Below are 72,089 nucleotides of genomic sequence, written 5' to 3'. Positions count from 1 at the left end.
CTTAAATATATACTAGTTTTGGAAAACAAAAGTTATCATATTTATTTGGTTTAGTACTAAAACATTTTCAGCTTAGAAAGAACTTTATTATAAAAAAGTTTTATAAGATATTTTGTTAATGAATTTTGAAGAACTTAATTAAAGCCTTTTATTGAAATTTTGCAAATATACTTCTTATTTCAAAAAGATAAAAGTTTACTAAATAATAATTTCGAAACGAAATTAAATTATATAATGAATTGTGAAATATAATTAGTTTTGAAAAACTATATATTGTTAAATAAATATTTCAAATATATATTTCGAAGTGAATATATATACATATTTTACAATGTAATAAATTTAATATTAATCATAAAACGTTTTGAGTTAAAAGGATACTATTATATATATATATATATATATATATATATATATATATATATATATATATATATATATATATATAACGAGACGATAATTTATAGAAGTAATTGACCAAAACATTCAAATGATTAATTTACACTTTGAGTGGGATAGTTTTCATTGATTTGAGTCTTGTTATATATAAAGGTACGTTACACAAAACATAAAGTACTAGCTTTCTAAGCGTACGAAATAGCGTTTGAGAAACCGGAACCGGGACATAAATCGAGTGACAACGTACAAGTCATCGGAACTAATTTTACAAGTTAACTATGCTCGAGAATTTAATATAATATTTATATAATTATAAAGATTTAATATATATATATATATATATATATATATATATATATAATTGATAATGCTAAAAACGAACATATATTTCATAGCATTATTCCTCAAAAAAGACAAGCTTTTAGTTGCAATTGTTCTATTTACAAGTGTTATTCGTTTAAATAATAAAAGGTGAAGACAAAAGACAGATTCGACGAATTGAAGACGCAAACGACCAAAAAGCTCAAAAGTACAAAAGACAATCAAAGAGGTTCCAATTATTGATAAGAAACGTCTCGAAATTACAAGAGTACAAGATTCAAAACGCAAAGTACAAGATATAAAATAGTACGCAAGGACGTTCGAAAATTTGAACCGGGACCAGAGTCAACTCTCAACGCTCGACGCAACGGACTAAAAATTACAAGTTAACTATGTATATAAATATAATATAATATATAATTAATTATATAAATTATATATATATTATATTATATAATAAACCGTCGGCAGACTAAGATCCAATTTGGAGTGAGCTGGAATTTCAAACTCCGCGAGTCGCGGAGTTTGAAGAGCAAAAATGCCGCGAGTCGTGGAGTTCACCTGGACTCAATTCCCTATAAAAGCAAACGCAGTTTGATCGCAAAAAACACATAATATAATCTATCTCTCTCTCAATATATACGTAAATATATATATATAATTTATATTTTAATTTTAATTTTAATTTTAAATCCTAATAATATGGGTATGTTAGCAAATGTTGTAAGGGTGTAAGTCGAAATTCTGTCCGTGTAACGCTACGCTATTTTTAATCATTGTAAGTTATGTTCAACCTTTTTAATTTAATGTCTCGTAGCTAAGTTATTATTATGCTTATTTATACCGAAGTAATCATGATGTTGGGCTAATTACTAAAATTGGGTAATTGGGCTTTGTACCATAATTGGGGTTTGGATAAAAGAACGACACTTGTGGAAATTAGACTATGGGCTATTAATGGGTTTTATATTAACTAAACAATACCTTGTTAATTTAATATACAAACTTATAATTCGACGTATTTATATATAACCACATACGCTTGACTGGGTACGGTGGGCGGGATATCTATAAATACCAATAATTATTCATTTTACCGGATACGGAACTGGATTAATAGTTAATAGACTTGTTGAAACAGGGGTGAATTACATTCAAGGGTAATTGATGTAATTGTTAACAAAGTAGTAAAACCTTGGTTTACACGCAGTCGATAACCTGGTGTATTCATTAAACAAAGTATTAAAACCTTGTTACAATTCGAATCCCCAATTAGTTGGAATATTTGACTTCGGGAATAAGAATAATTTGACGAAGGCTTTCGCTCTTTATATTTATGACTGATGGACTATTATGGACAAATCCGTATGGACATATTAAATAATCCAGGACAAAGGACAATTAACCCATGGGCATAAAACTAAAATCAACACGTCAAACATCATGATTACGGAAGTTTAAATAAGCATAATTCTTTTATTTCATATTTTATTTCCTTTATTTTATATTTAATTGCACTTCTAATTATAGCACTTTTATTTATTGTTATTATATTTAATTGCACTTTTAATTATCGTACTTTTTAATTATCGCAAGTTTATTTTATCGCACTTTTATTATTCGCAATTTCATTATCGTTATTTACTTTACGCTTTAAATTAAGTCTTGTATTTATTTATTATTTTACATTTGGTTTTAACTGCGACTAAAGTTTTAAAATCGACAAACCGGTCATTAAACGGTAAAAACCCTCCTTTATAATAATAATATTACTTATATATATATTTTTATTTTTATAAAAGTAAACTAATATAGCATTAAGCTTTGTTTAAAGATTTTCCCTGTGGAACGAACCGGACTTACTAAAAACTACACTACTGTACGATTAGGTACACTGCCTATAAGTGTTGTAGCAAGGTTTAAGTATATCCATTCTCTAAATAAATAAATATCTTGTGTAAAATTGTATCGTATTTAATAGTATTTCCTGCTGAAATATAAAGCTATTTTATATACACCTAAAAACACATCAAGTATTTTTGGCGCCGCTGCCGGGGAACAATCTAGCTTAAAAGCCGGAAGCGCAACGCTACATAAAAAAAAAGATTTTTATTTTTAGTTTACTTTTATTAAAATTCACTTTTGTAAAAATACGTTTTTAATTATTCGAAAATATAAAAAGAAAAACAAAAATTTATATATTTTTAAGATTTTATTAAATATTTAAGTTTTATAAAGTTTCTTTATTTTTATTTTAGTTTTTAAATATAAGTTTTTATTATATAAATATTTTAGATTTTAAAACATAAAACAGAAAAAAAATAAAAAAAATAAAAAACGCGTCGAATTTTAAACAACCTGTCATTTGAATTTTGGAACCCCGTGACTCGCGGAGTTTACAGCTTCTAATACCGCAACTCGCGGAGACAATCTGACACGCCACACAGGAACCCTAATCAGCATTAATTACGGAGTAATTATTAATTATTATTATTATTAACCTTAATTACTTATTATTATTATAATTAGTTTTATTTTAAGTTTCTTTTTATTTAATTTATATATTTAGTTAAATTAGTTTAATTAAAATATAAAATTAATAGTTTTATAAAATAAATAATATAAAATAATATTTTTATAAAAATTGTAATTTTTACAACTTTTTGTATATTTTTATATTTTGTCTTTTTTTAATTGTTTTAGCGTAATATTTGTATTTTTCGCTAGTTTTTAGTTTTAAACTCAGTTTTTGCCATAGTTATTTTTACTTCTAGATTTTTAGGCTTTGCCGTAGAATTCCTTAAGTGCTTTTTCTTTAGACTAAGATTTAGGTACTTTAGAATTTTGCGACGCCTTTTTAAGTTTTAGTTTCTTTTTAAGTTATTTCCATTTGGGATTTAGTTTTTCCTGTAAGCTTTAATATTTTTAGACGACTTTTACCTATGTATCAATTATCATTCCAATTAGTAATCTCAATTTGCGATTATAATTTTAAGTTAGTTGTAGTAATAAGGTTAGGTTAGTCAAGTGTTTTTAAGTTTTATAAGTTTCTTTTATTTTTCCGTCACCTTTTATTTTTCAACCATTTTTCTTTTTCGACCTTTTTCGACACGCTCTTTTTCTTTCTTATTTCTCGCTATTCTAGTTTTTAGGACATAGATTTTTATTCTACTTCTTATCAAAATTTCTTAAAATTACGAAAATTTATTTTAAGTGGTTAAATTGATAGACATCAAAATTTTCTGGTTCGTAGTAATAGTTGGATTTGTACGTGGACCGGGTTATTGGAGCCAAACAGTCCTCAATTATATTGAGACCAAACGAATCCTGCCCCTCTGCTGCATCTTTTGGCTATTCGAAACGTGGGCAAAATCAGAAAAGTCTATTGATTGGATAACTTATTATAATTTTTCTTTCCTTTTAAAAACTAATAGGATATTCAGTGAATGCACCGAGCAAGACGTTCACCACCTTTTGTACGTTCACCACCTGTAACTAGATCAAGACATTTAGCAAATATTACCGCCGTTGATTTTTCTTTAGAATCGTCATCCAGTCGACCAAGTACTCCAGTTCAAATTTTCGATAATCCATTTTTTGAACCCGACCTCACAATTGAGAATCCCGAGAATATTCAGGGACGATTCGTAGATCCTGAACCACTAAACTTTCCTCCGGAACCACCAATCATTCAAACAGAGATTGTTGAGGAACGAACTATTAAATCAGAATCCTCTAGTGATTCCGATTCAACAAATTCAATTATGGAAGTAACAGAACCTTTAAGTATGGAAGACCGAATGAGAGCTAAACGCACTGGCCAAGGTCACGCAATTACTCATCCAGACATTAATGCGCCAGATTATGAAATCAAAGGACAAATTCTACACATGGTGACTAATCAATGCCAATTTAGTGGTGCGCCGAAGGAAGATCCAAATGAACATCTACGTACCTTTAATAGGATCTGCACACTATTTAAAATCCGAGAAGTGGAGGATGAACAGATATATCTCATGTTATTTCCCTGGACTTTAAAAGGAGAAGCCAAAGATTGGTTGGAATCGTTACCTGAAGGAGCGATTGATACATGGGACGTTTTAGTTGAAAAATTTCTTAAACAATTCTTTCCTGCATCTAAAGCCGTAAGACTTCAAGGAGAAATTGTTACGTTTACACAGAAGCCGAATGAAACTCTATATGAGGCGTGGACTAGATTTGGAAAGTTATTAAGAGGATGTCCGCAACATGGTTTAGATACCTGTCAAATAGTACAAATATTCTACCAAGGATGCGACATCACTACAAGGAAAGACATAGATATAGCAGCTGGTGGTTCTATTATGAAGAAAACCGAAACTGATGCTTACAAAATTATTGATAACACTGCTTCCCACTCACATGAGTGGCACCAAGAAAAAGATATCGTTAGATCATCTAAAGCAGCTAGAGCCAATTCTAGCCATAACTTAGATTCCATTTCCGCAAAGATAGATGCTGTCGAGAGACAAATGGAAAAGATGACTAAGGATATTCACTCAATACGAATTAGTTGTGAGCAGTGTGGAGGACCACATTTGACAAAAGATTGTCTCAGTATTGAATTAACAATGGAACAAAGAGAGAATATTTCATACATAAACCAAAGGCCTGGAAATAATTATCAGAATAATTATCAACCGCCAAGACCGATTTACAATCAAAACCAGAACTAAAACCGAAATATTCCATACAACAACCAACAAGGTCCTAGCAATCAACAAGTATCCAATAATACTTACAACCAGCAAAGACCTAATTTTCAAAACAAACCACCACAACAAACCGATGATAAAAATCCAAATTTAGAAGATATGATGACGAAGCTAGTTGAAACTCAAACGCAGTTTTTCACATCTCAGAAACAAACTAATGAACAAAATGCTCAAGCATTTAGAAATCAACAAGCTTCTATTCAAAATCTGGAACAAGAAGTAAGTAACCTAGCAAGGTTAATAGGTGAAAGAAAACCGGGAAGTCTACCTAGTGATACAAATGCTAACCCCCGGAATGAAACAGCTAAAGCCATTACCACAAGAAGTGGTACAACACTTAAACCACCTGAAATACCTGTAACTTCTGATGAAGCTATTCCTACTCCACAAGAACCACAACCTGATCAAGATAAGGAAAAAGAACCGGTAGTTGAAAAGGTTAATGAAGATAACACAGTTAAGGCTAAACCTTATGTTAAACCATACCAACCACCACTTCCTTACCCGAGTAAAATGAAGAAAGAGAAACTTGAAGCCGAGCAATCCAAATTCTTGGATATGTTTAAACAGATAAATGTAAATCTTCCTTTCATTGATGTGATTTCAGGAATGCCTAGATATGCTAAATTCTTGAAAGATCTGATCATGAATAGAAAGAAAATGGAAGAACTCTCGGCTGTTACCATGAATGCTAATTGTTCAGCAGTGTTGTTGAATAAGATACCAGAAAAACTATCTGATCCAGGAAGTTTCACAATTCCATGTTTTCTGGGTAGTCTTAGTTCAATAGAAGCATTGGCAGACTTAGGTGCTAGTATAAATCTAATGCCGTATTCACTATACATTAAACTAGACCTTGGAGAATTGAAACCAACCAGAATAAGCATACAACTAGCCGATAGATCAATAAAATATCCTAGAGGGATAATGGAGAACATGCTAGTTAAAGTTGGTACTTTAGTATTTCCAGTAGATTTTGTTGTTCTGGACATGGAAGAAGATTCTCAAGTTCCTCTCATATTAGGAAGACCATTCTTAAACACGGCTAAAGCAATGATAGACGTGTTCGGTAAGAAATTGACCCTAAGTATAGAGGACGAGAGTGTTACCTTTTCAGTTGATAAAGCAATGCAACAACCGCAATCTGCAGATGATACATGTTATTATATTCAAACTATAGATGCACATGCAGAATTATTAGAAGAATTTCCATAATTACAAGGAACAGGAGAATGTTCTTTAGGAGAAGGTAATGAACCAATTGATGAAGCTGAAATGTTAGCTACACTTATAGCTAATGGATATGAACCAACAACAGAAGAAATTCAAATGCTAAAAGAAGAAGACAGATATCGATACAAATCATCGATAGAAGAACCTCCGAAATTAGAGTTAAAGCCACTTCCAAATCATTTGGAATACGCTTATTTACATGGTGAATCTGAATTACCTGTAATAATATCGTCTTCTCTTACTGAAAATGAGAAATCACAACTCATTTCTGTGTTGAAAGCTCATAAACCAGCCATTGCATGGAAGATTCATGATATTAAAGGAATAAGTCCTTCGTATTGCACACATAAAATCCTTATGGAAGAAGGTCATAAAACGTATGTGCAACGCCAACGAAGACTAAATCCTAATATGCAAGATGTAGTTAAAAAAGAGATTATTAAACTGCTAGATGCAGGTCTAATTTATCCAATCTCTGATAGTCCATGGGTAAGCCCAGTTCAATGCGTGCCTAAGAAGGGTGGCATGACTGTCATTACAAATGAAAAAAATGAGCTTATTCCTACTATGACTGTAACAGGATGGCGTGTGTGTATTGATTATAGAAAATTAAATGACGCCACCAGAAAAGATCACTTTCCCTTACCTTTCATAGATCAAATGTTGGAAAGATTAGCCGGAAATAGTTACTATTGTTTTCTAGATGGATTTTCCGGATATTTTCAAATTCCAATAGCACCCGAAGATCAAGAGAAAATCACATTCACGTGCCCTTATGGTACTTTTGCTTACAAACGCATGCCATTTGGACTTTGCAACGCCCCTGCAACCTTTCAAAGGTGTATGATGGCAATTTTTCACGACATGATAGAAGAATGCATGGAAGTTTTCATGGATGACTTTTCAGTCTTCGGTGATACATTTGAATCATGTCTAGCTAATCTGGAACGAATGCTTATTAGATGCGAACAATCAAATCTAGTACTTAATTGGGAGAAATGCCATTTCATGGTTAAAGAGGGCATCGTTCTTGGACATAAAATTTCAAAAGAAGGAATTGAAGTGGATAGAGCTAAAGTAGATGTAATTGCTAAACTTCCACATCCCACCAATGTTAGAGGAGTAAGGAGTTTTCTAGGGCATGCCGGTTTTTACCGACGTTTCATAAAAGATTTTTCTAAAATTGCCACTCCTATGAATAAACTCCTAGAAAAGGATGCTCCATTCATCTTTTCAGATGAGTGTATCAAATCTTTTAATATTCTTAAAGAGAAACTCACTAATGCGCCGATCATGATAACACCAAATTGGAATCTACCATTTGAACTAATGTGCGATGCAAGTGATTTTGCAATGGGAGCCGTTTTAGGACAAAGGATTGAAAAACGATTTCAACCTATATATTATGCTAGTAAGACGTTACAAGGAGCACAAACGAACTATACAACTACTGAAAAAGAACTCCTTGCTATTGTCTTTGCTTTTGACAAATTTCGATCATATCTCGTTTTAGCAAAAACGGTGGTTTATACCGACCACTCTGCTCTTAGATACCTATTTTCAAAACAAGATGCTAAACCAAGATTAATCCGTTGGATCTTACTCTTACAAGAGTTCGATATTGAAATCCGAGATAAAAGAGGAGCAGAAAATCTCGCCGCTGATCATCTTTCTCGTCTTGAAAATCCCGAATTAGAAGTTCTAAATGAATCGGCCATACAAGACAACTTTCCTGATGAATATCTATTGAAGATAGATTATAAAGAAATTCCATGGTTTGCAGACTATGCAAACTACTTAGTTTGTAGATTCCTTGAAAAAGGATTATCGTACCAAAAACGAAAAAAATTCTTCAGTGATATAAAACACTATTTCTGGGAAGATCCACATCTGTTTAAAAGTTGTCCCGATGGAATAATACGCCGATGTGTATTTGGAGATGAAGCTAGTAAAATTTTAAACCATTGTCACACAGGACCAACAGGAGGGCATTATGGGCCTCAACTAACAGCAAGAAAAGTTTATGATGCTGGATTCTATTGGCCTACAATTTACAAAGACGCACACCTTCTTTGCAAATCCTGTGATGCTTGTCAAAGGGCCGAAAAAATAAGTCAACGTGATGAAATGCCACAAAATGTCATCCAAGTATGTGAAGTATTTGACATTTGGGGTATTGACTTTATGGGTCCATTTCCAAAATCTCATAATAATCTATATATACTCGTAGTCATTGATTATGTATCTAAATGGGTGGAAGCACAAGCTCTCCCAACTAACGATGCACGAGTTGTAGTCAACTTTTTAAAACGTCTTTTTACAAGGTTTGGAACACCGAAAGCTTTAATAAGTGATCGGGGTACTCATTTCTGTAATAATCAACTTGAGAAAGTTCTTAAAAGATATGGAGTAACTCATAAAATCTCCACCGCATATCATCCACAAACAAGTGGACAAGTTGAAAATACCAACCGAGCTTTAAAACGTATTCTAGAGAAAACCGTAGGATCAAATCCGAAGGAATGGTCCATTAAATTGGAGGATGCACTCTGGGCTTTTAGAACAGCCTACAAAATTCCAATTGGAACCACACCTTTTAGACTTGTTTATGGAAAAGCATGTCATCTTCCAGTAGAAATTGAACACAAAGCATGTTGGGCTTTGAAGACATGTAATCTTGATTTACATGAAGCCGGACGTCTACGATTAAGTCAACTAAACGAATTAGAAGAATTAAGACATGAAGCATACGAAAATTCGTTAATCTATAAAGAAAGAACGAAGAAATGGCATGATAAAAGAATCAGAAGTTCAAAAGAATTTAAAGAAGGAGACAAAGTTCTTCTTTTCAATTCACGATTCAAGCTATTTCCTGGAAAATTGAAATCAAGATGGTCTGGACCATTCATAGTCAAAAGAGTTTTCCCATACGGAACGATAGAATTAATAAATTCAAATGGGATTGAATTTAAAGTTAATGGTCACAGAGTTAAACATTACATACATGGTCCGATGGAAGTTGACAATGAAGTTAATCATAATTTCACCACCCAAGAAAACCTTCAAAATGAAAACATAAATATGTTATCAACAACATATGAAAAATCAAAATTGGAATATAGGGAGGATTCAAATTTGAGTGATGAAGAAGAATTCCTATACAAACCTCCCATTCCAAGAAACGAAGAAAAATGTGAACAAGAAATTCAAATAGAAATGAAAGAACCAAGGAAAGAAAACCCGAAAAAAGTTTACAAACCAACTCGACTTACTAAAGCAGGAGACTCGGGTGAATTTATCATTTCTTGCTTACTTAATGATGGTGCTGTATATAATGGACTCGCAGATTTAGGAGCAAGTGCAAATATTATGCCCCTTTCCTTATACAAAAGATTAGGCATAGGTAAATTAAAACCAACCAAAATAGGTGTTCAATCATTTGACCAAACCATTAAACACCCGGTTGGAATAGCAAATAATTTACTTGTTAACGTGGGAAGTTTGACCTTTGTTGCAAACTTCATAGTGATTAATATGGAGGAAAACCTTGATATTCCTCTAATTCTAGGTCGCCCATTTTTAGCAACCACCGAGGCATTCATTGATGTAAGAGAAGGTAGAATGACACTTAGGGATGGTAATACATCGATCACCTTTGTGAACCGAAAGTTTAGATCTCCACAAACCAAAACTGTTAGACCAATAAAAACGCATAAGTGTGGGGAAGATGAAGAAACACTTAATGATGATCCAATCACAAAGAATGCCGTTGATGATACGAAATTAGATGAACCCATTTTTAACAGTTCAACGAAGAAACTTTATAAACGGATTCACGATGCTAAGATTAAAGGAAACTTTAAGTTATATAACCGATTAATATCCAATTTATCGTCAAAAGAAAAGGCAATGTTAGTTGAATTTGTGAAAGTTACGGAGGAAATCAACAAATGTATTAAAGTAAAAGTCAAAGATATACAAGTTGTTGAAGATTCAATTGAAAATAATGTTAATCACAATTTCAACTAAGTATAGGGGGTTTATGTATTTCTGTTAGAGTTAGATTGTCTGTTTTCGTGTAGTTCTCGAAAATGGAACCCGAATGGTCTTTCCCTAGCAGACCCAAAAGAACTAGTCTTCTCCCCCCATTCTGAATTTTTATTTTTTTAGGAAATGAAGACTGCCTGTGAACTAAACCATGGTCTAATGCTACACGCTTTGATCACTAAACGTAATAATGACACACTTCCTAGTGAAATAGTATCAGTAATCAGAGAAAGATTGGACGGAGTTAGAAAAGAATCCAGATGCGAAGATAATAAGTTACAATTTGGTAAAGGAAAATCAAAATCCGCAGCGAAAAGAAGAGCACGACACCTAGAAAGATGTCACAAATGCGGAAAATGGTCACATGGAGGTAAATGTTCAAATAATCAAACCTATTCAAACACCGAATTTGTTACTTTATACAGAGACGGGCCGTTCATATGTTTAGAAGAAAAAACACTGAATGCTCGAGGTTACGCCTATGTAGCTATGGAAAACCAATTAAACCGACTATCTTATGAATGGGATAGATCATATAACTAAGAAATCTATTTCACAGGTATGTTTGTACAGTTTTTATTTTTTTTTATTTTTAACCTTTTGATAATAAACGCTAATTTGTTCGCTATAAAGTATTAAATTGGTATTGAATAAAATTAGGTTTGGCGACCGAAATTATTGATATCATTCAAAAATTTATTACATCACTGCGAAATTTAACGTTTATTCTTAAGGTATAAATATCTTTAATCAATCAACCCAAAATATTTCAAAAATTCGTCATGAGTTAAATTAGGTCATGGAACCGAAATTACTTTACCGAAAAGAGGGGCGCATATTTTTGATAATATTTGATTGATTAAAGTGGGATAAAAAGCCAAAAAGATTTTTAATTTTATTTTTACCATATTTTTAAAATTAATATATGAATCTTAAATTAATATTGTAAACTTTGTAAAATCAATATATTTAAAATTGTAAATATTTGAAAAATTAATATAAGTTTGGTGTGAATTTATAATATGAATTTTTAATATAAGTTTGGTGTGAATTTATAATATGAATTTTTAATATAAGTTTGGTGTGAATTTATAATATGAATTTTTAAATTAAGTTTGGTGTGAATTTTTAATTTTTAAAATATGAATTTTTAATTTTATGCATTTCAAATTTTAAGTTTGGTGTGAATTTTTAATATTAATTTTGAATTTTATATTTAAGTTGTGTGAATTTAAAAACAGAAATTTACTTTATCTCATTAAGTTAAAAATATGATTTTTAAAATTCGTCGTAAGTTGAAGACTAGGTCTTTGAACCGAAATTGCTTTACCCAAGGGAGGGACGAGAACTTTTATTATCATTATTTTTAATCTTATTGAATTAAAGTATGCCAAAAACATTAAAAAAAAAAACTAAAAAAATCTAAGCTTTTAAAACAATCGCTTGAAAAAGACAAATTTTAAAATTTTATCGTAGGACGGACTAGGACATCGATCCGAAACGACATCGTCCTAAAACAAAGGAAAACAAAATTTTAAATTTATTTTATATTTGTTTTACAAGTTAAGGATTATATAAAAAAAAATATACAAACTCCGTGACTCGCGGAGTTTGAAAGGGAAAAACACCGCGACTCGCGGAGTTCAAAAACTACAGAAAAAAATAAAAGGGCCAAAACAGATCAGTCCACACTACCACCCACAAATTCTGCGAAAATAAACCCGAAAAAAATCTCACAAAACCACAATTTTTAACCGTTAATCATCAAATCTTTTACTAAAATCATGTTGAGAAGGATGCTATCAAGGAATTACTCAAGAAAAACGGTAAATTTCTACACCTAAACACCATTTAATCCAAAAATTAGTGTTCTTGAGCAATTTTTTCCCCAATTTGATTTTGATGCTTTTTAGTGTAATTATGCTTAAATTGCTTATGTATTATGCTTGTATAACCTAGATTGATGTTATTTAACATGATTAGAAGCCTTAAACTTCAAATTTTGAGTAATCTAGGGTTTGTGTTCTTGAGCAAATTTGGGGCTTTTTGATATAAACAGGTTATGGCCGATTTTTGTCATGAATTGTTGCTAAATTAAGTAGTGTAACATGTTTAGGTAGTTAAATGATCCAAACTTTGAGCCTAAACATGATTTTGAGAATTAAAGTGGACTTTTTCAAGCCTAAAATTCATGAACTTGATTTTTGAAAGATAATGCCATTTGAAACTTGTTTAATTGCTAGTAATGATTATTTTGACATGTTATTTGAGTTAAATGCTTATGAACTTGGCGAACATTTTCGTATATGCTTATTTGAAAAAGTGTAGATTTGATAAAAATATGAAAATGAGCTTAAGTTTGATATAAATTGATCATGTCATTGCAATTATTTTGATTGATGATTTTGCTGACACTAATGCATATTTGGATGCACAAAAATTGTGTTTGATGTGTTTTGCAGACTGAAAGGGGTGAATCTTCATCTCAAGCTCGCAATGCTCCTGCTGAGAATGCGGAACAACAGGAGGTGGATAACTACTACAAACAAGATATACCTCATCCAGTCATGACATTTTCTGATATGCACTTGGAAGATTTGCACCCGAACCTGAGATTTGACAGACTTTGGATAGATTATCCAAAATACCAAAGGGGTTTGCATACTCTTCATTCTAAAGTTGTTGAGGTACATAGGGTCATAGAATGGGGACCATTAGAAGCTGTAGAATTGGCCGGGCCAATTAGGGAATTACTTGCACAGAGGTATGGTAATTCTACTTTTAACGACTGAGTACGTTTATTCACCATGCGTAGACCTGTATATAAATTATGGTGTGAAGAATTGTTGTGTAGTATAGAATTAAATGATCGGGTAGCTAGTTTAACCGATCGATCTTTTATTAGATTTTTGTTAGGAGGTTCGATGTGCCACATGTCTTTACTAGACATGGCTCAGGCTTTACGTATATATACGCCTGAGGAGTTAGCATCTGCCGATTGTAGAGGGTTGATACTAAATGGTAGAAAGATAGATGAAAATTTTGATACACATGGTGTATGGAGTCAAATGACAAGCCATCACCGATTCAAAGGGGGAAATTACTCTTATTTGGATATAGATAGAGCTGAATTAAGAGTAATTCATAGGTTTTTAGCTAATTCGATTACACAAAGAGGTAAGAACAAGGAAAAGGTAAATGAACAGGATTTGTTTTACCATATGTGTATTCGAGACCCACAAAGCGCTGTAAGTATACCTTATTGTGTGGGTTATTATTTATCAGCTATGGTTAGGGGGATGAGACCGCATAGCATAATAGGAGGTGGTATATTTATTACTTTGATTGTTGAATATCTCGGTGTGGATATAAGTCGGGGGGGATTATTAGTCGAAGAACCAGAACCCCGCGATACAATAGGTTTAAATGTATACCATGGTGCGAAAGTTTTGAAGAGGCGAAATAACGCCGCAGTACAATACCATGATAGACATCCACAGGTTGAGAGAAACCAACAGCAAGGTAATGTAGGAGGGGGAAATGAAATGCAAGAAATGCAAAGGTTTATAGCTTCACAGGAGTACGAAAATGCTAGACAGAGAGCATTTGAAGATTGGCAAGTTCATCAAAACCAAATCATAGCTTATTGCCAACATATAGGTAGAAACTATATTCCTACTCCAAAGCCCATATTCCCTCCCTGGTCTATAGAGATTTAACCACCGTATCCTACGTATAACCCAGCCGAAGCATTTTATAGCACCTATGGTTATGCATGGAACCCCTATTGGTATCAGTATCATCCCTAGTCTACTTAGTTTTTTTTATTTTGTTATTTGTAATGTTGATACATTTAATACTTATGTTAATATTGTAATAGTTTTTATAATTTCTAACTTTTATTCTTAGATTTTAATAATTTTTGAATGTGGGGTAATATACCAAACTTCAAAAATATGTATATATGTTTGCAGTTTATCTTATGTACACAACAGGGTAAAACAACGCATTTTCAAAGACTGGCATTAAGTTCAGCAAAAGCAACTAATTTTGACGACAAGATGCAAAATATATGTGAAATAACAACAAGACGGAATGAACAAATGATATGCACCATTTATCATTCAGCAAGCAAACACAAATATGTTTGGAAACTTTGGTAAAATTTAATCATTTTCACACAAATCACCCTTAATAATTTAAATTGTTACTGATTTCTTGCAAATGAGGGCATTGCAAGATCTTAAGTGTGGGAAGGGGTTAAATTCTTTCGGATTTTAAAATTTTTACTTTAAACACTTGGTTACCATTAAAAATACTAGTAACGTAGTAGTTGTATTAGAATCTAGTGCTCTCTGATGATAAAGAACAGCCCTAGTCTTATATACTGACTACCCAATTCTAGTAAAATTTTTCAAAATTTTCAATTAAATGAACTCAAAATCATTTTTATACATATTTATGAACGATAAAACTAGGTGTTAACACCGAAATTATTGTTACCTCAGAAAGGACATAAATTGATAAACAAACCAAAATGTTAAAATTCAGTTAAAATGTAATAGAGGACAATAAAAAGGAAAATAAAAGCCAAGTGTGGGAAAATTCTCCAAGTTATTCAAAACATATGTCACATATTTTTGTACAAATAACTGAAAATACTTTTGCTTTGGACTAAACTAAACTGTTTTACCCGATGAAAGAAATGAAGAGATGGATCTACACGATAAATCAATTCCATCATTAAAAGGAAGTAAAGTCTTCCGAAAAAGAAACGCGCTTCTTGATTTAGGTCAGGAAGTTGTCGTCCAGACCAGCTGTAGGTTGACGAAAAACCTAGAAAAGTCATCACTAAAATCAGCAGTAAATCCACGGACCTCAGCATTAAACAGGGTCGCCAAGTGGTCAGATTTATCCTAACCATGAGAAGGATTTATCTCGTACAATGGGGGGGCACCATGCAAATTAGCTGGATAAGACTAATGAATCAGATCCCCAGAAAGGATAATCTCCTTAAAAGATCAAAAATCAGCTTTTAAGCCTGATATTACTCAATCCTTGAGATTGACCTTAAAGATTGAGAATTACAAACTCATGGAATTCAATGATATCTAAACTCGAGCCTGAACGAGAAAATATTTTGATCAAAATTACAAACCGATTTGTTTTCTAAAAACCCATTTTCAATGCGTTCATTACCATTGAACGTAAAATCCTAGGAATTCACCTGGAATTCATTAGGTCACCTGAACCAAATCGGGTGTCAACTGTAGTGACCCGAACTTTTCCATGTTTATATATATTAATTGAGATTGATATTTACATAATTAAATGTTTCCAACATGTTAAGCAATCAAACTTGTTAAGACTTGATTAATTGAAATATGTTTCATATAGACAATTGACCACCCAAGTTGATCGGTGATTCACGAACGTTAAAACTTGTAAAAACTATATGATGATATATATATGGATATATATATATATATAGTTAACATGATACTATGATAAGAAAACATATCATAAAGTATATTAACAATGAACTACATATGTAAAAACAAGACTACTAACTTAATGATTTTTAAACGAGACATATATGTAACGATTATCGTTGTAAAGACATTTAATGTATATATATCATATTAAGAGATATTCATACATGATAATATCATGATAATATAATAATTTAAAATCTCATTTGATATTATAAACATTGGGTTAACAACATTTAACAAGATCGTTAACCTAAAGGTTTCAAAACAACACTTACATGTAACGACTAACGATGACTTAACGACTCAGTTAAAATGTATATACATGTAGTGTTTTAATATGTATTTATGCACTTTTGAAAGACTTCAATACACTTATCAAAATACTTCTACTTAACAAAAATGCTTACAATTACATCCTCGTTCAGTTTCATCAACAATTCTACTCGTATGCACCCGTATTCGTACTCGTACAATACACAGCTTTTAGATGTATGTACTATTGGTATATACACTCCAATGATCAGCTCTTAGCAGCCCATGTGAGTCACCTAACACATGTGGGAACCATCATTTGGCAACTAGCATGAAATATCTCATAAAATTACAAAAATATGAGTAATCATTCATGACTTATTTACATGAAAACAAAATTACATATCCTTTATATCTAATCCATACACCAACGACCAAAAACACCTACAAACACTTTCATTCTTCAATTTTCTTCATCTAATTGATCTCTCTCAAGTTCTATCTTCAAGTTCTAAGTGTTCTTCATAAATTCCAAAAGTTCTAGTTTCATAAAATCAAGAATACTTTCAAGTTTGCTAGCTCACTTCCAATCTTGTAAGGTGATCATCCAACCTCAAGAAATCTTTGTTTCTTACAGTAGGTTATCATTATAATACAAGGTAATAATCATATTCAAACTTTGGTTCAATTTCTATAACTATAACAATCTTATTTCAAGTGATGATCTTACTTGAACTTGTTTTCGTGTCATGATTCTGCTTCAAGAACTTCGAGCCATCCAAGGATCCATTGAAGCTAGATCCATTTTTCTCTTTTCCAGTAGGTTTATCCAAGGAAATTAAGGTAGTAATGATGTTCATAACATCATTCGATTCATACATATAAAGCTATCTTATTCGAAGGTTTAAACTTGTAATCACTAGAACATAGTTTAGTTAATTCTAAACTTGTTCGCAAACAAAAGTTAATCCTTCTAACTTGACTTTTAAAATCAACTAAACACATGTTCTATATCTATATGATATGCTAACTTAATGACTTAAAACCTGGAAACACAAAAAACATCGTAAAACCGGATTTACGCCGTCGTAGTAACACCGCGGGCTGTTTTGGGTTAGTTAATTAAAAACTATGATAAACTTTGATTTAAAAGTTGTTATTCTGAGAAAATGATTTTTATTATGAACATGAAACTATATCCAAAAATTATGGTTAAACTCAAGGTGGAAGTATGTTTTCTAAAATGGTCATCTAGACGTCGTTCTTTCGACTGAAATGACTACCTTTACAAAAACGACTTGTAACTTATTTTTCCGACTATAAACCTATAATTTTTCTGTTTAGATTCATAAAATAGAGTTCAATATGAAACCATAGCAATTTGATTCACTCAAAACGGATTTAAAATGAAGAAGTTATGGGTAAAACAAGATTGGATAATTTTTCTCATTTTAGCTACGTGAAAATTGGTAACAAATCTATTCCAACCATAACTTAATCAACTTGTATTGTATATTATGTAATCTTGAGATACCATAGACACGTATACAATGTTTCGACCTATCATGTCGACACATCTATATATATTTCGGAACAACCATAGACACTCTATATGTGAATGTTGGAGTTAGCTATACAGGGTTGAGGTTGATTCCAAAATATATATAGTTTGAGTTGTGATCAATACTGAGATACGTATACACTGGGTCGTGGATTGATTCAAGATAATATTTATCGATTTATTTCTGTACATCTAACTGTGGACAACTAGTTATAGGTTACTAACGAGGACAGCTGACTTAATAAACTTAAAACATCAAAATATATTAAAAGTGTTGTAAATATATTTTGAACATACTTTAATATATATGTATATATTGTTATAGGTTCGTGAATCAACAGTGGCCAAGTCTTACTTCCCGACGAAGTAAAAATCTGTGAAAGTGAGTTATAGTCCCACTTTTAAAATCTAATACTTTTGGGATGAGAATACATGCAGGTTTTATAAATGATTTACAAAATAGACACAAGTACGTGAAACTACATTCTATGGTTGAATTATCGAAATCGAATATGCCCCTTTTTATTAAGTCTGGTAATCTAAGAATTAGGGAACAGACACCCTAATTGACGCGAATCCTAAAGATAGATCTATTGGGCCTAACAAACCCCATCCAAAGTACCGGATGCTTTAGTACTTCGAAATTTATATCATATCCGAAGGGTGTCCCGGAATGATGGGGATATTCTTATATATGCATCTTGTTATTGTCGGTTACCAGGTGTTCACCATATGAATGATTTTTATCTCTATGTATGGGATGTGTATTGAAATACGAAATCTTGTGGTCTATTGTTACGATTTGATATATATAGGTTAAACCTATAACTCACCAACATTTTTGTTGACGTTTAAAGCATGTTTATTCTCAGGTGAATATTAAGAGCTTCCGCTATTGCATACTAAAATAAGGACAAGATTTGGAGTCCATGTTTGTATGATATTGTGTAAAAACTGCATTCAAGAAACTGATTTCGATGTAACATATTTGTATTGTAAACCATTATGTAATGGTCGTGTGTAAACAGGATATTTTAGATTATCATTATTTGATAATCTACGTAAAACTTATTAAACCTTTATTTATGAAATAAAGGTTATGGTTTGTTTTAAAAATGAATGCAGTCTTTGAAAAACGTCTCATATAGAGGTCAAAACCTCGCAACGAAATCAATTAATATGGAACGTTTTTAATCAATAAGAACGGGACATTTCAGTTGGTATCCGAGCGTTGGTCTTAGAGAACCAGAAAATTTACATTAGTGTGTCTTATCGAGTTTGTTAGGATGCATTAGTGAGTCTGGACTTCGACCGTGTTTTCTTTAAAAATGATTGCTTAACATTTTTGTTGGAAACTATATATTTTTAACATATGAATATTATGTGATATATTAATCTCTTAACGTGTTTGATATTATGTGATAGATGTCTACCTCTAGAACAAGTCCCATTGACTCATCTAATAATAATGAAGAGTCAAATGTAAATTGGAATGATTTGTGGACTGATTCACAAGTTCCCGAAGAGGAACCGGAAGAAGAGTCGGAACCGGAAGAAGAATCGGAACCGGAAGAAGAATCGGAACCGGATGAAGAAATAGAACCGGTGGGGGAAATAATAAAACGGTTAAGTAAAAGAAAATCCTCAACCAACCGACCAAAGTTAATTATGGTCAATGGTGTTTCCGCCAAGGAAGCAAAATATTGGGAGGATTACCAATTCTCCGATGAATCGGATTCCGACGAGAATTCCGATGATGTTATAGAAATTACCCCAACTGAATTTAAAAAGGCAAAAGAAAATAATAAGGGAAAGGGCATAAAAATAGAGAAATTTAATTCCAACCCCGATGAACTTTATATGTATCGTCAACCCCCGAAGTCCTTAAATTGTAACAATGACCCGGGAACCTCTAAACCACCAGGTTTTTCTAAACCAATGTGGACAACGACGGCTCGTATTAGGGGAACATCATATATCCCTAGAAACTTGGCAAAACGAACCAAAACCGAAGAAGAAGAAACGAGCGAGTCGGAATAAGATAGTTGTATTCGTGTGGTGTAATATATGTAATATAGTGTTCTTATGCTTTATGATATATGTAAAAATTGCTTGTATTAATAAGTATTTTTTTTATGAATCTAACTCTTGTCTATTTTACAGTTTAAAAACACAAAATGGATAGACAACCCAATATTTTAAGAGACCTACCCGGAGACATGATTGATGAAATCTTGTCTAGAGTCGGCCAGAATTCTTCGACACAACTATTTAAGGCGAGATCAGTTTGTAAGACATTCGAAGAACGTTCCAAGAATGTCTTGGTTTATAAGAGACTTTCGTTTGAAAGATGGGGGATATCACATTGGGAAACCCATAAGTTACGATGTGTTTACTTTGACGCATATATTGCGGGGAACCCAAATGCTATTTTACGCAACGGGTTAAGAAATTATTTTGACTCAATATATCCGAATATTGGACTTCGTGATTTAGAAAAAGCGGCTAACATGCAACATAAAGAAGCATGTTATGCTTACGGATTAGTAATGTTCGCTTCTCACCAAAGTGAGAACAAGAACATCGGGCTACAACTATTAAACAAAACGTTTCCACAAGTGACGGAGTCGGTAATTGGGGTAAGAAATGAGGTTTTTAGATTATTACGGGACTGTTGGACATTACGTAACCCTAGTCCCTTTGATGACGTTACAACACGCTGTCTTATCAACGGCCATAACGGTTATGTTGCACAAGACCAAGGATGGGAAGTAGTCCTAGTAAAACCAGAATGCATGACTTGTTTCTGGACGTATGAATTACGTGTCTTTATTGCCTTTGCTGAACGACTTGTGTACTAGCTAGAATTGTCTTCACAACTATCTTGTATCAAAGTTATTGTGTGCTATATTTCATGCTTTATGTAAAATAAGCGGTATTGTAAGTTTGTAAAATATTGTATAAAAGTTTGAACGCGAAATATTATTATAATCAGTTTTTCATATAGAATTGTAGTAGTTGAATTGTATATTAGCTACTAAGTATGAACTTAACGGGTAGGTACTACCCGAATTTAAACTTATAAAACGCTAATATGAAGAAAAAGCTTTTATAAATGAGTTCATATTATGCTACGAAATACTATTAACTACTCTTAATATTCTGTATGATTAACTTGTTCCATTTAACTATTTTGAAGGAAATGGCACCGACTACTCGACACACCGTGAATATGAATGAAGAGGAATTCCGTACTTTTCTAGCTTCAAACATAGCCACAGTACAGGCTGCGCTACATACCAACAATAACCTTGGATCTAGCAGTACAGGAAATCGTGTAGGATGCACCTACAAAGAATTCACTGCCTGCAAACCTTTGGAATTTGATGGAACCGAAGGACCGATCGGATTGAAACGGTGGACCGAGAAGGTTGAATCGGTGTTTGCCATAAGTAAGTGTACTGAAGAGGACAAAGTGAAGTACGCTACGCATACCTTCACAGGTTCTGCGTTAACATGGTGGAATACCTATCTAGAGCAAGTGGGACAAGATGATGCGTACGCACTACCGTGGTCAGCATTCAAGCACTTGATGAATGAGAAGTACCGTCCCAGAACCGAGGTCAATAAGCTCAAGACAGAACTTAGAGGGTTACGAACCCAAGGATTTGATATTACCACGTACGAAAGACGATTTACAGAATTGTGCCTATTGTGTCCGGGAGCATTCGAAGATGAGGAAGAGAAGATCGATGCGTTTGTGAAAGGATTACCGGAAAGAATCCAAGAAGATATAAGTTCACACGAGCCCGCCTCCATACAACAGGCATGTAGAATGGCTCACAAACTAGTGAACCAGATTGAAGAAAGAATTAAAGAACAGACTGCTGAAGAGGCCAATGTGAAGCAAGTCAAAAGAAAGTGGGAGGAAAACGGTGATAAGAATCACCAATACAACAACAACAGCAATTACAACAATAATCGCAACAATTATCCCAACAATCGCAACATCAATCGCAACTACAACAAACGGCCCAACAACAACAACAACAACAACAACAACAACAACAGCAACTACAACAATCATCCCAACAACAATAATAACCGCAACAACAACAACAATCAGAAGCAACTATGCCAAAGGTGTGAAAAGAATCACTCGGGGTTCTGCACCAAATTTTGCAACAAGTGTAAAAGAAATGGTCATAGCGCGGCGAAGTGTGAGGTCTACGGACCAGGGGTTAATAGAACGAAAGGAACAAATGGTGTCGGAACGAGTAATGGCGGAGCAAGTAGTGTCGGAGCAAGTTATGCCAATGTAGTTTGTTATAAATGTGGAAAACCAGGCCACATTATTAGAAATTGCCCGAACCAGGAGAACACGAATGGACAAGGCCGTGGAAGAGTTTTCAATATTAATGCGGTAGAGGCACAGGAAGACCCGGAGCTTGTTACGGGTACGTTTCTTATTGACAATAAATCTGCTTACGTTTTATTTGATTCGGGTGCGGATAGAAGCTATATGAGTAGAGATTTTTGTGCTAAATTAAGTTGTCCATTGACGCCTTTGGATAGTAAATTTTTACTCGAATTAGCAAATGGTAAATTAATTTCAGCAGATAATATATGTCGGAATCGAGAAATTAAACTGGTTAGCGAAACATTTAAGATTGATTTGATACCAGTAGAGTTAGGGAGTTTTGATGTGATAATCGGTATGGACTGGTTGAAAGAAGTGAAAGCGGAGATCGTTTGTTACAAAAATGCAATTCGCATTATACGAGAAAAAGGAAAACCCTTAATGGTGTACGGAGAAAAGGGCAACACGAAGCTACATCTTATTAGTAATTTAAAGGCACAAAAACTAATAAGAAAAGGTTGCTATGCTGTTCTAGCACACGTCGAGAAAGTACAAACTGAAGAAAAGAGCATCAATGATGTTCCCATTGCAAAAGAATTTCCCGATGTATTTCCGAAAGAATTACCGGGATTACCCCCACATCGATCCGTTGAATTTCAAATAGATCTTGTACCAGGAGCTGCACCAATAGCTCGTGCTCCTTACAGACTCGCACCCAGCGAGATGAAAGAACTGCAAAGCCAATTACAAGAACTTTTAGAGCGTGGTTTCATTCGACCAAGCACATCACCGTGGGGAGCTCCTGTTTTGTTTGTCAAGAAGAAAGATGGTACATTCAGGTTGTGTATCGACTACCGAGAGTTGAACAAACTTACCATCAAGAACCGCTACCCACTACCGAGAATCGACGATTTATTTGATCAACTACAAGGCTCGTCTGTTTATTCAAAGATTGACTTACGTTCCGGGTATCATCAAATGCGGGTGAAAGAAGATGATATTCCAAAGACTGCTTTCAGAACACGTTACGGTCATTACGAGTTTATGGTCATGCCGTTTGGTTTAACTAATGCACCAGCTGTGTTCATGGACCTTATGAACCGAGTGTGTGGACCATACCTTGACAAGTTTGTCATTGTTTTTATTGATGACATACTTATTTACTCAAAGAATGACCAAGAACACGGTGAACATTTGAGAAAGGTGTTAGAAGTATTGAGGAAGGAAGAATTGTACGCTAAGTTTTCAAAGTGTGCATTTTGGTTGGGAGAAGTTCAATTCCTCGGTCACATAGTGAACAAAGAAGGTATTAAGGTGGATCCGGCAAAGATAGAAACTGTTGAAAAGTGGGAAACCCCGAAAACTCCGAAACACATACGCCAGTTTTTAGGACTAACTGGTTACTACAGAAGGTTCATCCAAGACTTTTCCAGAATAGCAAAACCCTTGACTGCATTAACGCATAAAGGGAAGAAATTTGAATGGAATGATGAACAAGAGAAAGCGTTTCAGTTATTGAAGAAAAAGCTAACTACGGCACCTATATTGTCATTGCCTGAAGGGAATGATGATTTTGTGATTTATTGTGATGCATCAAAGCAAGGTCTCGGTTGTGTATTAATGCAACGAACGAAGGTGATTGCTTATGCGTCTAGACAATTGAAGATTCACGAACAAAATTATACGACACATGATTTGGAATTAGGCGCGGTTGTTTTTGCATTAAAGACTTGGAGGCACTACTTATATGGGGTCAAAAGTATTATATATACCGACCACAAAAGTCTTCAACACATATTTAATCAGAAACAACTGAATATGAGGCAGCGTAGGTGGATTGAATTATTGAATGATTACGACTTTGAGATTCGTTACCACCTGGGGAAGGCAAATGTGGTAGCCGATGCCTTGAGCAGGAAGGACAGAGAACCCATTCGAGTAAAATCTATGAATATAATGATTCATAATAACATTACTACTCAAATAAAGGAGGCGCAACAAGGAGTTTTAAAAGAGGGAAATTTAAAGGATGAAATACCCAAAGGATCGGAGAAGCATCTTAATATTCGGGAAGACGGAACCCGGTATAGGGCTGAAAGGATTTGGGTACCAAAATTTGGAGATATGAGAGAAATGGTACTTAGAGAAGCTCATAAAACCAGATACTCAATACATCCTGGAACGGGGAAGATGTACAAGGATCTCAAGAAACATTTTTGGTGGCCGGGTATGAAAGCCGATGTTGCTAAATATGTAGGAGAATGTTTGACGTGTTCTAAGGTCAAAGCTGAGCATCAGAAACCATCAGGTCTACTTCAACAACCCGAAATCCCGGAATGGAAATGGGAAAACATTACCATGGATTTCATCACTAAATTGCCAAGGACTGCAAGTGGTTTTGATACTATTTGGGTAATAGTTGATCGTCTCACCAAATCAGCACACTTCCTGCCAATAAGAGAAGATGATAAGATGGAGAAGTTAGCACGACTGTATTTGAAGGAAGTCGTCTCCAGACATGGAATACCAATCTCTATTATCTCTGATAGGGATGGCAGATTTATTTCAAGATTCTGGCAGACATTGCAGCAAGCATTAGGAACTCGTCTAGACATGAGTACTGCCTATCATCCACAAACTGATGGGCAGAGCGAAAGGACGATACAAACGCTTGAAGACATGCTACGAGCATGTGTTATTGATTTCGGAAACAGTTGGGATCGACATCTACCGTTAGCAGAATTTTCCTACAACAACAGCTACCATTCAAGCATTGAGATGGCGCCGTTTGAAGCACTTTATGGTAGAAAGTGCAGGTCTCCGATTTGTTGGAGTGAAGTGGGGGATAGACAGATTACGGGACCGGAGATTATACAAGAAACTACCGAGAAGATCATCCAAATTCAACAACGGTTGAAAACTGCCCAAAGTCGACAAAAGAGCTACGCTGACATCAAAAGAAAAGATATAGAATTTGAAATTGGAGAGATGGTCATGCTTAAAGTTGCACCTTGGAAAGGCGTTGTTCGATTTGGTAAACGAGGGAAATTAAATCCAAGGTATATTGGACCATTCAAGATTATTGATCGTGTCGGACCAGTAGCTTACCGACTAGAGTTACCTCAACAACTCGCGGCTGTACATAACACTTTCCACGTCTCGAATTTAAAGAAATGTTTTGCTAAAGAAGATCTCACTATTCCGTTAGATGAAATCCAAATCAACGAAAAACTTCAATTCATCGAAGAACCCGTCGAAATAATGGATCGTGAGGTTAAAAGACTTAAGCAAAACAAGATACCAATTGTTAAGGTTCGATGGAATGCTCGTAGAGGACCCGAGTTCACCTGGGAGCGTGAAGATCAGATGAAGAAGAAATACCCGCATCTATTTCCAGAAGATTCGTCAACACCTTCAACAGCTTAAAATTTCAGGACGAAATTTATTTAACGGGTAGGTACTGTAGTGACCCGAACTTTTCCATGTTTATATATATTAATTGAGATTGATATTTACATGATTAAATGTTTCCAACATGTTAAGCAATCAAACTTGTTAAGACTTGATTAATTGAAATATGTTTCATATAGACAATTGACCACCCAAGTTGATCGGTGATTCACGAACGTTAAAACTTGTAAAAACTATATGATGACATATATATGGATATATATATATATAGTTAACATGATACTATGATAAGAAAACATATCATAAAGTATATTAACAATGAACTACATATGTAAAAACAAGACTACTAACTTAATGATTTTTAAACGAGACATATATGTAACGATTATCGTTGTAAAGACATTTAATGTATATATATCATATTAAGAGATATTCATACATGATAATATCATGATAATATAATAATTTAAAATCTCATTTGATATTATAAACATTGGGTTAACAACATTTAACAAGATCGTTAACCTAAAGGTTTCAAAACAACACTTACATGTAACGACTAACGATGACTTAACGACTCAGTTAAAATGTATATACATGTAGTGTTTTAATATGTATTTATGCACTTTTGAAAGACTTCAATACACTTATCAAAATACTTCTACTTAACAAAAATGCTTACAATTACATCCTCGTTCAGTTTCATCAACAATTCTACTCGTATGCACCCGTATTCGTACTCGTACAATACACAGCTTTTAGATGTATGTACTATTGGTATATACACTCCAATGATCAGCTCTTAGCAGCCCATGTGAGTCACCTAACACATGTGGGAACCATCATTTGGCAACTAGCATGAAATATCTCATAAAATTACAAAAATATGAGTAATCATTCATGACTTATTTACATGAAAACAAAATTACATATCCTTTATATCTAATCCATACACCAACGACCAAAAACACCTACAAACACTTTCATTCTTCAATTTTCTTCATCTAATTGATCTCTCTCAAGTTCTATCTTCAAGTTCTAAGTGTTCTTCATAAATTCCAAAAGTTCTAGTTTCATAAAATCAAGAATACTTTCAAGTTTGCTAGCTCACTTCCAATCTTGTAAGGTGATCATCCAACCTCAAGAAATCTTTGTTTCTTACAGTAGGTTATCATTCTAATACAAGGTAATAATCATATTCAAACTTTGGTTCAATTTCTATAACTATAACAATCTTATTTCAAGTGATGATCTTACTTGAACTTGTTTTCGTGTCATGATTCTGCTTCAAGAACTTCGAGCCATCCAAGGATCCATTGAAGCTAGATCCATTTTTCTCTTTTCCAGTAGGTTTATCCAAGGAAATTAAGGTAGTAATAATGTTCATAACATCATTCGATTCATACATATAAAGCTATCTTATTCGAAGGTTTAAACTTGTAATCACTAGAACATAGTTTAGTTAATTCTAAACTTGTTCGCAAACAAAAGTTAATCCTTCTAACTTGACTTTTAAAATCAACTAAACACATGTTCTATATCTATATGATATGCTAACTTAATGACTTAAAACCTGGAAACACAAAAAACATCGTAAAACCGGATTTACGCCGTCGTAGTAACACCGCGGGCTGTTTTGGGTTAGTTAATTAAAAACTATGATAAACTTTGATTTAAAAGTTGTTATTCTGAGAAAATGATTTTTATTATGAACATGAAACTATATCCAAAAATTATGGTTAAACTCAAGGTGGAAGTATGTTTTCTAAAATGGTCATCTAGACGTCGTTCTTTCGACTGAAATGACTACCTTTACAAAAACGACTTGTAACCTATTTTTCCGACTATAAACCTATAATTTTTCTGTTTAGATTCATAAAATAGAGTTCAATATGAAACCATAGCAATTTGATTCACTCAAAACGAATTTAAAATGAAGAAGTTATGGGTAAAACAAGATTGGATAATTTTTCTCATTTTAGCTACGTGAAAATTGGTAACAAATCTATTCCAACCATAACTTAATCAACTTGTATTGTATATTATGTAATCTTGAGATACCATAGACACGTATACAATGTTTCGACCTATCATGTCGACACATCTATATATATTTCGGAACAACCATAGACACTCTATATGTGAATGTTGGAGTTAGCTATACAGGGTTGAGGTTGATTCCAAAATATATATAGTTTGAGTTGTGATCAATACTGAGATACGTATACACTGGGTCGTGGATTGATTCAAGATAATATTTATCGATTTATTTCTGTACATCTAACTGTGGACAACTAGTTATAGGTTACTAACGAGGACAGCTGACTTAATAAACTTAAAACATCAAAATATATTAAAAGTGTTGTAAATATATTTTGAACATACTTTAATATATATGTATATATTGTTATAGGTTCGTGAATCAACAGTGGCCAAGTCTTACTTCCCGACGAAGTAAAAATCTGTGAAAGTGAGTTATAGTCCCACTTTTAAAATCTAATACTTTTGGGATGAGAATACATGCAGGTTTTATAAATGATTTACAAAATAGACACAAGTACGTGAAACTACATTCTATGGTTGAATTATCGAAATCGAATATGCCCCTTTTTATTAAGTCTGGTAATCTAAGAATTAGGGAACAGACACCCTAATTGACGCGAATCCTAAAGATAGATCTATTGGGCCTAACAAACCCCATCCAAAGTACCGGATGCTTTAGTACTTCGAAATTTATATCATATCCGAAGGGTGTCCCGGAATGATGGGGATATTCTTATATATGCATCTTGTTATTGTCGGTTACCAGGTGTTCACCATATGAATGATTTTTATCTCTATGTATGGGATGTGTATTGAAATACGAAATCTTGTGGTCTATTGTTACGATTTGATATATATAGGTTAAACCTATAACTCACCAACATTTTTGTTGACGTTTAAAGCATGTTTATTCTCAGGTGAATATTAAGAGCTTCCGCTATTGCATACTAAAATAAGGACAAGATTTGGAGTCCATGTTTGTATGATATTGTGTAAAAACTGCATTCAAGAAACTGATTTCGATGTAACATATTTGTATTGTAAACCATTATGTAATGGTCGTGTGTAAACAGGATATTTTAGATTATCATTATTTGATAATCTACGTAAAACTTATTAAACCTTTATTTATGAAATAAAGGTTATGGTTTGTTTTAAAAATGAATGCAGTCTTTGAAAAACGTCTCATATAGAGGTCAAAACCTCGCAACGAAATCAATTAATATGGAACGTTTTTAATCAATAAGAACGGGACATTTCATCAACCGTAAGAATGGTGGTTGCATAGTGGTCAAAGACAGGACCTTGTGCTAGACCGAAAAATCATAAGGGTGAGCTTTACTATTGCTCCTACCAAGGATAGTAATTGCGTCCGACACGTTATAGACCATGATTAAAAGCATGTCAGGGGACATTGCCTTAACAGTTGCTTGTTCAACACTTTCCTTTACAACCGGACGGTAGTTTACCGAAAGGTAATATACGGGACAAGTAAACTGAACATGTTGCTTTCCAAATACAAGGTTAGCAAGTGGGTGACACAAAACCATAAGTTTTGAGCTAAAATTTTCAAATCTGAAACCCACCAAACCCACAAAAATATTTTGCAAACACCGGTGAAGGGTTATTCCGAAAAACTTATCTAGGGTAAAAACTAGATTTAATTTTCAAAAGATCAAATGTTTTCATAAAGATCCAATTTCCTTAATGGATCTAAATTTTATAGTCATGTGGGACTGTAAACCACATCGTTACTACCATTGTTTATACCGCCGTATAGAAATCACTGATGTACAAAGTGTGAAGAATAAAGAAGTGATTCTAGTATTTCAAGACGATATTGCTTGAGGACAAGCAACGCTCAAGTGTGGGAATATTTGATAATGCTAAAAACGAACATATATTTCATAGCATTATTCCTCAAAAAAGACAAGCTTTTAGTTGCAATTGTTCTATTTACAAGTGATATTCGTTTAAATAATAAAAGGTGAAGACAAAAGACAGATTCGACGAATTGAAGACGCAAACGACCGAAAAGCTCAAAAGTACAAAAGACAATCAAAGAGGTTCCAATTATTGATAAGAAACGTCTCGAAATTACAAGAGTACAAGATTCAAAACGCAAAGTACAAGATATAAAATAGTACGCAAGGACGTTCGAAAATTCGGAACCGGGACCAGAGTCAACTCTCAACGCTCGACGCAACAGACTAAAAATTACAAGTTAACTATGTATATAAATATAATATAATATATAATTAATTATATAAATTATATATATATTATATTATATAATAAACCGTCGGCAGACTAAGATCCAATTTGGAGTGAGCTGGAATTTCAAACTCCGCGAGTCGCGGAGTTTGAAGAGCAAAAATGCCGCGAGTCACGGAGTTCACCTGGACTCAATTCCCTATAAAAGCAAACGCAGTTTGATCGCAAAAAACACATAATATAATCTATCTCTCTCTCTCAATATATACGTAAATATATATATATATATAATTTATATTTTAATTTTAATTTTAATTTTAAATCCTAATAATAAGGGTATGTTAGCAAATGTTGTAAGGGTGTAAGTCGAAATTCTGTCCGTGTAACGCTACGCTATTTTTAATCATTGTAAGTTATGTTCAACCTTTTTAATTTAATGTCTCGTAGCTAAGTTATTATTATGCTTATTTATACCGAAGTAATCATGATGTTGGGCTAATTACTAAAATTGGGTAATTGGGCTTTGTACCATAATTGGGGTTTGGATAAAAGAACGACACTTGTGGAAATTAGACTATGGGCTATTAATGGGTTTTATATTAACTAAACAATACCTTGTTAATTTAATATACAAACTTATAATTCGACGTATTTATATATAACCACATACGCTTGACTGGGTACGGTGGGCGGGATATCTATAAATACCAATAATTATTCATTTTACCGGATACGGAACTGGATTAATAGTTAATAGACTTGTTGAAACAGGGGTGAATTACATTCAAGGGTAATTGGTGTAATTGTTAACAAAGTAGTAAAACCTTGGTTTACACGCAGTCGATAACCTGGTGTATTCATTAAACAAAGTATTAAAACCTTGTTACAATTCGAATCCCCAATTAGTTGGAATATTTGACTTCGGGAATAAGAATAATTTGACGAAGGCTTTCGCTCTTTATATTTATGACTGATGGACTATTATGGACAAATCCGTATGGACATATTAAATAATCCAGGACAAAGGACAATTAACCCATGGGCATAAAACTAAAATCAACACGTCAAACATCATGATTACGGAAGTTTAAATAAGCATAATTCTTTTATTTCATATTTTATTTCCTTTATTTTATATTTAATTGCACTTCTAATTATAGCACTTTTATTTATTGTTATTATATTTAATTGCACTTTTAATTATCGTACTTTTTAATTATCGCAAGTTTATTTTATCGCACTTTTATTATTCGCAATTTCATTATCGTTATTTACTTTACGCTTTAAATTAAGTCTTGTATTTATTTATTATTTTACATTTGGTTTTAACTGCGACTAAAGTTTTAAAATCGACAAACCGGTCATTAAACGGTAAAAACCCCCCTTTATAATAATAATATTACTTATATATATATATATATATATATATATATATATATATATATATATATATATATATATATATATATATATATTTGTATTTTTATAAAAGTAAACTAATATAGCATTAAGCTTTGTTTAAAGATTTTCCCTGTGGAACGAACCGGACTTACTAAAAACTACACTACTGTATGATTAGGTACACTGCCTATAAGTGTTGTAGCAAGGTTTAAGTATATTCATTCTCTAAATAAATAAATATCTTGTGTAAAATTGTATCGTATTTAATAGTATTTCCTGCTGAAATATAAAGCTATTTTATATACACCTAAAAACACATCAATAATTATATTAATAATGCGAGTATCGGCAGCCTTGAATTAGTGCATGTCAGCTGGAAACCATCCCCATGCGATCGCATGGGATATGGCTTTGGAAGCCATGCGATCGCATGGCACCCTTGGGCTGGCCAACTCTATAAAGTTCAACGAGTTCGGTTCATTTGGCACACACATACACTTATCTTTCCCTCTGTTATTTATATATATATTATTATTCATATTATTATTATTAAGATTAATAATATTATTAATCTTATTATTATTAGTATTATTATTATTATTAAGTGTTATACATAAAATATTACGACGAATTCATTAGCGAGTATTTTTTAAACGAGTTTTTCGAGAGGGATAGAGCTAAAGAAATTATCGGTTATAGCTATGGAGGTTATGGGTATGATTCGGGGGTATGCTCGTGAAGCCAATCTAGTGTTTATCATCTCCGTTGCGTCTAAGTACTTTCCTGCAATATTGAATCTCAATATTGATACGTGAGCACTCAAATCTTAACTTTTATATATTAATAGTGTATCCCTGACTAGTGCTCGAGTATATATATGATCATGCATGCTTGTATGCTTAATTTCGTCGTTAGATAGTTTTGATGAATTATGAATTTGATACATATGCTACTGAGATAAGGTATATGATATGCATGTCGTTGAAAAGCTGGCGAAATAGTAATAACTTTTCATTTAGAAAGCGTATGGTTTCGATGAACGGATTAAAAGTTATCGTCAATTGAATTATCTATAATTTTAAGTATTATTGTTAAAATGATTATTATTGTTAAAATGATTATTATTATTATCGTTATCATTATCGTTAGCGTTATCGTTATCGTTATCGTTATCATCGTTATTATCGCCATTAATCAATATTATTATTATTATTATTATTATTATTATATTATTATTATTATTATTATTATTATTATTATTATTATTATTATTATTATTATTATTATTATTAAAATAATTAATATTTTTATCAAGACTATCATTTTATTATTGTTATTATTATTAAAAGTATCATTAATATTAAAACTATCATTTTTATTAAAATTATGGTTTTAATAGAAATATCATTGTTATTACTACCTCCGTCTCATTCCAATAGGCCAGTATTCCATTTTGGGCTGTCCCATTCTGATAGTCCACTTCCATAAATAGAAAGGAAAGATGATATTTCATTGGTGGATCTGGAGAGAGAAGATATTTCATTGGTGGAGAAATGAAGTTAGTGGGATTTCCTAAAACTGCGTGTTTTTTGTCTGTGGACTATTGGAATGAGACGGAAGGAGTATTAAATATCATTATTATTATCATTTTAGTATTATTTTTATTAAAAATTATCATTTTAAATAGAATTATTATTTTTATAAAATATTATTATTATTACAGTTAATAATAAAAAGTATCGTTATTATTAAAATTATCATGATTAGAATAATCATTTTATTATAATTAATATCATCATTAGTAGATATAAATATTGTTATTGTTATTATTAGTGGAATAATAATAATTATTATTATTACAAAATAATACAACTTTTACTTATTCTCAATATTATTTTATCAAATGAATATGTGATACAAAGATAATTTACCACATGTAATATAATTACATTAATAATACATACCACTATATTTTTATGATATTAATTGAACTTTATAAATTTTACTACTTAAGATATATAAAAGTATATTTTATCATATAAAAACTTTAATATAAATTTTTTATAATAAATGACTTTTATTAGTTACTATAATAAAATCTAATAAATATATATAAAACGACTATATTTAAGTTATATAATAAACATGTATAAATTTTGGAAATCATTTTGGGTCAATTTGTTAACTTTTGCATGATAATCTCGAGCATCAGGATCGTGATACACTACGACTTGACCTAAATTGTTAGACAAATATTGATCGATGTATAAATATATATATACTTAAAATAGGTTCGTGAATCCGAGGCCAATCCTGCACTTGTTCAATGACGTTATATGTATTTTTACTACGAAATACAGTATGGTGAATTTTCATTGGCTCCCTTTTTAAATGCTTTTGCAATATATATTTTTGGGACTGAGAATACATGCGCTGCTTTTATAAATGTTTTATGAAATAGACACAAGTAATCGAAACTACATTCTATGGTTGGATTATCGAAATTGAATATCACCCTTTTAGCTTAGTAGCCTAAGAATTAGGGAACAGACCCCCTAATTGACGCGAATCCTGAAGATAAATCTATGGGCCTAACAAACCCCATCCAGGTTATGGATGCTTTAGTACTTCGATTTTATATACAGATGAGTGTACCTGTATATTTGGGGATATTCTATATGCATTTGTTAATGTCGGTTACCAGGTGTTCGTCATATGAAAGATTTTTTATACAGATGAGTGTTCCTGTATGATAATTTTTATTTGCAGATGAGTGTTCCTGCAGTTAACTATGAAAATTAAATCTTGTGGTCTATTAAAAATGATGGAAATGAATATTGATGATAAACTAATGAACTCACCAACCTTTTGGTTGTAGTGACCCGAACTTTTCCATGTTTACATTTATTAAATGAAATTGATAATTACATGATTAAATGTTTCCAACATGTTAAGCAATCAAACTTGTTAAGACTTGATTATTTGAAATAGGTTTCATGAAGACAATTGACCACCCAAGTTGACCGGTGATTCACGAACGTTAAAAACTTGTAAAACTATATGATGATATATATATGGATATATATATATATAGTTAACCTGATATTAGGATAAGTAAGTATCTCACTAGGTATCGAAACGATATATATAACGATTATCATTATAACAACGTCTTACTAAATACATATGTATCATATTAAGATATTGTTACACTATATTTAATATTATAAAATGATAATTATATATATCATTAAGTATGTTAACAATGAACTACATATGTAAAAACAAGACTACTAACTTAAGAATTGCGAAACAAGACATATATGTAACGATTATCGTCGTAACGACAGTTTAATGTATATATATCATATTAAGATATATTCATGCATCATAATATCATGATAATGTAATAATTTAACATCTCATTTGATATAATAACCAATGGGTTAATAATATTAAATGAGATCGTTAACTTATAGGTTTCAAAACAACACTTACATGTAACGACTAACGATGACTTAACGACTCAGTTAAAATGTATATACATGTAGTATATTAAGATGTATTAGTACACTTTTGAAAGACTTCAAGACATATATCAAAGTAATTCTACTTAACAAAAATGCCTACAATTGCATTCTAATTCATTTTCATCAACAATTCTACTCGTATGCACCCGTATTCGTACTCGTACAATACACAGCTCCTAGATGTACATACTATTGGTATATACACTTCAATGTTTAGCTCTTAGCAGCCCTTGTGAGTCACCAAGACATGTGAGAACCATTATTTGGCAACTAGCATGAAATATCTCACAAAAATACAAAGTAATGGAGCCTATATGACAAGCCATAGTTCACGAAATTCTTCACCAACCATATCACTTTCATTTTCCAATTTTTATGCATCAAATTGATCTCTCTAAAACTCTCTCTTGATGTTCTAAGTGTTATTCATCATCTTCATCAAAATCTACATCAATCTAGCTCTTAAATCTATACATAAACCAACTTACAAAACAACTACTCAAGAACACTTCAAGAACACTTTCAAGTTTACAAGTCTACTTCCAAGCTTTCTAATCCATTCCAAGTAATCATCTAAGATCAAGAAACCTCTGATAATTACAGTAAGTTATCATTCTAATTCAAGGTATAATTCATGTTCAAACTTTGATTCGATTTTCTATAACTATAAACTATCTTAATTCGAGTAAAAATCTTACTTGAACTTGTTTTCGTGTCATGATTCTACTTCAAGAACTTTCAAGCCATCCAAGATCCTTTGAAGCTAGATCATTTCTTGTCACTTCCAGTAGGTTTACCTACTAAACTTGAGGTAGTAATGATGTTCATAACATCATTTGATTCATATATATATAACTATCTTATTCGAAGATTTAAACTTGTAATAACTAGAACATAGTTTAGTTAATTCTAAACTTGTTCGCAAACAAAGTTAATCCTTATAACTTGACTTTTAAAATCAACTAAATACATGTTCTATATCTATATGATATGCTAACTTAATGATTTAAAACCTGGAAACACGAAGAACACCTTAAAACCGGACATACGCCGTCATAGTAAAACCGGGGGCTGTTTTGGGTTAGATAATTAAAAACTATGATAAACTTTGATTTAAAAGTTGTTATTCTGGGAAAATGATTTTTCTTATTAACATGAAACTATATCCAAAAATCATGTTTAAACTCAAAGTGGAAATATATTTTTCAAAATGGTCATCAAGACGTCGTTTTTTCGACTGAAATGACTACCTCTACAAAAACAACTTGTAACCTGTATTTCCAACTATAAACCTATACTTTTTCTGTTTAGTTTCATAAAATACAGTTCAACATGAAACCATAGCAAGTTGATTCACTCAAAACGGATTTAAAACGAAGAAGTTATAAGTAAAACAAAATTGGTTAAAATGGTTATTTTGACTACGGGATGAATTGAAAAAAATCTATACTAACCATATCCTAACTAACTTATATTGTATTATACATGTATTCTAACATATATTATGTAATCTTGATAGACAATAGACACGTATACTATGTTTTGACATATCATATCGACGTCATATATATATATTATTTGGAACAACCATAGACACTCTATATGCGGTAATGTTCGAGTTAGCTATACAGGGTTGAGGTTGATTCCAAAATAATATATATACTTTGAGTTGTGATCGAGTCTGAGACTTGTATACACTGGGTCGTTGATTGATTCGAGATAATAGATATTGATTTATTTCTGTACTACTAATTGTGGACAACTAACTGTGGACTACGAACGTTGGACTGTTAACTTAACAAAACTTAAATCGTTAAAACATAATAAAACATATTGTGAATACATTTCGATCATACTTTGATATATATGTATATATTTGTTATAGGTTTGTGAATCGACCCGTGGCCAAGTCTTATTTCCGACGAAGGAAAAATCTGTGAAAGTGAGTTATAGTCCCACTTTTAAAATCTAATATTTTTGGGATGAGAATACATGCAGTTTTATAAATGTTTTAAAAAATAGACACAAGTACTTGAAACTATATTCTATGATTGAATCATTATACCAGATATCACCCTTTCAACTTGGTAGCCTAAGAATTAGGGAACAGACCCCCTAATTGACGCGAATCCTGAAGATAGATCTATGGGCCTAACAAACCCCATCCAATTTATGGATGCTTTAGTACTTTGATTTTATATACAGATGAGTGTACCTGTATATTTGGGGATATTCTAGATGCATTTGTAGATGTCGGTTACCAGGTGTTCATCATATGAATAATTTTTATGCAGATTGCATGTTGTTTATGAGAAATGGAAATATGAAATCTTGTAGTCTATTATTACGATTTGATAAAAATATAGGTTAAACCTATAACTCACCAACATTTTTGTTGACGTTTTAAGCATGTTTATTCTCAGGTGATTATTAAGAGCTTCCGCTGTTGCATGCTAAATAAAGACAAGATTGGAGTCTGCATGCTTGTATAATATTGTTTAAAAACTGCATTCGAAGACTTAAGTTGATGTGTAATATTATTGTAAACCATTATGTAATGGTCGTGTGATAACGCTATATTTTAGATTATCATTATTTGATAATCGTCGAAATGTTTTTAAAAACCTTTATCGATAAAATAAAGGTTATGGTTGTTTAGATGAGGAAGCAAAATATTGGGAAAATTTTCAATTTTCTGATGAATCGGATCTCGATGAGGATTCCGATGATGTTATAGAAATTACCCTGATCCAATTTGAAAAAGCAAAAGAAAACAATAAGGGAAGAGGTATCAAAATAGAGAAATCTAATTCCAACCCCGATGAACTTTATGTTAACATGAAATACCCCGATGGGAAATACCGTCAACACCCGTACTTCTTAAGTTTTAACTATAACCCGGGGACATCTAAGCCACCAGATTTTTCTAAACCATTTGTGAAAACAACGGCTCGTATTAGAGGAACATCATATATCCCTAGGAAATTAGCGAAACGAACCAAGTCCGAAGAGAAAGAAACAAGTGAGTCGGAATGAAGAGGAGTAATCATGTTGTGTAATATATGTATTGTAGTATGCTTGTACTTTGATGATATATGTAAAAATTGCTTGTATTGTTTGTTAACTATCTTTTACAAATCTAATCCTTGTCTATTTTACAGTATAAAACACACAATGGACATTAAGGATAGACAACCAAAAATTTTAGAAGACCTACCAGGGGATATGATTGATGAAATCTTGTTTAGAGTCGGTCAGAATTCATCGGCACAACTATTTATGGCGAAATTAGTTTGTCGAACATTTGAAAGACGTTCCAAGCATGCCTTAGTTTATAAAAGGCTTTCTTTTTAAAGATGGGGTATATCACATTGGGAAAACTTTAAGTTACGCCGTGTTTTCTTTAAGGCATTAAATACGGGAAACTCAGATGCAATTTTACGCTACGGGTTGAGAACCTATTTTGACTCCACATATCCCAACATAGGACTTCGTTCTTTAGAAAGAGCTTCAAACATACAACATAAAGAAGCATGTTATGTTTACGGGTTAGTGATGTTCGCTTCTCACCAAATTGAGAAAAAGAACATCGGATTGCAACTGTTAAATAAAATATTCCCACAAGTGACGGATTCAGTAGTTGGGGTGAGAAATAAGGTTTTTAGATTGTTATGGGGCTGTGGGCATTACGTAACCCTCGTCCTTTTGACGACGTTACAACATGCTGTCTTATCAACGACCATAACAGTTATTTTCCACAAGACCAAGGATGGGAAATAATACTAGTAAAACCTGAATGCATGACTTGTTTCTGGACTTATGAATTACGTGTCTTTATTGCTTTTGCTGAACGACTTGCGTATTAACTAGAATTGTCTTCACAATTGCCTTGTATCAAAGTTATTGTGTGCTATATTTTATGCTGTATGTAAAATGGCGGTATTGTAAGTTTGTAAAATATTGTATAAAAGTTGAATGCAAAATATTATTGTAATCAGTTTTTCATATAGAATTGTAGTAGTTGAATTGTATATTAGCTACTAAGTATGAACTTAACGAGTAGGTACAATCCGAATGGAAAATTATAAAACGCTAATATGAAGAAAAAGCTTTTATAAATAAGTTCATATTATGCTACGAAATACTATTGACTACTCTTAATATTCTATATGATTAACTTAATTCTTTTGGCTATTTTTGAAGGAAATGGCACCGACTACTCGTCAGAACTTGAACATGAGCGAGGAAGACTTCCGTGTTTTCCTTGCTGCGAACATAGCCGCAGTGCAGGCCGCAATGCAAAATAACAACAATAACTATGGTTCTAGCAGTGAAACTAATTTCACAAGAAATCGTGTAGGATGCTCCTACAAAGAATTCACTGCCTGTAAACCTTTGGAATTCGATGGAACCGAGGGTCCAATCGGATTAAAACGGTGGACTGAAAAGGTTGAATCGGTGTTTGCCATAAGTAAATGTACTGAAGAAGACAAAGTAAAGTACGCTACGCATACCTTCACAGGTACTGCGTTAACATGGTGGAACACCTATCTCGAGCAGGTGGGACAAGATGCTGCTTACGCATTACCGTGGTCAGCATTCAAGCACTTGATGAACGAGCAGTACCGTCCTAAAAACGAGATCAATAAGCTCAAGGTAGAGCTTAGAGGATTACGAACGCAAGGTTTCGACATTACCACGTACGAACGACGATTCACAGAGTTGTGCCTATTGTGTCCAGGAGCGTTCGAAGATGAAGAAGAGAAAATCGACGCATTTGTAAAAGGGTTACCAGAAAGGATTCAAGAAGATGTGAGTTCACATGAGCCCGCCTCTATACAAAAGGCAAGTCGAATGTCTCACAAACTCAGAAATCAGATTGAGGGAAGGATTAAAGAACAGACGGCCGAAGAAGCCAACACGAAACAAGTCAAGAGAAAGTGGGAGGAAAACAGTGACAAGGGTCACCAATACAACAACAACAATTACAACCACAATCACAACAACCATCCCAACAACCGCAACATCAATCGCAACAACAACCGTCCCAACAACATCAACAACCGTCCCAACAACAACAACAATCGTCCCAACAACAATAATAATGACAACATGAGGCAGAAAACCAGGTGCTTAAGGTGTGAGAAATACCATCAGGATAATTACTGTAGGGATTTATGCACAAAATGCAAAAGAACGGGTCACATTGCTGCAAAGTGTGGAATCTATGGACCGAAGATTAACAGGATTAAAGGATCAAATAATGTCGAAACATTTAATGCCGCCATTACTTGTTTTGGATGTGGAAAGACGGGTCATTACAAAACTGCATGCCCGGACGAAGTAAATAATAATGGCCAAAACCGTGGAAGAGTCTTCAACATTAATGCGGTTGAAGCGCAGGAAGACCCGGAGATTGTTACGGGTACGTTTCTTATTGACGATAAACCTGCTTATGTTTTATTTGATTCGGGTGCGGATATAAGCTATATGAGTAGAGATTTTTGTGCTAAATTAAGTTGCCCATTAATGCCATTGGAGAATAAGTTTTTACTTGAATTAGCAAACGGTAAATTAATTACAGCAGATAAAATATGTCAGAATCGAGAAATTAAACTGGTTAGCGAAATGTTTAAGATTGATTTGATACCAGTAGAGTTAGGGAGTTTTGATGTGATAATCGGCATGGCATGGTTGAAAGAGGTGAAAGCAGAAATCGTCTGTTACAAAAATGCAATTCGCATTGTACAAGAAAAAGGGAAACCCTTAATGGTGTACGGAGAAAAGAGCAACGCGAAGCTAAATCTTATTAGGAATTTGAAGGCGCAAAAACTAATAAGAAAAGGTTGCTATGCCGTTCTAGCACACGTTGAGAAGATACAAACTGAAGAAAAGAACATCAATAATGTTCCCATCGCAAAAGAATTTCCCGATGTATTTCCGAAAGAATTACCGGGACTACCTCCACACCGATCTGTTGAATTTCAAATAGATCTTGTACCAGGTGCTGCACCAATAGCTCGTGCTCCATACAGACTCGCACCCAGTGAAATGAAAGAACTCCAAAGTCAATTACAAGAACTTTTAGAGCGTGGTTTCATACGACCAAGCACATCACCGTGGGGAGCTCCTGTTTTGTTTGTCAAAAAGAAGGATGGTACATTCAGATTGTGTATCGACTACCGAGATTTGAACAAACTTACCATCAAGAACCATTATCCACTGCCAAGAATCGAAGACTTGTTTGATCAACTCCAAGGTTCGTCAGTTTATTCGAAGATTGATTTACGTTCTGGGTATCATCAAATGCGGGTGAAGGAAGATGATATTCTGAAGACTGCTTTTAGGACGTGTTACGGTCATTACGAGTTTATGGTTATGCCTTTTGGTTTGACTAATGCACCAGCTGTGTTCATGGACCTCATGAACTGAGTGTGTGGACCATACCTTGACAAGTTTGTCATTGTTTTCATCGATGACATACTTATTTACTCAAAGAATGAACAAGAGCACGAAGAACATTTGAGAAAAGTGCTAGAGTTGTTGAGGAAAGAAAAACTGTATGCTAAGTTTTCAAAGTGTGCATTTTGGTTGGAAGAAGTTCAATTCCTCGGTCACATAGTGAACAAAGAAGGTATTCAGGTGGATCCGGCAAAGATTGAAACCGTTGAAAAGTGGGAAACCCCGAAAACTCCGAAGCATATACGCCAATTTTTTTAATTGGCTGGTTACTACAGAAGATTCATGCAAGATTTTTCCAAAATAGCAAAATCCTTGACTGCATTAACGCATAAAGGGAAGAAATTTGAATGGAAGGATGAGCAAGAGAAAGCATTTCAATTATTGAAGAAAAAGTTAACGACGGCACCTATATTATCATTACCTGAAGGGAATGATGATTTTGTGATTTATTGTGACGCTTCAAAGCAAGGTCTCGGCTGTGTATTAATGCAACAAACGAAGGTAATTGCTTATGCATCCAGACAATTGAAGATTCACGAACAAAATTATACGACTCAAGATTTGGAATTGGGCGCTGTTGTTTTTGCATTAAAGACTTGGATGCACTATTTATATGGGGTCAAAAATATTATATATACCGACCACAAAAGTCTCCAACATATATTTAATCAGAAACAACTAAACATGAGGCAGCGTAAGTGGATTGAGTTGTTGAATGATTATGAATTTGAGATTCATTACCACCCGGGGAAGGCGAATGTGGTAGTCGACGCTTTGAGTAGAAAGGACAGAGAACCTATACGGGTAAAAGCTATGAATATAATTATTCGTACTAACCTTACTACTCAAATAAAGGAGGCGCAACAGGGAGTTTTAAAAGAGGGAAATTTGAAGGATGAAATACCCAAAGGTTCGGAGAAACATCTTAATATTAGGGAAGATGGAACCCGGTATAGGGCTGAAAGAATTTGGGTACCAGAGTTTGGAGATGTGAGAGAAATGGTACTTAAGGAAGCACATAAAACCAGATACTCAATACATCCTGGAGCGGGAAAGATGTACAAAGATCTCAAGAAACACTTTTGGTGGCCGGGTATGAAAGCCGATATTGCTAAATACGTAGGAGAATGTCTGACGTGTTCTAAGGTCAAAGCTGAACATCAGAAACCATCAGGTCTACTTCAACAACCTGAAATCCCGGAATGGAAATGGGAAAACATTACCATGAATTTCATTACTAAATTGCCAAGGATTGCAAGTGGTTATGACACTATTTGGGTAATAGTCGATCATCTCACCAAATCAGCGCACTTTCTGCCAATGAGAGAAGATGATAAAATGGAGAAGTTGGCACGACTATACTTGAAAGAAGTATTCTCCAGACATGGAGTACCAGTCTCTATTATCTCTTATAGGGATGGTAGATTTGTTTCAAGATTTTGACAAACGTTACAACAAGCATTGGGAACTTGTCTAGACATGAGTACTGCCTATCACCCACAAACTGATGGGCAGAGTGAAAGGACGATACAAACACTTGAAGACATGCTACGAGCATGTGTTATTGATTTTGGAAACAGTTGGGAGTGACATCTACCGTTAGCAGAGTTTTCCTACAACAACAGTTACCACTCGAGTATTGAGATGGCACCGTTTGAGGCACTTTATGGTAGAAAGTGCAGGTCTCCGATTTGTTGGAGTGAAGTTGGGGATAGACAAATTACGAGTCTAGAGATAATCCAAGAAACTACCGAAAAAAACCATTCAAATTCAACAACGATTGAAAGCCGCCCAAAGTCGACAAAAGAGTTACGCGAACCTTTAAAGAAAATATATAGAATTTGAAATTGGAGAGATGGTCATGCTTAAGGTTTCACCTTGGAAAGGCGTTGTTCGATTTGGTAAACGGGGCAAACTAAATCCAAGGTACATTGGGTCATTCAAGATTATAGATCGTGTCGGACCAGTAGCTTACCGACTTGAATTACCTCAACAACTCGCCAGCGTACATAATACTTTTCATGTCTCGAATCTGAAGAAATGTTTTGCTAAAGAATATCTCACTATTCCATTAGACGAAATCCAAATCAATGAAAAACTTCAATTCATCGAAGAACCCGTCGAAATAATGGATCGTGAGGTTAAAAGACTTGAGCAAAATAAAATACCAATTGTTAAGGTTCGATGGAATGCTCGTAGAGGACCCGAGTTCACCTGGGAACGTGAAGATCAGATGAAGAAGAAATACCCACACCTATTTCCAGAAGATACGTCAACACCTCCAACTGCTTAAAATTTCGGGACGAAATTTATTTAACTGGTAGGTACTGTAGTGACCCGAACTTTTCCATGTTTACATTGATTAAATGAAATTGATAATTACAAGATTAAATGTTTCCAACATGTTAAGCAATCAAACTTGTTAAGACTTGATTATTTGAAATAGGTTTCATGAAGACAATTGACCACCCAAGTTGACCGGTGATTCACGAACGTTAAAAACTTGTAAAAACTATATGATATATATATATATATGGATATATATAGTTAACATGATATTAGGATAAGTAAGTATCTCACTAGGTATATTAACAATGGGTTATATATATAAAAATGAGATTACTAAGTCAAGAAATTCGAAACGATATATATAACGATTATCGTTAGAACAACATCTTACTAAATATATATGTATCATATTAAGATATTGTTACACTATATTTAACATTATAAAATGATAAATATATATATCATTAAGTATGTTAACAATGAACTACATATGTAGAAACAAGACTACTAACTTAAGAATTGTGAAACAAGACATATATGTAACGATTATCGTCGTAACGACAGTTTAATGTATATATATCATATTAAGATATATTCATACATCATAATATCATGATAATGTAACAATTTAACATCTCATTTGATATAATAAACAATGGGTCAATAATATTAAATGAGATCGTTAACTTAAAGGTTTCAAAACAATACTTACATGTAACGACTAACGATGACTTAATGACTCAGTTAAAATGTATATACATGTAGTATATTAATATGTATTAGTACACTTTTGAAAGACTTCAATACATATATCAAAGTACTTCTACTTAACAAAAATGCCTACAATTGCATTCTCAATCATTTTCATCAACAATTCTACTCGTATGCACCCGTATTCGTACTCGTACAATACACAGCTCCTAGATGTACATACTATTGGTGTATACACTTCAATGAGCAGCTCTTAGCAGCCCTTGTGAGTCACAAGACATGTGGGAACCATCATTTGGCAACTAACATGAAATATCTCACAAAAATACAAAGTAATGGAGGCTATATGACAAGCCATGGTTCACGAAATTCTTCACCAACCATTTTCATTTTCCAATTTTTATGCATCAAATTGATCTCTCTCAAACTCTCTCTTGATGTTCTAAGTGTTCTTCATCATCTTCATCAAAATCTACATCAATCTAGCTCTTAAATCTATACATAAACCAACTTACAAAACAACTACTCAAGAACACTTCAAGAACACATTCCAAGTAATCATCTAAGATCAAGAAACCTCTGATAATTACAGTAAGTTATCATTCTAATTCAAGGTATAATTCATGTTTAAACTTTGATTCGATTTCTATAACTATAAACTATCTTAATTCGAATAAAAATCTTACTTGAACTTGTTTCGTGTCATGATTCTACTTCAAAAACTTTCAAGCCATCTAAGATCCTTTGAAGCTAGATCATTTCTTGTCACTTTCAGTAGGTTTACCTACTAAACTTGAGGTAGTAATGATGTTCATAACATCATTCGATTCATATATATATAACTATCTTATTCGAAGATTTAAACTTGTAATAACTAGAACATAGTTTAGTTAATTCTAAACTTGTTCGCAAGCAAAGTTAATCCTTCTAACTTGACTTTTAAAATCAACAAAACACTTGTTCTATATCTATATGATATGCTAACTTAATGATTTAAAACCTGGAAACACGAAGAACACCGTAAAACTGGACATACGCCGTCATAGTAAAATCGGGGGCTGTTTTGGGTTAGATAATTAAAAACTATGATAAACTTTGATTTAGAAGTTGTTCTTCTGGGAAAACGATTTTTCTTATGAACATGAAACTCAAAGTGGAAATATGTTCTTCAAAATGGTCATCAAGACGTCATTTTTTCGACTGAAATGACTACCTCTACCAAAACGACTTGTAACCTGTATTTCCGACTATAAACCTATACTTTTTCTGTTTAGTTTCATAAAATACCGTTCAATATGAAACCCTAGCAAGTTGATTCACTCAAAACGGATTTAAAACGAAGAAGTTATGGGTAAAACAAAATTGGTTAAAAATGGTTATTTTGACTACGGGATGAATTGACAAAAATCTATACTAACCATATCCTAACTAACTTATATTGTATTATACATGTATTCTAACATATGTTATGTAATCTTGATAGACCATAGACACGTATACTATGTTTTGACATATCATATCGACGTCATCTATATATATTATTTGGAACAACCATAGACACTCTATATGCGGTAATGTTCGAGTTAGCTATACAGGGTTGAGGTTGATTCCAAAATAATATATATACTTTGAGTTGTGATCGAGTCTGAGACTTGTATACACTGGGTCGTGGATTGATTCGAGATAATAGATATTGATTTATTTCTGTACTACTAACTGTGGACAACTATCTATGGACTACGAACGTTGGACTGTTAACTTAACAAAACTTAAATCATTAAAACATAATAAAACATATTGTGAATACATTTCGATCATACTTTGATATATATGTATATATTTGTTATAGGTTCATGAATCGACCCGTGGCCAAGTCTTATTTCCGACGAAGGAAAAATCTGTGAAAGTGAGTTATAGTCCCACTTTTAAAATCTAATATTTTTGGGATGAGAATACATGCAGTTTTATAAATGTTTTACAAAATAGACACAAGTACTTGAAATGATATTCTATGATTGAATCATTATACCGGATATCACCCTTTCAGCTTGGTAGCCTAAGAATTAGGGAACAGACCTCCTAATTGACGCGAATCCTGAAGATAGATCTATGGGCCTAACAAACCCCATCCAAGTTATGGATGCTTTAGTACTTTGATTTTATATACAGATGAGTGTACATGTATATTTGGGGATATTCTAGATGCATTTGTTGATGTCGGTTACCAGGTGTTCATCATATGAATAATTTTTATGCAGATTGCATGTTGTTTATGAGAAATGGAAATATGAAATCTTGTGGTCTATTATTACGATTTGATAAAAATATAGGTTAAACCTATAACTCACCAACATTTTTGTTGACGTTTTAAGCATGTTTATTCTCAGGTGATTATTAAGAGCTTCCGCTGTTGCATGCTAAATAAAGACAAGATTGGAGTCTGCATGCTTGTATAATATTGTTTAAAAACTGCATTCGAAGACTTAAGTTGATGTGTAATATTATTGTAAACCATTATGTAATGGTCGTGTGATAACGCTATATTTTAGATTATCATTATTTGATAATCGTCGAAATGTTTTTAAAAACCTTTATCGATAAAATAAAGGTTATGGTTGTTTTAAAAATCGAATGCAGTCTTTGAAAAACGTCTCATATAGAGGTCAAAACCTCGCAACGAAATCAATTAATATGAAACGTTTATAATCATTATGAACGGGACATTTCATTGGTTGACACTTTAAAACATGTTTATTCTCAGGTTTGAAAGAAATCTTCCACTGTGCATTCGCTCATTTTAAAGATATTATTTGGAGTCATTCATGGCATATTTCAAAGAACGTTGCATTCAAGTCGTTGAGTTCAATCAGAATTATTATTAAGTAAATGACAGATTAGGTCATTTATGGTTTGAATATTATGAAATGGTATGCATGTCTGTCAACTTTCGATGTAATGAAAGTTTGTCTTTTAAAAACAAATGCAATGTTTGTAAAATGTATCATATAGAGGTCAAATACCTCGCGATGTAATCATATGTTATTGTATTCGTCCTTATAGATTAGGACGGGTCGCTTCAATAGATTAGTAATGTGTAATTTCAATATTTCAACAACACTTTTATTCATAAACATAAAAAACGATTATAACAAATGGTGTACAACATATCACTACTAAAAAACTATGGCAATCTAGATGGACATGTATTCCTGTTGTGACCTTCAGCTATGCATATACCACACTTTGGTTTACGCTTTTCACATTCATCCATCTGGTTCTTAAAACGTTTTAATTTCTTCCTCCCTGTGTGCTTAATCAATCTTGTTGGATCTGCTATAATCTTCCAATCAAAAGGTACCCAGTAACTCGTGTCTCTAAGTGGATTAAAATGATGGCTATATTGCTCTCTCCAAAAGATAGTTGTGTACTTTTTACTACACAATCTATTTACATTCTCATGTAGATAGCTACACATGGAATTGAAATGAGAGCAATGTAATCTTTGGTGTTGCCATATTTCACATGAACACTTTTTGTCTTTAAACTCCACAGCGTAGTCGGTGCCACCTTCACCGCTTCTTTGATAAGTTGATTGAACCTTGTACACACCTTGTTGTTCGTTATAACATGTTATGTATCATTCAATGTATAGTGCCATGTTAGGGCACGGGTGGCAGTATCATTCAATGTACAGTGCCATGTGCAGTGGCAGATCTAGGAATCGTAGTCACTGGTATCACATAATAGTTAATACTTTAATAAATACTAAATATTTTAATAATAATAAAACAATCAAATCAAGTAATAACAATAATACTCTATACATTCCATATTAATAGTTCACAAAAAAAAAAAAAAAAAAAAAAAAAAAAACATTGTATAAAGAAATCTTATAATCACATTATACTTTGTTGTACTTTACAATTTTACCCTTTATTTTTCTATTATTTTGTGTTGTATACAATACTTGGTAATAGAGAACTTTACATTAACACTTTTATCTGTTTATAAAAAATGGACTATGGACTATTAATATACAAGGAAAAATATCTCACATCAATCATATATTTACCACTACTTAAAAGTAGTTGTTATATAAAGAGTAACTATTGAATCTCTCATCCCTAATAATACAATGGAATGATTGAAACTTTATTATTATTGTTATTATTATTATTACTAGTTTAATGCCCGCGAATTCGCGGGACTACTTTATGGGATTAAGCAAGTATTAGTTAGAAAATACTTAATGTGAAACATTATATTATTTGCATAGTTTTCAGTTACGGACACAATCATAGAATATTGCTATATAGTTGTTGAGCAAAAGATAACAAATAAACTCATAAATGCAAGTCTAATTCATAAACTTAGGTCTTGTTTCCCATATATTATTTCACGCTTCCAATCTCTTGACGTGTTGATGTAAAGATAGCGAAGTTTGATGATTCGAAATACCTTCATGAAACAGTAGAAAAAACAACACAAACGATGACAACAACTACTATCAAACACCATATAATTACCTCATAAGCAACAATAATCAAACACACAAGGGAAAACAACATATGCAATTAGAAGTAATATCCGAAAAAGCAAAACATAGAATAAAAAACGGAGAGTAATAAACTCATGATACAGCAGTGAGCCAATTTTGACCCACTTACTTGAAAGGGTTGACCACAAAATTCCTATTGTTTTAGTAGGAAACTCATGAGTGATCTTGGTTGCAAACAACTACTTACTCCTAAAAGAGTTCTATTAACTATCACGAATCACAGTGTCCCCAAATTAGCATTACCGATGAGCAAACCTAAAAGATAGAGTTGAAAATGCCTAATAAGTTAGGAGTAATAAGTTAGAAATAAGTATAGACAAATGGATGTTTAAGGTGACAATTTCAATAAAAACACAAATTGAAGAAAAAACCTAGCACTTCGTTATAAAAATTGGGGAAAAAAAAATAGCGAAAAATATCACAACCCAGCTAAACAAAATGACATGACTTAGAACGTTATAGTCATTTTGATACACGATGGAAATTTTGACCCACCTGACCTACTTCATTTTCATCTACTATTAAAAAAAAATCAATGTGTTATACACGTAGTCAATAACTACATACTTAACCAAACTTTTTTCAATAAAATGGATTAAAATAGACAACTATATTAGTAGGGAGGAATATAATTCCTTTAAGAACCTCATCCTCAATCTAACTTCAGGCAGACATTAGGATGAGAAAGGGCAATAGTTGTTAATGTTTTTAATTAATGGAATATGATTGCTTAAGAGACTATTGAGTGTGTTCAATCGTCTATTCAAATCATCATAGTTCCTCGGGTTTCCAACCAATTCACACAGTTTACATTTATGAGCTAGAAGAAGTAATCTCGACCCAATGAGTTGAGTGCGTAAAGTAAAATAAAAAAGAACAATATCGTCGAATGTGTATGTTTAACGCATAAAACTTACTAAAACCATTTATACAAATAGATTATCAAAGAATACTACATATTTCCCAACCATATTGGACACACTAAGTCTGTATGGAAGAAACTGTGTCAGATCAACCCAATCCCTTCTACAGATTCACCCATATTGACCCGTGAGCAAACCCACCCATTTTGTCACATCTATTATAACAAAAGAGATCTATTCAAATATTGTACCTTTTGGATGGATGACTTGGACATTTTTCAACTTGAGTTGAGTAGACATATTGTACGCAATTTCTTTGTCCGCAATTGGCACATCTGACAAAATTTCCAACATAGATTAACTTAGAATTTTGACTAAATGATAACCGGCTAATATATGAACATTAATATGAACTACATGACATACAACAACACTTTCAGGTCCTATGTAAACGTCGTATTCTTAAATCAGTTCGATGAGATCTGAGTGCCAGCCAAGCAATAATATGCATTCTTTTGGTCCCACACTCCAGTCTGATGCCTGCATATATTAGCAAAAATCTATTAAATTCATCTTTTTTTCCTTCAAACCAATATGGTTGGTTGCAAATGAGTACATTGAACTATTCTTAAATATACTATTCTGCAAGTAGCTATAGTTTCATCCGTTTATCGCAAAATTATTAATTAATAAATATAAGTAACTACAATACTATCTTCATATTAGAATGTAGTTTTAATAATTTGGAGAATACAACTATAGTCATATTTATAAAAAAACTTATAATAACTTTGAACAAATGAACCTGGAAAATTAATCCATTCAGTGGAACTGAAAACTGAAGCAACTGAAGCTCTAAAGACAGTTATGGGAAGCTGTAGAAGTAGTCATCCACCTCTGCTCCTACTAAATATTCAAGTTGAGCCTCCAAATTCAACTCATCCTACATTCTAACAGTTACACAAAGAAAATTTTCATTCCATCAAAAGGGAAAACAAAAGACCAAATTAAGAATCAATATAAAGAATGTAAAGTTTCAGTTATTGTACAAAAAGTAGGATTATTTGATAAGGACTATATATTTCCGAAACAAAAGGTCAACTAAAGGGATAAAAATACCTCTGTCCTCATCATGTCTTGCATGTAAAGCGCTATTATGATTCATCTCTCATGAGCTGCAAAGTTTTCTGGCAACGTGTTGCTTTCCTTGCTTTTTCCAGAGCTCCGTATAACATACTCAGGTACGTATCAATTTTTCTATTTTTGGCCGGAGGTCCTTACGGAAGCAATATCTCTGCCCTCGAGTAGAGAGATGGATGACTTTTTCTTCCCGTGGGTAGAGAATTTTTTCTATGCACGTGGGTAGAGAGACGACCTATCTTTTATTCTAGGGTAGAGGAAGGAAAAGAAGTTGCTCTCACATCGTACATACTATATATGAATTATGGCATTATACCATGTGTTTGCTTCTAGCTTAAGACCAGCGAATTCGCGGGGTTTTTTAAGTGACGAATCAAAAATTAAATTTTGTCAGAATAATTATATTTTATATAGTACTCCGTATTTGTTAAGTGGAATAGAATTCAAAATAATATAATGTTGAATATATGATAATAAAGAAAACATGTTACAACTTGAAAAATAAAATAGCATGAAGTTGTAAACCTTAAATTGTTGTAAGAAGAGAGAGTTTGTAGTTAATTTTTTTGGCGAGTTGACCACAACTTATTCAATGATTATAATCTCTTAACGTGTTGATGAATTGTATAGAGTGTGGAAGATGTTTGCTTTATTTTGAGTATACGTTAGATCTCGATGGAACATTTAATATGAGTAAAAGATAACCTACTTAGCTACTTCCTAATCACAAATAAACTTATCAAGTCATTTACCTATTTCCTTTGGAGTTGAGAAGTTGTTACCCAAATTACACCCTACCCAAATATCCTTTACAGAAGCTGCTGACCTGGAGCCGTGTGAGATTGATGGAACTCTATTGACACCATCTACATGAGGTTGCCACTTGCCATACCTCTTGCTAGAGAGTTTTTTTTTTTATATATATTAATTTTGCCGTTAAAAAAAAACTGCATGTGTTGAGTAATCAAATCAATCAAAATAAATATAAGTAGATGGATTGAAATTGTAACATTCATTGTAAAGTAAAGATTATATATGGTAGGCAAGAAACTTTAGATGACCCACAAGAACTTCCAATGGCAAACCTTGTAGAAGTATTTCCTCTCACACTTGCTGCAGAAGCTCGATATTGCAAGTTAACTGATGTTGCAATGAACTAATGCCGATCAGCAAAAGTTTCCATAAGACGTAACACAACCTACATATAAGTAAAGCACGAGCTCACTGAAAAAAGAGACTCTTGAATATGTGTCATTCTATTTCATGGTGGAAATAATGATTACTAACAATTTATTTATTTTTTTAACTATAAGTCACATAATGTGTATTTCAAATGCGTGAGTTGTATTACATCACTCCATTCAAAATGTTTATAAACAATCTTTAGTAGTGGTAGCAATTCAAACCCACAAAGTGTTTGACTATGAATGTATTAGACTGCTAAATTTTTGTTCAGATGCATCAAAAAATTGTGTATGTATTATACAGGCTGATCATATCATTTTTGTCACAAAAATTTAATTGTAGAAACATTATTAAAAGTTTAGCAGCAAGACAATCCTCAGCATCGATTGATGAACATGAATCTTTTATGGATCAGTACACATGTAAAATGTAACATATTGATACAATATTTATAGGCTTAATCAGAAATTCATATAAGATAATTTAAGACTAAATCCATTGATGAATCATATACCTACTAAATATTTTAAGATCGGATCAGACATTCATATAAGATTATTCACAGCCACCAATGATCAACACTATTCGTTTATGGATCAGCAAAATTGTAAAAGTTAATTAACAAATTCATACAATATTTTAACTAACATCTTATATGACGAAATCGTACACGATCAGACATTCATAAACATATTGTGTGATTCGATACGATACAATATTTCAAAGTATTGAAATTAAAATCTGATTACCTTAGTACACAAACTTGGCGTTGTAGAATAAAAACATTCTATTAACGTAATAGTGGACTGCAGGATCTTGATAAGAGATAAGAGATCTATCGACATTTGCTCAAACAATCAAATCTTAATTCGCCAAATTTGATTCTTCCCGACTAAGACTATTGTTTAATTGATTTCAAAAATCAAAACATACCTTCTTGTGCTATTACAATATGCGATTTAGATGTAGATGAGTGATAAATTGATTTTCTATCTTGAGGATTGTCGTGTGTGTTTTTAAAGCAAATTAGGGTTCTTTTCTTTGCAGTCCTATAGCGATTGGTATGAAATTTGAATAACCCCTATTTTTTGTTACTGATACCGTCCTTTTTTTTAATATGAAGGCTAATTTAGTCTAATTAGCGTTAATCATTTAGATTACGAGGTCACGGTCATGATTTTGAGATTTTAATGGTCTAGATTAAGAGGAGATTTGGTAATGGAAGGCTAGGATTAATAGTTAGAAAATAAGATGATTTATTTTTGTGTTTGTTATTATATATAGTATAGATATAGATATAGATAGATAGATTTTTTGTTACTGATACCGTCCTTTTTTTTAATATGAAGGCTAATTTAGTCTAATTAGCGTTAATCATTTAGATTATGAGGTCACGGTCATGATTTTGAGATTTTAATGGTCTAGATTAAGAGGAGATTTGGTAATGGAAGGCTAGGATTAATAGTTAGAAAATAAGATGATCTATTTTTGTGTTTGTTATTATATATAGTATAGATAGATTATTATTAATGGGCTTTAAATTTTTTTCTAAGATATGTCACTGAAACAATATTTATTAATATAATGATCCAAACAATTTTTTGGCATTTAGAGTTAGTAACTAAAAAATTAATGGATGAAAAAATGAACGGAGTTTGAGTTCACTTATATAGAAAAGAAATGTAAGTGAAGATAAAATTAAAATAAAGATGAGGGTTAAACTTAATATTTAAACATATATAAAGGCTTTGAATTACTCCTATTAAAGTTAAAAAATACGGAATGAAAAATAATATAGAATACAGGTAGTGGGTCCAAGTGTCCATATACTCCACATATTTTCATCCCCTCCCAGATATCTTCATCTCCCTCCTCCATCTCATTCCTCTGCATCTACATCTAATCTAAACTTCCATTAAAATCAAACTTTTAACATGTTTGCTTCTTTATTTTTCAAGAAAAAAATACCGCAAAAAAATTTATTAATGATTTCTGTCCCTGGTAGCACACAAATCTCCTGGTAGCACACAAACAAAGACAACAAAATTGAATGGTGTCACTCAACCAAATACCTAATTTTTTACACTATATGAACTTATTTCACTGGTGTCATGTGCCACCAGTCCATTACTAATAGATCCGCCCCTGGCCATGTGTATAAAAAGGACCAAATCCGAAGTTTGAAACTCCGAATTTACCAAAACCGGAGTTTCAAACTCCGGTTTTCCTATTTTTGTAAAACTTTTTCCCTGTTGTAAATTTAGTAGTTAAATATGGATGGTAATTAGTCAAATATGGATAGTAAAATTTGTACTATATATATGTGCATAATATAAGTTACAAAAACACACATATACATTAAATACATCACACCTCTCTTCAACCTCTTTCTCTCCTATATCTTCTACAACACATCTCTCTTTTATTGGTTCTTTCAATTTGAATATATTGAACCAGGCCACTAAAGGTAGTTATAAGCCTACTGAAATATAACACGTTATCAGCACGAAGTGCTCCGTATAATCAAGGTTTATCTAAGCAAGCACACGTCACTAATCAAGGTAAGAAATTATCTAACTTTTATTAATTTCACTAACATTTATATTTATGTTATTTAAGTTATATATGGTCGGTTATAGCGCCTGAATTATATTTCTGTAATCTAACTTTTATTAACTTCACTAACATTTATATTTATGTTATTTAAGTTATATATGGTCGGTTATATCGCCTGAATTATATTTTGTAAGACCCAAATATTTATTGTACATAATGTATTTAAGGTGTACTATGTGTGTATGGAGTGTGCACAACATGTAGGTGTTGGTTGCTCGACCGTCGAAGGAAAACTGGACGTTGTTTGAGGTACAAGGTGTGTACGTACCTTTTCAACCCCAAATAAAGTTTGTGTTGATGTTTCAAAGCCTTACCATTGGAAAGAAAATCTTATTACGTTTCCAACGATATTTGATTCATCGAAAACGGAGCTACGGTCAAAAAGTTATGGCCAAAACAAGTTTCTGAAATCTGACCTGCAGAGTGGAGCGGCGCTCCACAATGTGGCGCGGCGCGCCGAATGGGTCAGAAGCAATTTTCAGCCTTTTTAAAGGCTTTAAATGAAGGGTACTTTGGTCTTTTCACTTGGGGTCGGTTTAGGGTCATCAAAACTGATCCTTTGATCAGTTTGGATCATATTTCACTCATCAAACACTCTCATCTTCAAACCCTAGAGTGAGAGGAGAGTTTTAGAGAGAGAGAGCTCCAATTGGAGAAGAAGAAGGGTGTTTCGGGTCAAACCTCGGGTATTAAAGTTGTTCCACTCGTCAACGGCATCATTTTGGCGGTATTGGTAAGTTCTAACTTCGAAGTTCATTGTTGATTTTGCTATTCAAAGTTAGGGTTTGAACTTGATTTGTTGATAAACCCATTTAGACTCATGAAGTGACTTTAGTGATGCTAGTAATCGGGTTTATTGTTATTGTTGGTGGATTTCGGTTTGGTGAACAAATTGGTTATGTTTAGAACTTGAAATTGGGTTTAATCACTAGGTTTGGTGATTGTGGAAGTATTGAAACCTATTTAGGGTTATTTGGTTGACTAACTTTGACTTTGGGTCAAATTAGGGTTTGGTGGTGATTATGACCCAATTGGCGATTTAACAAAGTTTATAAACTTAAAATGGATTAAGTTGAAGTGTTAAACCGAGTTAAATATGTTTTGGTGTCAAAACTTGCTAATAGCGTGATATTGACTTCTTATGGGTCAAACTAGGGTTTAAGTGTCATTTTGGGCAAGATAGGTGTTTAACACCTATGATCGGGTTTAATTGGCGTATTAAGACCATTCTCACTTGTGTTAGTGATTATTGGTTAATTTTGGGCGCGTTTTGTACTTGGAAGTGCATTTGGGTCAAATTTGCACTAAGTGTCAATTTGGGTTGATTTGTGAATCCATTCTAAGTGTATTGTTGTAATTATGATAATGGAATAGGTATTTTCCATTGGCGAGTTGCAGATTATTTGGAAGCTTTCATCAAGACTTCAAGGTGAGTGTTAATATCCTATATGCATATGTATGTGTAGGATGGGTGCGGGTCGGGTGAAGTTATTCTCGGCTATAGAGCTCACTTCACATATAGGTGGATTTGATGGACTTGTGCATAGGTCCAATTGGCACGGTTGTGCGTTTTGGTTGACTACCTTTGGCAAAGTACACATTTTGGGTGTACGTTATCACACATGGTTGTGAGTGGAATAATTATGCGTGTATGTATGTAATGTATTTAATTGTGTTGTACGAATGTGGTATTGTCGCGTTGTTTAAGACACCACGTTCTATGAAACGAGTAGTATTGTCGCGGTGTTTAAGACACTACTCATTGTGGAATTGACGAGTAGTATTGTCGCGGTGTTTAAGACACTACTCATTGTGTAATTGACTTGTGGTATTGTCGCGGTGTTTAAGACACCACAATGTCATGGGAGTGGAAGTGTCGCGGTGTTCAAGACACCACTCATTGTATTGAATGAAGTGTGGATTCGTCGCGGTGTTTAAGACGCCACATTGTTGTAAGGGTGAGTTAGTCGCGGTGTTTAAGACATCACCCGGGGGACTAGTGATTACGCGGTGTGTAAGTAACACTAGTGGATGTTATGAACTCCAACGGACTTTCATGTACCGTTCTCTTGTGTACTTGGTTAACCATGGTTGTATGAGTTATGTATTGGCATATTTAATTATGAACTATATGCTTTTGGTATTGCTAGCTATTGTGGACTTGCGGTTATTGGTATATGCACGATATGTTGCATGATTGTCGAATTGCTAATTCGTGATTAATGTTGTGTTGTCGTGATGTAGTTAACCCTCCGGGGGTAGTTATTGGCGTTGTTCACATTGGCGTTGGTGAACTTACCTTATTGATGGTATTATTAGCTTGTTGCTTAGTGATCGTATGGTATACTTAGATTAGATTGCCTTTAGGCTTGGACGCTCCGGTATGCGGTATTTGTTTATTTATGTGGCGTGTCCATTTTATGCATATATATGTATGTAGTATATTATCATTCACTAAGCGTTAGCTTACCCTCTCGTTGTTGACTCTTTTTATAGATTGCATGCGGATTGGTGGCTCGGGTAAGCGCGAGGACTAGAAGACGTGCATAGTTGCTTTAGTGACTTACTTTTGGATCATTTAGGATTGGGTAGCGTATTCCCAATCGCCATGCTCGGCTTTGTTGTATTAAAAGTCTTTTGGTCAAATATTGTATTTCGGTACTTAAGGTGGTAAAATGGGTCGTTGTGGGACCCGCTTCGTAAACTCAATTTTATTAATTAAACGTGCTAGTTTTATATATATGAATTTATGGTTAAAAGCGTTTTGGCTAAAAATGTCGGGAACTAGTCAAACATTTTCGTTAAATTGACTTCCGGGGACAGCGGGCTGTCCAGGTGGTTTGGCGCGCCGCGCACCCACCTGGCGCGCCGCGCAAATGAACTGCACCAGAATTTTTTTTTTTTATGTTGTGAAATTTAACGGGAATTGTCGTGGTTTGGTTTGGGTTGTTACAAGTGGTATCAGAGCATGGTCTAAGGGATTTAGGTGACTTGAGATAGGTGCCTAGACTTAGACTTTGTGTGTGCTTACTTTGTTGCGGGACTTGTAGGATTACGGGTCAGGAATAGGTTTAGTTAGTGCCTTGTTATAGGTTGACTAACGTTTGTATTAGTAATGCGGATATTATTAATATGTTATTTGTGTTGTGAAAATAATTCTCGCGTATGTTTGTATCGCGTAGAATCTTGATGTGTTTGTTTATGTGATCGAGCGAGACGGTCGTTGTACTAACAAGTCGATGCGGCGTGCGTGCGTAATAAGAACTTGCAAACCTTATTACGGGTGCAAATCGCGTCTAACGAGTGATGTACGACGAGTGTTTAGCAAGATGGGACGGAGTTGTGCGTGCGATTTTATACGTTCGTGATCTAATCGTTTTGCATTTTGAGATTGACGACGCGAAACGAGATCGAGGCGAATAACGTGGAGTTTAACGCTAGAGTTGCGGCCGCCGTTGCGGAGCAAATGAGAGCGTTTCGAGAAGAAATGGATAGGAAGTATTCCAAACTTCAAAGTAGTGGCGAAATGAAGCGTTATCTTAAGAGCTTCATGAGGACTAAACCACCGATGTACGACGGGAAACCGGATCCATTGGTAAGCACAACTTGGATTTCGGATGTCGAAGGGCGTTTTCGCACGATTGATTGCCCTCCCGAGAAGAAGACGAGGCTCGCAACTAGTTTGTTGCGGGGTAGGGCAAGGGATTGGTTGGATGGTAAGATTGATCTTGTTGGTGGTGAAACGTTTATGGTCTTATCGTGGGACGAGTTTAAGGAGGAATTCTTCGAGGAGTTCCGGACTTCGGCCGATTTGTGGGAATTGCGTAATGAGTTGCGAAACTTGCGACAAGGATCTATGGATTTGAGTACTCTCAAGATGACCTTTATGGCGAAGGCTCGTTTTTGTCCGGAGTATTTGGGAAGTGATCGTTTATTAATGGGGGATTTCTATCTGACTTTGAATGACGACTTGAAAAGAAAAATTAGACGTGGTCAAGCGAAATCGTTTTCGGAATTATTCGACTTGGCTAGGGGTTTCGAGTCGCATACACGATCGAAGAAGGGTGAGCCTTCAAGGGATAGAAGGGTTGTTTCTTATGGTGCTCCGAGTAAGAGGACTAAGGGTCCGAGTGTGAGCACGGGTGGTACGCGGACGAGTATATCGAATTCTAGCGCGTCTAGATGTTACAATGGTGGCATGAGGGGTCACAAGTCTTGGGAATGTTCGATGCTGTTTGAGTTTGAGTTGTTAATGCCTTGTGTTGTGCATATTGTTGTTATGGGTGACGTTCCTAATGGAAGTACCCTATGGTGACGTTTGATTGTCGGGCGAAGGGCGTAAGACTTGGTGCAACCAAGCATTCCTTGATATTTGAGAAATGTTTCTACCAAGCCACGGAAATGGTTTTGGTGTTCGATTGTTAAGCGCGTGTTCGCTTTTATGTTGAAGTGATGAACCATGAGGTTCGTCGGGTGGTTGGAACCCTTGAGATCGAGTGTTTTTAATCTCGATGTGTGTTGGTAATGGAGTCTACATGATGCAACATTAGGTGCCTCTTTTATACCTACTAGCGTGGTGTTCGACTCCGATTGTGTTGCGGTACGCTTTCGTTCAAAGTGTATAAGGATTGGTTAAAATCCTTCGTGAACTCGAGGTTAGAGCGAGATGTGGTGATGGGTCGTGTGTACCCAATCGTTGGTAAAGTCTACATTTGGTAGCACTGTACGGTAGTACGAGTTATGGATATGGAACGTAGTTCCAAGTGGGGGAGTTACACTCCCGCACGAGGAAGTTTTAGGGTGAGATTTCGGATAGTACTTATGGTAGATCCGAAACTTGTGTTGGGACCTAGTTTTTGGTCGATTTGTGGTGGAGTACAATTTTGGTTCAAGTTGTACTATTGGTTTGGATTTAAATTACCACCGAGGTGGTAATGTGGTAAATCTCATTGTGAGATAATGGATGTGTTTGACGAGCAATGTGAAATCCCTCGGTTAAGGGATGTGTGTGTGTCGGATTCTCTTTTAGAGAATTATTGTTTGGTTCCTATGTTTGATATAGGTGGTTCTTGCTCGATAGTGTAGACGGTTAGCGGTATCCGTTAGGGTTCACTATAGTGTAGCGGAGCGCGATGTTGCACTACTCGTTGTGTGAGGTATTGTTATAGTGGTGAAGCATGACTTTCGGGGTCCGCTGACTTCATCATGAGGTATTGTTATATCGGTGAAGCATGACTTTCGGGTCCGCTGACTTCATCCGGTGTTGAGTGATCTATCAGTTGTTTTATACTCCTATGGTGGGATCGTGAGGACCGTATTGTGTGATTACTGATGCGATAGCCGTATTTCGCTCACATGTCGTTACGGGCGTGACAATGGTCGATTTTGTACGCCTAGGGTTTTAAGTTGTTATAGTCGATTGGGCGCTAGCGGTTCTAGTCGTTCGCTTATGATGTTACGGTAGTTGCGTATTGGTTGTATTATGCGCTACAAGGGATGTTTAGTGATTGGTGTTATCCGTAAGGATTCGTTTGGTTCGGTCTTCATCGTTTCGGGTTGTTGACCTTAGGTTGAGACTTGGTTGCTTTAGCACGGTACTTGGTAATGGTACGCTAGAGGAGTGATATCTCGGTTAGAGATGGGATGAGTTTCCCGATGCGAGGGAATGAGTATGGTTTTAGTGCTCGGATTGTAGATTTGAGAAAAATCGTGGATGACGATTTAGTTGTGGAAGGCGATTCGTCGGGAAGAATTGCTTAGGAAAGTCGGATTGGGACTTATGTTGAGGACCGTGGAGTGTGGTCCGTTTGGTTAAGTGACGAGGATCACGAGGACGTGATCGATTCTAAGTGGGGGAGAGTTGTAAGACCCAAATATTTATTGTACATAATGTATTTAAGGTGTACTATGTGTGTATGGAGTGTGCACAACATGTAGGTGTTGGTTGCTCGACCGTCGAAGGAAAACTGGACGTTGTTTGAGGTACAAGGTGTGTACGTACCTTTTCAACCCCAAATAAAGTTTGTGTTGATGTTTCAAAGCCTTACCATTGGAAAGAAAATCTTATTACGTTTCCAACGATATTTGATTCATCGAAAACGGAGCTACGGTCAAAAAGTTATGGCCAAAACAAGTTTCTGAAATCTGACCTGCAGAGTGGAGCGGCGCTCCACAATGTGGCGCGGCGCGCCGAATGGGTCAGAAGCAATTTTCAGCCTTTTTAAAGGCTTTAAATGAAGGGTACTTTGGTCTTTTCACTTGGGGTCGGTTTAGGGTCATCAAAACTGATCCTTTGATCAGTTTGGATCATATTTCACTCATCAAACACTCTCATCTTCAAACCCTAGAGTGAGAGGAGAGTTTTAGAGAGAGAGAGCTCCAATTGGAGAAGAAGAAGGGTGTTTCGGGTCAAACCTCGGGTATTAAAGTTGTTCCACTCGTCAACGGCATCATTTTGGCGGTATTGGTAAGTTCTAACTTCGAAGTTCATTGTTGATTTTGCTATTCAAAGTTAGGGTTTGAACTTGATTTGTTGATAAACCCATTTAGACTCATGAAGTGACTTTAGTGATGCTAGTAATCGGGTTTATTGTTATTGTTGGTGGATTTCGGTTTGGTGAACAAATTGGTTATGTTTAGAACTTGAAATTGGGTTTAATCACTAGGTTTGGTGATTGTGGAAGTATTGAAACCTATTTAGGGTTATTTGGTTGACTAACTTTGACTTTGGGTCAAATTAGGGTTTGGTGGTGATTATGACCCAATTGGCGATTTAACAAAGTTTATAAACTTAAAATGGATTAAGTTGAAGTGTTAAACCGAGTTAAATATGTTTTGGTGTCAAAACTTGCTAATAGCGTGATATTGACTTCTTATGGGTCAAACTAGGGTTTAAGTGTCATTTTGGGCAAGATAGGTGTTTAACACCTATGATCGGGTTTAATTGGCGTATTAAGACCATTCTCACTTGTGTTAGTGATTATTGGTTAATTTTGGGCGCGTTTTGTACTTGGAAGTGCATTTGGGTCAAATTTGCACTAAGTGTCAATTTTGGTTGATTTGTGAATCCATTCTAAGTGTATTGTTGTAATTATGATAATGGAATAGGTATTTTCCATTGGCGAGTTGCAGATTATTTGGAAGCTTTCATCAAGACTTCAAGGTGAGTGTTAATATCCTATATGCATATGTATGTGTAGGATGGGTGCGGGTCGGGTGAAGTTATTCTCGGCTATAGAGCTCACTTCACATATAGGTGGATTTGATGGACTTGTGCATAGGTCCAATTGGCACGGTTGTGCGTTTTGGTTAACTACCTTTGGCAAAGTACACATTTTGGGTGTACGTTATCACACGTGGTTGTGAGTGGAATAATTATGCGTGTATGTATGTAATGTATTTAATTGTGTTGTACGAATGTGGTATTGTCGCGTTGTTTAAGACACCACGTTCTATGAAACGAGTAGTATTGTCGCGGTGTTTAAGACACTACTCATTGTGGAATTGACGAGTAGTATTGTCGCGGTGTTTAAGACACTACTCATTGTGTAATTGACTTGTGGTATTGTCGCGGTGTTTAAGACACCACAATGTCATGGGAGTGGAAGTGTCGCGGTGTTCAAGACACCACTCATTGTATTGAATGAAGTGTGGATTCGTCGCGGTGTTTAAGACGCCACATTGTTGTAAGGGTGAGTTAGTCGCGGTGTTTAAGACATCACCCGGGGGACTAGTGATTACGCGGTGTGTAAGTAACACTAGTGGATGTTATGAACTCCAACGGACTTTCATGCACCGTTCTCTTGTGTACTTGGTTAACCATGGTTGTATGAGTTATGTATTGGCATATTTAATTATGAACTATATGCTTTTGGTATTGCTAGCTATTGTGGACTTGCGGTTATTGGTATATGCACGATATGTTGCATGATTGTCGAATTGCTAATTCGTGATTAATGTTGTGTTGTCGTGATGTAGTTAACCCTCCGGGGGTAGTTATTGGCGTTGTTCACATTGGCGTTGGTGAACTTACCTTATTGATGGTATTATTAGCTTGTTGCTTAGTGATCGTATGGTATACTTAGATTAGCTTGCCTTTAGGCTTGGACGCTCCGGTATGCGGTATTTGTTTATTTATGTGGCGTGTCCATTTTATGCATATATATGTATGTAGTATATTATCATTCACTAAGCGTTAGCTTACCCTCTCGTTGTTGACTCTTTTTATAGATTGCATGCGGATTGGTGGCTCGGGTAAGCGCGAGAACTAGAAGACGTGCATAGTTGCTTTAGTGACTTACTTTTGGATCATTTAGGATTGGGTAGCGTATTCCCAATCGCCATGCTCGGCTTTGTTGTATTAAAAGTCTTTTGGTCAAATATTGTATTTCGGTACTTAAGGTGGTAAAATGGGTCGTTGTGGGACCCGCTTCGTAAACTCAATTTTATTAATTAAACGTGCTAGTTTTATATATATGAATTTATGGTTAAAAGCGTTTTGGCTAAAAATGTCGGGAACTAGTCAAACATTTTCGTTAAATTGACTTCCGGGGACAGCGGGCTGTCCAGGTGGTTTGGCGCGCCGCGCACCCACCTGGCGCGCCGCGCAAATGAACTGCACCAGAAATTTTTTTTTTTATGTTGTGAAATTTAACGGGAATTGTCGTGGTTTGGTTTGGGTTGTTACATATTTTCTGTAATCTAACTCTTATTAACTTCACTAACATTTATATTTATGTTAATAAGACCTCATGATTGTACGCAACACGTCATTTGACAACACGGTTATTTATGTACGCAACACGTCATTTGACAACACGGTACCATGGGTTGAGATTAATTCCGATCAATACGAATACGATGGGGTCTTTATATGTTATCTAACATTTATGATTACTTATGCAATTAATCATTATTTATTTCATGCATACTAATGTTTATTCTTAAAAGTAAATCTTAAAAGTTAAAATAAGAAAAAGTAGTTTGTATTTTTATTAAAAGTAAATCTTAAAAGTTAAAATAAGAAAAAGTAGTTTGTATTTTTATTAAAAGTAAATCTTAAAAGTTAAAATAAGAAAAAATAGTTTGTATTTTTATTAAAAGTAAATCTTAAAAGTTAAAATAAGAAAAAGTAGTTTGTATTTTTATTAAAAGTAAATCTTAAAAGTTAAAATAAGAAAAAGTAGTTTTTATTTTTATTAAAAGTAAATCTTAAAAGTTAAAATAAGAAGAAAAAAAAATCTTGTCCTTTATATTACTGATACGCGTTTTGATATAGAGACTTTATTCGTTAACGTCAACTAACGACGTTACAACGGTCATATATACATAACGGTTGTTAACGTCAACTGACGACGTTACAACAACTATATTTTTCAAATATAAAATAAACATCTCCGTTTTCACATTTTCACAAATCAATCTTCATTTTTCAGATTACTACTCTCAAAAAGTTTTTATAAAAATGATTCACACAAGGATGATTTTTCCTATTGTATTGGTCATATTAACTATCATCATTGTTGCTAATATACCACCGGGTGAACCTATATTCTATCCTGCCCTTGTGATTTTATTATTTGTAATCATACCATTATTCTGTTGTTTGCTACTTATGAATTTAAAATGATTCTAATTTCATTTTATTATTTGTCTATGAATAGAAGTTGATTATGATTATGATTTATGTTATTCATCTTTTTGATAATAGAAAATGTCGAATTTGAAAAGGATTAAATTTGCTCATTTAGAACAAGTGGGAACAACTACTTAACATGGGTTATGAATGTAGAAAAACATCTCGAATCAAACAGTATTTTAGAAACCCTGAATGAAAATAACAATTATTTCGAACAAGAGAAAGCAATAGTAAGTATTTTTCTTAGCAAACATATTGACGAGTCCTTAGAATCTACATATTATATGATCGAAAATCCAAGTGTATTATGGAAAATACTCAAAGATAGATACGATATTAATTATCAAAAAAAAATAAAAAATAAAAAAAATAATAACGGTGATCCATGAAAGAATAAAATTAAACATATTAGTAGACGCTCTTATAAGAATTCCGGAGATTCTTATTAATGATCTGGTAACGTGGATCATCAGTCTAGTATTTCTTGAATACATGAACACCTTGTTTTGAAAGGATCCGTTCATATACATTATAAACGATTCACAATAGTTGATTACATTGCGAGGTATTTGACCTCTATATGATACATTTTACAAACATTGCATTCGTTTTTAAAAGACAATCTTTCTTTACATCAAAAATTGACAGGCATGCATACCATTTCATAATATCCACTATCCACTATAAATTGATTTAATAATAATCTTTGATGAACTCAATGACTCGAATGCAACGTTCTTCGAAATATGCTATGAAAGACTCCAAGTAATATCTTTAAAATGAGCCAATGCACAGCGGAAGATTTCTTTAACACCTGAGAATAAACATGCTTTAAAGTGTCAACCAAAAGGTTGGTGAGTTCATTAGTTTATCATAATCATTTATTTCCATCATTTTAATAGACCATAAGAATTTCATTTCCAGTTCTCATAAATATACGTCCCATGCATAGAGACAAAAAAAAAATCATTCATATGGTGAACACCTGGTAACTGACATTAACTAGATACATATAAGAATATCCCCTATCATTCCGGGATCCTCCTTCGGACATGATATAAATTTTGAAGTACTAAAGCATCCGGTACTTTGGATGGGGTTTGTTAGGCCCAATAGATCTATCTTTAAGATTCGCGTCAATTAGGGTGTCTGTTCCCTAATTCTTAGATTACCAGACTTTAATAAAAAGGGGCATATTCGATTTCGATAATTCAACCATAGAATGTAGTTTCAATTACTTGTGTCTATTTCGTCAAATATTTATAAAAGTGCATGTATTCTCAGTCCCAAAAATATAAAGGGTAAAAAGGTAAATGAAACTCACCATACTGTATTTCGTAGTAAAAATACATATAACGTCATTGAACAAGTGCAAGGTTGGCCTCGGATTCACGAACCTAAATTAATTATATATATTTATGTGTTGGTCAATATTTGTCTAACAAATTAGTTCAAGTCATAGTGTACCACAATCCTAATGCTCGAGACTAATATGCAAAAGTCAACAAAAGTAAATTTGACTCAAAATAATTTCCAAAAATCTATACATGATTAATATATAGTTTAAATATCGTCGTTTTATATTTTTAAACATTTTTAAAAGATTTATTAGAGTAAATAATATAATTTATTTATTAATAAATAAAATTTTATATTATATTTATATAATAAAGTATACTTTTATATATATTAAGTAATAAAATTTATAGGGTTCATTTAATATTATAAAGATAATATGATAGGTATTATTAATGTAAGTTATTACACGTAGTAAAATATGTTTGTATCAAATATTTATTTGATAAAATAATATCTATAATGATAGTAAGTAAAAGTTGTATTATTTTGTAATAATAATTATTATTATAAAAATATCAATATTTATAATTACTAAGATGACATTATGATAAAACGATAATTCTAATTATAATAACTTTAATATTTACGATAATTTTTAATATTATCTTTAAAATAATAATTCTATTTAAAATAATAATAATAATAATGATATTTTATAGTAACAATGACATTTCTATTAAAATGATAATTTTTGTTAAAATGATAGTTTTAATACTAACGATAATTTTAATAATAATAGTAATGATAAAAATAATAAGAACGATAATTTTATCTAAATCAATATCTTATAATATTTTAATTTCATCATGATACTCTTACCCATTATTTCCTAATCGTTTCGTTTAATAGCTTTTAATCGTGTTTTATATCGTGTTCGTAATAATGATAATAATAGTAATCAAAATAATTAGGTGTTACAAATATTTGTTTTAATTACACTAATATTAATAATGATAGTTACTATAACATTATTAACGATAATACTAATAATTATCTTAATGATAATATAGTAATAATAATAATAACAATAATAATAACTATTTTTAAATAATGATATATATATATATATATATATTAATAATGATAATAATAATAATAATACCAATAATAATAATAATAATAATAATAATTGGATAATAATAATAATACTAATTATAACTTTAACGATAATAACGATAGTAATAATAAAAAAAATTAACAATTTTTAATGATAAATCCTTTTATTGATAAAGATAATAATAATAATAATAAGATAAAACTAGAACGACGATAATAACGACGATAATAATAATCATTTTTAATAATAATACAAAAATTCGATGGACTATAACTTCAAATCCGTTCATCGAAATCATTCGATATCTAAATGAAAAGTTCTTAATTTTTCACTAGCTTTCCAACGACATGCATATCTTATACCTTATCTCGGTCGCATATATAACTAATTCAGGATTCAACATAACCTAACTAAAGGCAATATCAAAAGTACAAACATGCATAATCCTATATACTCGAGCACTAGTCAGGGATACACTATTAGTATGTAAAAGTTAAATTATGAGTACTCACGTATCAATATTGAGATTCAATATTGCAGGAAAGGTACGTAGACGCAACGGAGATGATAAACACTATATTGACCTCACGAGCATACCCATGAACCATACCCAATCACCTCCATAGCTATAACCCATAATTTCCTTAATCCAATCCCACTCGAAAAACAATTTCGAAATCACTCGGACAACACTCTGACGTAATATTTTATGTATATTAATAATGTCTTGAAATAATACGGAGTAAATATATATATGTAAATCGATTGAGAGAGTTTAGAGAAAAATATTTTCAAGTTTCTATGAAATAATGAAACCTATTGAATTCTATTTATAATAGATTTTTGAATTATTAAAGTGAATTATTAAAGTATGAATTATTAAAGTGAATTATTAAAGTATGAATTATTAAAGTGAATTATTAAAGTATGAATTATTAAAGTGAATTATTAAAGTATGAATTATTAAAGTGAATTATTAAAGTATGAATTATTAAAGTGAATTATTAAAGTTAAAGTAAAGTAAAAATAAAGTAAAGGTAAAGTTTAAGTATAGTAAAAGTATAAAACTATGTACGTATAATACGCGTATAAATATATATAATATTAATTTAAATCGTTATATATATTTAATAAAATAAAATATAAATATCGTTATCTTTATCATACTGGTTAAGTAATGAGTTGTAAAAAGTGGTTCTAGATATTTATAAAAGTTATATACGTTTTAATAATAAAGTTCTTTTTAAACTGAAAGCGTTTTTGTACGTTTGAAACTAAATCAAATAAATATAATAATTTTGTTTTCCAAAACCAAATATATTTTTAAGAATTATTTTGTTTAAAGGTTAAAATAATGGAAATCGTTATATCAAAAAATGTTTTAGAAAAGTAGAATCATATATATTCATAATAGATTTCAAGTTTTTAAATTACAGTTTATTGGTGAAGCATGGGATAAAGTTCAAAGGTTAAATAAACGTATGAAATCATCTTAATGAAAAATGTCGAGTTACTTAACTTGTCGATATCCAACATCTAAGTTATTTACACTTCACGTTCTTACTTATAAATCAATTTACCATTTTCCGAATGTTGTCAAAAAGAATAGATTTCTTAAATCACAGTGGACCTCATAACATAGACCCGTAATCATATCATAATGTATCTGATAAATCAATCATTTGATATTATCTTCTAATTCCATCGATAAACATATTGAAACAAATACGTTCATGTAAAGTATTATACGTTTAATACTTTATTAATATTCTCAAGTTATAATATATATATATATATACATATTTATTTACATATAACGGTTCGTGAATCGTCGGAATTTGGTCAAGGTTATAATGAATGTATGAACACAATTTAAAATTCTTGAGATTTAACTTAACAAACTTTGCTTATCGTGTCAGAATAATATAAAGATAAAGTTTAAATTTGGTTGGAAATTTCCGGGTTGTCACAGTACCTACCCGTTAAAGAAATTTCGTCCCGAAATTTGAGTGGAAAGGTCGTGAATGATAATAAGTATGTTTTCATGATGCATACAGGCTGAAAATTAGAGTTTTATCATCAGCGAATAATTTGGATAAACAATTCATTTATATGAAGAGTACGAATGAAGCTAACATAGAAGAGTGAAATTAGTAAGTGTAGATTCATCTTATCATTTGACGTAGATATGATTGATTTCCAGATTTCAAGGGATTTGAAGAAAATCTTTGTAATAAGATTTGATTCTCTGGTAACAAAATGAATTAGGATCCTCTTTAAATGCGATCGTCCATTTTAATTGTTCTGTCAGAGATTTTCTTATAAATTCACCTCCTTCGTTTTCTTACAACTCACACCTTCTGTTGATGCATTTTATGCAAGTCCCTAGACATCTACCCACGTCCATTGTAGGTACAACAGTTTACAGGCCACCATGATCGTTCGTTATTATCCTATCCGTGTTTGTATGTGGTTACAGCAACTGCAGGAACGAGATTTGGATGTTTGACTATGTTAGACTTAGTCAGACGTCCGAGTGAAGCCTCACTCGTACGGCTGACAGGCTCATACGCACGGTTGATGCTGAGCTAAGTCACAATTACAACCTAAATGAGAAGACACGAGTGAGTGATCACCCGTATGGCTGATGAAGCCAACTCGTATGTGTGATGGATGAATCGTACGGGTGAGTCAACAGCAGGGGTATATAAAGTCTTATGTTCTTCATTTTAGGTTAAGCTTCTCATTTGTTACACACACTCAGATCTGGTGAGCTCCTCCGATTCTCTCTCAACCCAAATCACCCAGGTGGTGAATAATAGCTCTAGGTGTTGATCTAATCACACTTGATTTAGTTGTGGTATGACTAAATTAATCCCAAAAAGCTTAACCTATTCACTAGAGGGTTTGATTCACTTATTCCGTCATTGTGTGAGTTAAATCTGTTGATTTCTAAGTTCCTAGTCATGTTTCATCACCTTCTATTCTTTCCCCCTCAACTCATATTTTAAAGTATTCATCAATATGCTCCATCCAGTTCTGATTCTCGATATACTTATAACTTTCATATCGGTCATTCATCTTTTTCATCTACCGCCGGAAGAATCTATTTACTTCTACTATACTCTTGGGTTTATAGTGTTTCTAGTTCTCCCGTGTCTTTATATTGCTATATGCATCGATATATATGGTTTATAATTTTTGGTTTGTCATTGGGCTTTATATCTTCCCTTATATTTCAAAGTCTCTGTTTCTATCTTCTATAATCATTGTCATCCACAGTTAATGCTCTCTTTTATTTGCTGCAATTTATACCCCAATTTCTATTTCGGAGTTTTGTCCTTTCGTTTCTTCTTCTTGCGATTAAGCACCGCTTGTAATGGTCCAGAATTCACAGATATGAATTTCGGAATGAACATTGTTAATGTTCTAGGAAGGAAATTGTGATGGCACGATCTTGACTTGTCAAATTACTAGAATACCTTGGAAAAGGCCGAATCATCAAGAAATATTTTCTTGATATTTTAGAGGTTAAATAGAATACAAGAGTCGTATAACATGGCACATGATGATGTTATGATCTATGAATCATCACGTTCCATTTAGAAACTCAGCATGAATTACTGTAATATAATCACGTTGATCAAGTGTCATTATATTATACTAACTCATGCTTCAGTTTCCAACACTACTTCAAAAACATTCATATTTTAAACTCAAATGTTTACAGAGTATAGGAACTAAACAGTTTCCTTTTTGATGTAATACAGATAGCGCAAAGATATAAATGATTCCAGATAAGAATAGTTATGGAAATATCTTCAGAAATATGGAGGATATTTATAATGAAAGATACGATGATATCTTAGAATTTCTAATATCAGAGGATGATAAAGAATATTGTCTGTAAGGGTTTAGTGTCAGGAGCAAGGTATTCGTTAATGACTTCAGCAGATACTGAATCATTTGGATTCTTTGAAGGCAGGTTCAGTCTTTGTGATTTGTCCACAGCCTCCTTCATACTTTGCTCAATCCGTTTTCCAGTTCCAAAACTTCTCTATTTCTGAGCTTTGTTAATACACTAATCTTTATCATCAAACTTTTTACTGCTAAGGTCGTTTACAGTTTTTATTGCTTCATCAGCATTTCGAGAACTAGTTCGCGGTTCAGAGTGTTTTTCAGAAACTTCACATTCGAAGTATGTAAGCCTTGGAAATAGACGTTATGTATAACTGTTGGCGTCAACATGCTGTGATATTTCAAAATACTGATTGCTAATTCCCTATGATTCGTATGGCAATTCTCGTTACAAGAGGCAGATGAGTAAATGATGAGGTTTCGATAAATATAAAGATTCTTAAGAATGCCCAAGATCAGTGAAGTTGTTGGTAAGTTTATTGCTAATGTGGTGGAATATGAAAGGTTCTCCGGTAACAAAAGGGTAATCACATATATCAAAATTATGATAAGGCTACTCCGAATGAAAAAATCGAAGTTGTCTTGCTGGAGCTGTGATATAATTTGCTACTTTGTAAAGGAATTGCAAGGTTATTTTTGCTAATAAATGCCAAAAGATCTGACACAGATATGTGTTGAATTATGACTTTGGTTTCAAGAGCTTTTTAAGTACATAACTGTGGGTAATATGTGGTTGGATCATCATCTCGATTGCTCATTATTTGAAGTGTCTTCAGAGATTTTCGAAGGGTTTGAACACAGATTGTAATCGTTTGTATACATTTGATGTTCTAACACACTTTTGAAGTCAAAGTATAGCTTTGAAAGATGTAGGAATCTAAAAGTGATTGTACCGTTATATCTCGAATTGAATTCTGAGATTTTAAAATCAGAATATGTAATTGGGTTTGAATGAGTATGGTTGTTTTGATTTCTATGAAAGAATGTATATTATTGTGAAAGTAGGAAGTATAATTGATAATTTGCTTAATCTGATTCGAAGAATGTAACATATTAATTGTGAATTTATATATATCTCTCGGGTATTACCTACCCGTTAAAAAATGTTCACAATTAATATTTTGTACATAAGAATTTTATTACAGTCTTTATGAAAATATATATGTATATATTCTCCTCAGATGTAACATAGATTTTAATGAGTTAATACTAAATTAAACTCATTCGATCTACGGTTGGAACTAGAATTGAATAATTCCTTGAAGGCTTTAGA

General features: G+C 33.1%; 1 long non-coding RNA gene across 4 annotated transcripts; it reads right to left on the bottom strand.

The window, feature by feature from the left end:
• Positions 1-47,555: 47,555 nt before the first annotated feature.
• Positions 47,556-53,308, bottom strand: LOC139844322 (uncharacterized). Of its 4 annotated transcripts, none has more exons than XR_011757900.1 (6): positions 52,979-53,308; positions 51,024-52,242; positions 50,710-50,854; positions 50,331-50,444; positions 50,156-50,239; positions 47,556-48,213 (listed from the first exon to the last, which is right to left on the bottom strand). It is a non-coding gene; the product is annotated as an uncharacterized lncRNA (long non-coding RNA). The 4 variants fall into 4 exon arrangements; XR_011757901.1 differs by having other exon boundaries at positions 53,163-53,308; XR_011757902.1 differs by lacking the exon at positions 47,556-48,213 and adding an exon at positions 48,627-48,941.
• Positions 53,309-72,089: the final 18,781 nt, after the last annotated feature.

This window comes from Rutidosis leptorrhynchoides, chromosome 4, assembly GCF_046630445.1.
Source record: "Rutidosis leptorrhynchoides isolate AG116_Rl617_1_P2 chromosome 4, CSIRO_AGI_Rlap_v1, whole genome shotgun sequence".
NCBI lineage: Eukaryota > Viridiplantae > Streptophyta > Magnoliopsida > Asterales > Asteraceae > Rutidosis > Rutidosis leptorrhynchoides.
This window is presented reverse-complemented; position numbering and strand designations above follow the sequence as displayed.